A 70,789-nucleotide genomic window follows, 5' to 3' on the forward strand; every position below is an offset into this window, starting at 1 on the left:
CTGGAGCCTGCTTTGGATTCTGTGTCTCCCTCTCTTTCTTCCCCTCCCCCCTCACGCTCTGTCTCTCCTTCAAAAATAAATAAACATCAAAAAAAATCAACAGCTAAGATTTTGATAAGGATTGCAATCAATCTGTAGATCAATTGGGGGAGTAGTGACAATATTATATTTTCTAATATATGAACATAGGATGTCTTTCCATTTATTTCAATCTTTAATTTCTTTCAGTGATGTCTTTCATCTTCAGCATGCAAGTATTTCTTTTTTAAAAAAATTTTTTAACATTTACTTATTTTTTAGAGATAGAGCATGAGCAGGGGAGGGGCAAAGAGAGAGGGAGACACAGAATCCGAAGCAGGATCCAGGCTCCAAGGCATCAGCACAGAGCCTGATGCGGGGCTCAAACTCACGAACCACAAGAGCATGACCTGAGCTGAAGTCAGACACTTAACCGACTGAGCCACCCAGGTGCCCCTAAACGTGCAAGTATTTCTTAAAGCACAGTTTTGCTAGCAACAAAATACCTCGAGTTTTGTTTGTCTTCTCTTTCAATTTTTTTAAATGGATTTCTTTCTGAATAAGGATATATGATTTAAAAAAATGTTTTTAATGTTTATTTTTGAGAGAGAGAGAGCTCGTGCACTTGAGCACACATGCAGGGGAGGGGCAGAGAGAGAGGGAGACACAGAATCCAAAATGGCTCCAGGCTCTGAGCTGTCAGCACAGAGCCCGGTGGGGGGCGGGGGGGACTTGAACTCACTAGTTATGAGATCAAGATCTGAGCTGAAGCCATACGCTTAACGGACTGAGCCACCCAGGCGCCCCTCTTCTCTTTCAATTTTTAAGGATAGTTTTGCTGGATGTCGAATGCTTGATTGACACTCTTTTTCTTTTAGTGTTTTCAATATCTTGTCTTGAAAGGAACAGCTTTGAATCCAAGTGACAGCCCTGCCTTAGTTTAAAGCTAGGTTCTCTTTTCTGCTTATTATGGATCTTTGATAAAAAATACAATTGCTGAGAAGTTTGTTTTGCTTGCTGTTTGCTATGAGCATTGTGAGGCCTTTCCTGATTGTAACCCGCTGTGTAGTAGAATGGGCTGTAAAACTTCCTAAATGTAGTCTGATATGTAATGGAATAAGTAATTGTATACAAACTAACCGGCATTTCTCGCTTCTGTAAACCTGCTTGCTTAGCACATTCCTCACCTACCCCCTTTCCCCTTTCTTCCTCCCGCCAAAAGTAAAAACCTCCCCTGTGCTATTTGTCTCTGTCTATAAAAACGCTATACCAACCCTGATCGTGGCCTCTTGCGTCACCGGCGACGAGTGCGCAGAGAACCAGGTTCGAACCTGCAATAAACGACCCTTGCCGCTTGGCTTTGACTTACGACTCTGGTGGTCTTTTGTGGGAGGTTTTAGAACTTCAGGCATTACAGTCTCACTGCCTTCTGACTTCAGTGGTTCCTAAGGAGAAATCAGCTGTGAGCTTGTTGAGTATCCCTTGTACCTGAAGAGTACACTGAAGAGAATCACTTCTCTCTAGCTGTTTTCAAGATTCTTGCTTTGTCTTTGACATTCAGCAGTCTGATGATGATGTGTCTAGGTGTGGATCTCTGAGTTGATCCTACTCAGACAGTTCCCACTGATTGTTTTTCTCCTGTGTAGGGACCATGGTTCCTTATTTTGTTATGCCCAGAATTCGTGATCCCCAAAGACCACCAGGGAGCCGAGTCCGATGCAAAAGCAAAGAGCCTTTATTCGAGCTAGCTCGAGCTCAATCCCCTACCTGCACTGACGCAGCGGTGAGATACGGGAGAGAGAGAGCGGGGAGAGAGAGCGAGTTTCAAAAGCACAAAGGTTTTATAGGGGTCTAGGGGCAGTTGGTGAGGTAATGGCTGTGGCCTCAGCCAATTGGCTGGGGAAGGGTCGGAGTCCTGTTATGCAGGCAGGTCGCCGGGCGTGTTTTGATCGGGAAGTTTGAATGGGTGAGCGGGAGGTTACTCAAGGGGTGGAGGCGTGGTTTGAGGTTTCTGCGATTTTTCCGGAAAGGGGCATGTCGGGGACATAGTCACTCAAGGTGGAGGACACAGAACAAGATGGAGTCGGCTGGCGTAGGTCCGCCCTTTCAATTTCTTTTCACGTCTCATAATTTTTTGGTGAAAAATGGGACACTTTCCGTACTATCACGTGGTGACTCTGCAAGTCAGGTTCTCTCTATCCCCACAGTTTGTCGTTGTGACTATTTGTTGCTACTATTTGTTTTAGTGACTTTTCTGAATTAATTCTCTGAAGTCTGTATTCTTTTGCAGGCGGGACCGAAATAAATCTCTGTTCAGTTACCTTAGTGGTCATCAATGGTTAAGCAGAGATTTCCTTAAGTGCCTGGAATGGGTAAGTCTCCCAGTCTTTGTTAGGGGCAGTCTGTGCTTGTGGGGGCATGCTCCTAGCCCTCCGGCCAAGCCCTGAATAACTCTGCCTTGGCCTTCACTTCCTGCTTGTGCAGGGCCTGGAGGGTAGCCAGAGGTGAGAGTTTAGGACCTTCCCAGATATTGCCTATGCATCTGCACAGCCCTGGATGCACGCATCGTACACATACACACGGCCTTCCAGATTCCCAGGAATATGTCAGATTTTCACAGCCCTCTGTGGACAGTCCATTCTCCAGTTTGTCCTTTTGGTTAGCCCACTGAAGCCTATTGTTTTCTGCCAAATGTTATTTACCACCTCAGGCTGCCCCAAAGTTAAACAATTGCCTCTGAATGGTTTTGACAAATGGCCCCAGGGGAAAAACTTTTTGCACTGGGTGAGCTCCTGGTCAGGTCAAATAAAGATAGCCTTGCAAGTGAGGTATTCCAGGGAACCACCCGACAGGCCAAATAATGACAGTTCCCTGGGAATGAGGCTTTGAAGGAGCTACAACCCTATTTGTCGCCTCTGGTGGCAAATCCAGGCTGCTGGATTCTAAGTCTGCCATGGAGTTGGTGAGGGGCTGGGGGGTGGGAAGGGGATAACTCAAGTTAAAATGCCACAAAGGTCACTATTCTGAACAAGGTTAAGCCCTGTTCCTTAAATAAATGCTCCCTCGATTGATGCAAGCTTTTGATTAATTCCAAGAATTCTGAAAACATTGATTCTGACCATTTTTGCCCATTTTGTCATTGCTTTTATAGAAGAAAGAATTTTCCGGGGGCCTGAGTGGCTCAGTTGGTGAAGCATCCAACTTCAGCTCGGGTCATGACCTCACGGTTCATGGGTTCGAGCCCCACATTGGGCTTTCTGCTGACAGCTCAGAGCCTAGAAGCCGCTTCCGATTCTGGGTCTCCCTCTCTCTCTGCCCCTCCCCAGCTCACACTCTGTCTCTCTCCGTCCCTTAAAAATAAATAAGCATTAACAAAAAAAAAATTTTTTTTAATGAAAACATTTTTTTCAAAAGAAAAGAATTTTCAGAAGTCTGACACTACCATTTTTACTTTTCTAAACCTTTTGCAGATATCACCTAATATATTTTTGGCCACAACTACAAGGCAGGTGTTGTTACTATCATTACTATTATCTTACAGATGAGGAATCTGAGGCACAGAGGGGTGACGTGACTTGCTCAAGGTCACAGAGCCAAAAAACTGGAGAAGCCAGGATTCGTACGTAGAGATGAACTCCAGGGCTGGCATGCCCTCTAGGCTCTTTGGTCTCCCCAGGCTTGAAAAAGGAGCACTGGAATCAGAGAGTCTGAATCCAAGTCCCAGCTTTGCTGTTTATCCCATTGTGTGACCCTGGGTGCACCAGTGCCTTGCCCTCTGCCTCAGTTTCCCCATATATAAAATTAAGCAGTTGGCTGTTATCTCCTATTCCTGCTCAAGATTTTGAATTTGTTCAGAACCTGGAGTGCCCACCAGACACTCCCCCATGAAGTTGTGACCCTTGGATGGGGGCCAGGTCTGGGCACCGCCCCCCCTCCCGCTATAGAGACTGTTCCCTGCACCAGAGCTCATCCCTGGTGGGTCAGCTGTCACACACAGCTCTGGCCCAGCCCAGTTGCCCGGAGGCTTTAGGTGACTCCAGAGTAGGCTTTGTCTGCTGGGGCTGTCACTGATGATAGGACCCCTTATCAGCTGTATTGTGGAGCTAGGTCGCTAATTCTCCTTCTGGCTCCTAGGTTGAGCCTCCCAAGGCCAAGGAGGGCCAGGCTTGGAAGGGGTGGCCCTTGCCTCACCCCACTATTCCCCTTCTTCTCCTCCCACCTCAACCACCATCCCCACCAAAGCCTGCAGGAACCACACTCTGAGTTTCAGGCCACAGGATAAAGAGCTTTTTTTAAAAAGATTTTTTTTTTTTGTCCAAGTCTTTTCCTAATATTTGGTTTCAGGTGACCCTTCTGACCTCAACTCTCACTTCTCCCTTCCCTTCCAAAGCTCTGGACACACACATGGTAGGCACACCCCTACCTCAGGGCCTTTGCACCCGCTGTTGCACCTGTCTGGGACTTCCACCTGGCTCTCTTCCTCACCTCCTTCAGGTCTTGGCTCAAATGGCCTTTGTCAGTGAGATCTTCCATGTCCTCCCTAGGTAAAACATGCCTGCCTCACTCCTACCACCCCTTTCTCCTCCTCATTTCACTTGTTTCCTTAGGACAGACAATTTTGTTACATAAGCCAATAAATTGCTTTCTTTGCCCAAACCGGTTTGAGTTGGGTTTTCCTTCCTTTGCATACCAAGCATCCTAAGCATTGCATCCCCTAGGGAGACTTAACGGCAAAACCCTCTGAAGCCAGGGGCCCCTCCCTTAGCTCCCCCAAAGGACTTAACACAGAGCTGGGTGCGTGGGAGGCCCTGACCCAAAGAAGGACAACCTGCCTTGAACTGCAGTGCCACAGGGATTCTCCAAGATGACGGCTGTGTGCAGGACGACAGCTAGGCCGTGGGCAAAGGGAAAATATTGATTCAGATGAGCTGGCCTGGGCCTCATCCTTCCCATTCTCGCCAACCTGGGTTTGACCCAGCAATTGGGAAACATCTTTTTTCCTTTTCTTTTTTTTTTTCCCTTTGTTCAAGTCCGGCCAGGGCCGGCCCTTTCTACCAGGCTTGTGAGCAAGGTTGAAACTATGGTGGTTCTGGACAGGCTGAGGTTTGCGTGCTGGAGGCTGGCCTTCAGCCCTGCCGCGTCCCTGGCAGTCAGTCTCCCCGACTGCCATACCCGCGACACCTGCTCACCAGGCCACTGACCACAGTTGTTCTGGCCTGGCCGGCTGGGCAGCCACGGAGCGCCCCACAGAGCAGAGGGACCAGGAGACGGCATTCAGAAGTCGGCTGACCCAACCCACCTGGGGAGATGGGCTGATGAGGCCAGAGAGGGGAGGAGACCTGCCTAAGGTCACACAGGCATTCGACAGAATCACTGGGCTTGTGAGACCAGACCGACCTGGGTCTTAACCCAGTTTAGGCTCCCTGGGCAAGCGCCACCACCTTTGTGAGCCTTGGTCTCTCATCGGAGGTTATAACGGTCTCTCCCTCTCCTGTATCGAGTTGTGGGGCGGATGACAGGAAGAGACACACAACATGGGGCCTGGTCCACACCGGGTGGGGGGCCCTCATCTACACACTTGACTCCACCAGCTTGTGTCATCTTCGCAACAACCCTGGGAGGCCAGACAGTTAGTGACCCCATTTTGCAGATGAGGACACTGATCCCAGGAGAGCTGAGAAGCCCTGGACTTGCCAGGATGAGAATCTGGGCCTGGAATCTCTGGGCCAACATGGGCCGTAGAGAAAAGAACACCCTTCCGCTGTCTGATTCTGGCCCTGTTCATTGTCTTTGAGCTATTCTGTACCTCTTTGGTAAGTAACTGATAGGTATGCAAACTCCATCTTTTAGAATTCCCCCCCCCACCACCACCCTCGCTTTTGTGGAGAAACTAGCTTTGTCTCCGTTTTTTCCAGATGAATTTGTGCCTTTTTCTCTTTCTCTTCAAACCGGTCATAACATCTGTCAGATTCCCCCATTTAACAAGGCAAATAAAATCTTTAACACGTGTTTGCGTCTAGCTTTGTAAGAGAATCATGATTTTACCTTTTTGTATGAGATTCATGATTTTGCCTTGCTCTGAAAAATGACCCCTTAACAGGGTCGTAGAAATCGATGCCAGATCTTCTGGCAGCGGTCCTGTAACTCAGCCTCCCCATCGCCCCTTGCTTACCTCCAGTGCTCAGGACTCAGCAATTCTATGTGTATTTTCTAGATGATCTTCATACGGGATGCCACGTATCACCGTTCAGTTTACACACGAGGAAACGAGGGTTTAGAGGCCGAGCAACTTAGCCCAGGTGACACAGCTAAAGCCAGCACTCTCTTCCTCTGAAGCTGTGCGTGGATGTGTGTGTCCTGCCCCCTTGACTAGGTTGTGAATCCGGCTACAAGTGGAGTCCAAAGAATGCATTTGGAAATGGCCTAGTGGGGGAAGGGGGGTCCAGGTGGTGCTGTGGTTAAGAGCAGGTTCCAGAGGCCCCGGTAGGTTGCTCAACCTCAACGGAGTGAAGCTACATTGTTAACAGTTGGTGGTGTCTTTGACCCCTCCAAATCCTGAAGAATGATCCAGGCCTATGGTGTGGCCTGCCCATTTCCACCCCTTCTCATATCTCCCCGCCGAGAAACGTGCCCAAAGTCAAACCACTTGTAAGTGATAGAAAGGCCTTGAACTTCAGAAGGCTGACGTTGCAACGCTGCAGTCTTCAACACCTGGACATAAACCCAAGTTTGTGCTTCTCAGCCGTGTGACCCTGGGCCAGTTATTTAACCCCTGTGAGCTCCTCAACCTCTCACGGAGTCGTTCAGAAAATGGAACCCGGAGAACGTAAGCCCAGTGCCAGACACATGGTAAATCCTCCATAAATAGAAGCTGCTTTCCAAGGCCCCATTAGCTCGAATAAGGAGCCACTGCTTGGGAGCCCCTGCCATGTGCCAGGCGCTGTGGGAGGCACTTGAGCGACATCATCTCCAGGAATCTTCTTGACAACCCTGCCGGACACACCATTATAATCCTTATTTAACAATTTGATAAGTCACCTGCCCCAAGTTGCACAGAGACTAAGCGCTGGACGGAGACGTAAACCCAGGTTGCCTGCCTCCAAGCCCTAGACGCTTTTCCACTCTAGGCATGTGTTCATTTTTGAAATGTTTATTCGTTTTTGAGAGAGAGCGCGACGCGCGACTGAGTCCAAGCATGGGAGAGGCAGGAGAGAGAGAGGGAGACCCCGAATCCAAAGCAGGCTCCAGGCTATGAGCTGTCAGCATGGGGCCTGACGCGGGGCTCGAACTCATGGACCATGTGATCATGACCTGAGCTGAAGTCAGATGCTTAACTGACTGAGCCACCCAGGCGCCCCTTGTTCATTCATTCAATAATTCAACAAGTATTTATCGGGAACCTACAATATATACCAGGCACTGTTGTAGTAGCTAGAGGGGCAGCAATGAACCGAACAGACACAATCCCAGTGCTCAGGAAGCTGATGTCCTAGTTAGGGGAGCAACGGGCAAAACTTCTGGCTTTTCAAGGTGAGGCTGGTCACCCATGCCACCTGCCAGGCCAGGTGGGGCAAGTGTCTGATGCAATTTTGGGGCCAGGGCTAGACTTGGCTGAGGTGGGGGGCAGGGGAAAGGAACAGGACTAAGTCATTGAAAAGATGGGTATATGAAGATGTCTGCTGAGAGAAGCGGAGGATTCTGGAAGGAGAATGGTCTCAGAAGGGGCAGAGCAGACCCTCTGGGACCACTGGGACTGGAGTTTCCTGAGGACTGTCTCCCCTTGGGGTCAACAGCACACAGAGTTACAAGCAGGTATTTCCATGAGTGATGATTCTGACTGCACTGAGGACACAGCCTGCTGTGGGGTCCCCAGTCTAGGGCTCCCCTGAACCTTCCAGTACAGGACAAGGGAGATATGCACCTCACCCTGCACGGCTGCCCTGGGTGGGCACTTGGGTGGGCCCGGGCGCCCTCTTGTGGCATCTCTTGTCTCTGCAGGGACCCCTTGTGTCCCTGCGTTTGGAGGGGCTTCCCATGCTTAGACCATTTCTCTGTCCCCAGCCTATACCTTTTTCCCTATTCCCAGCCTTACCAGCCTCCAGACAAAGTCTGAAAAACTCAGTCATGGCTCTCTCACGTTTTCCTGCATAGATATCAGAACCCAGAGCTTGGGTGCCTGCAAGCCCCTTCGATCCTCTCCTGGGACACAGCCACGTGGTGATGTATAGACATACCATCTGGTTCAAATCCTGACTGCATCACTTGGAAGCAGTCGTACAACCAGTGTGTGCCATAGCTTTCTCACTTTAAAAATGAGATTAATGGGGCGCCTGGGTGGCTCAGTCAGTTGGGCGTCCAACTTTGGCTCAGGGCATGATCTCGCAGTTCGTGAGTTCGAGCCCCGCATCAAGTTCTGCGCTGACAGCTTGGAGCCTGGAGCCTGCTTCGGATTCTGTGTCTCCCTCTCCCTCTGCCCCTTCCCCGCTCATGCTCTGTCTCTCAAAAATGAATAAACGTTAAAAATTTTTTTAAAATGAGATTAAATAAGACAATACTGGACAATTTGTCTGTTAAAGCCTCACTCCTATCCCCATCCTGCCTGCCATTTTTCAGAATGACTTGCCAGCAGGATTCTGGGTTAGATTCAGCCAATGGGAGGCAGCAGAAGCACCTTATTGCTTCTCCAGTAGCAGCGGATTCAGTTTCAATTCAGTTTTGCAGCCACCTTTGCAGATTTTTCTCTGAATACTGCCTCAGGACAAGAGGCAGCGGTGCTCTCCTGCACTTCTGCAACTTCCAGACTCTCTGAAAGCTGGAGGCAACTTTCCCTAATCTTTACATTCCAACCCATCCAGCGGGTTCCAATACCGAATATTATTAATCTGGGAGGGCTTCTTGGAGGAGGTGAGGGTGTTGGAATGATGCTAGGCCACAAAAGCAGAAGGCTTCCAGTGTTGAATAATTCCACCTCAGTGCCCATTTGGGCCCTGCCCTTCAGCTCACCTCTTCACAGTTTCCAGGGAGACAGTTTCCAGGGAGCTTGGAATCCTCATATTGATGTCACTTGGTAACCAGGAGCTGGTGGCTGCAGCCATCTCTGAAGTTCTTTCCATCATCCTGGGCCCTCATCTCTGGCATGGGCTCTGCACGGCCCAGGTAGCGGCGGGGGCCCAGCTGGGGAAGCACCTTCTCCCTGCTTCCCTTCTCAGCCAATCACAGGCCTCACAGGGACCACTGAGACTCTTGTTGATGGCGGTAAGTCCACAGAAAGTGCCAGATGGACCAGGGGCGGGGCACCCTCAACCTCCAGACCCAGAGGATCCTCCCGTTTGTTCTCATCCACGGAGTACCCTGGGGTTCAGCGTGGATGGAACATAGTCCTGGCCCGAAGGGCTCCCAGCCTAGTGCAAGAGACAGAGCGTACCTCATTGTTGCAACACGCAGATGTTAGCATCTGTTACATGCTGCCGGCTGGGCCGCAGACTAGCAAAGTCATGGCTCATCCTTGCGTGGGGAGGATAGCAGATGCCGTGGTATCCAACTCACTCCTTAGCAGTCACCTCTAAGCACCAAAGGCTACTTCCTCTAAACTCTGCAGTTCTCTACCTGAAGGCTTTTCATGCCCCCAGAAGCAGCCCTCAACCGCAGGGAGTGAGTGAAAAAAAATCAACTTAATTCTCTCACCCTCCGTTGGGACAAGTCTAGGATGTGTGTCTCCCAGAGTGGCTGGACGGGACGGAGCTCAGGTGCCCAGAGGTAAAGGGCTCCAACACCTAACACCTCCTGGCCACTTCCCAGTCTCTTGTCCCCACCCTTTTGCTGCTATTTCCTGGAAGCAGCTCCCAAATAAGCCATTCAAATCCCTGTCTCAGGTTGGCTTCTGAGGGAACCCAGACTGGCACAGGGAGGATGATTTATTACAGGGAAACAAAGTTCTGCAAAACTCGCGTTATACCTAATTGTATGCAAAGCAGTGGCCGACCCAAGGGATGGGTAGGGGAGCTGTCTGCCCGGGTACAAGCAATGAGGGGGGCTGTTGTCTGTAAAAAAGTTAAAAGCAGTAATTTAGCTGACCAAAGGCCCGTCTGCTTTTTATTTTATTTTTTTTTTAATTTTTTTTTTTTTACGTTTTTTATTTATTTTTGAGACAGAGAGAGACAGAGCATGAATGGGGGAGGGGCAGAGAGAGAGGGAGACACAGAATCGGAAGCAGGCTCCAGGCTCTGAGCCATCAGCCCAGAACCCGATGCGGGGCTCGAACTCACGGACCGCGAGATCGTGACCTGAGCTGAAGTCAGCTGCTTAACCGACTGAGCCACCCAGGCGCCCCCCGTCTGCTTTTTATTATCACTATAAACCGGCCATTATAATAAGCTTCAATGATAAAATTCTCCTCCCCCGTGAGACTGATGGCTCTTGCTGTCCCATGTCCCCTCCTTGGCACCCCACTGATGCCAACTGCACTGAGGACAGAGAAATTGATTGTGGGCAGAGGAGATGGGGGAAGGCCTCATGCAGGAGGCAGCATCGATGCCCTAAACACACAGCACTACCTGCATTTCACACCTCCACGCTTTGCATATGCTATTCCCTTTTACTGGGACGCCTTTTGTGCCTCAGTTCTCTCCCAATCGTCCATTATGATGCAGTGCAGTTGGGTATCTCCTCCTCCAAGAAGCCCTCCCTGACCCCCAGCCTGAATTAGATTGCCTCCTCTGGGCTTGCACAGACCTCCAAGTGCCCCTATGTCATGGCAGTCTTCACACTGGGTTACCTTTGTGAGTTTCTTGTTTTTTTTTTTTTTTTAATCACCAGACCGTGGGCTCCAAAGTGTCAGGAACTACAGCCTGTTCATCTGGGGCCTGGCTCACAGTTGACACTTAGGAATGGGTCTGCCCCTGGGGCACCTCTGTGCAGCCCGCGGTCTGCACCCCCATCCATGGCAACACAGCCTATGGAGGTTTAGTGAACGAATGAATGGGTGCATGGGTGGAATTTTCAATAACCGGGGAAGACATTTTTTTTTATTTTTTTTTATTTAAAAAAAATTTTTTTAACGTTTATTTATTTTTGAGACAGAGAGAGACACAGCATGAACGGGGGAGGGGCAGAGAGAGAGGGAGACACAGAATCGGAAGCAGGCTCCAGGCTCTGAGCCATCAGCCCAGAGCCCGACGCGGGGCTCGAACTCGCGGACCGCGAGATCGTGACCTGAGCTGAAATCGGACGCTTAACCGACTGAGCCACCCAGGCGCCCCCCGGGGAAGACATTTAAAGCAGAAGAGACAGAGCAAGTAAAAGCAGGGAGGCTTGAAAAGTGCAGAGCTTCTCAGTGGAAGGGGTAAACGGTTTTAGGCCGCAGGCAGCATAGCTCAGGAGTCCATCAGCTTTAGCACCACCCACGGTGCGGTCAACATACCTGCAATCTACCTCAGACACTTAGCTGGAATCTCTGCCGATGGGGTTCGAGAATCTGGGTGTCCCTGAGAAATCCTGGGAACAAAAACATGTGGAGTGGCATGGGGCCAGCTAACAAAGTGAGGGGTGAACTGCAAAAAGGTGAGACCGGCCCGATTAAGTTGAGCCCACACCAGTAATTCATTCACGTAGCATTCATTCATGCATTCATTCATTCAATTCGTGTGTATTGAGCCAGGAAGGCACTCAGATATACCTGTGCACAAGACAGATATGATCTCTGCTCCCTTTTCACGGTCTAGTGGGAGCAGAGTCATGAAATTAACAAGCAAGCAAATAAATACCTGATATAAGGTCAGGTTATGATTAACGCTTTGCAGGAAAGAAAGCAGGGTAAGGAAGGGATTAAAGAACAGAAGACATGGGGTGCCTGGGTGGTTCAGTCTGTGAAGTGTCTGACTCTAGATTTTGGCTCAGGTCATGATCTCATGGTTCGTGGGATTGAGCCCTGCGTGGGGCCCAGCACGGACAATGCGCAGCCTGCTTGGGGTTCTCTGTCTCCCTCTCTCTCTGCCCCTCCCTCACTCGCACGCACACGTGCACCCTCCTGCTGTCTCTCTCAAAATAAATAAACAAACGTAAAAAAAAAAAATAGAAGAGGTTATCTTGGATGTAGCGTCAGGGAAGCCAGGGAAGTGAGAGAAAGAGTCACTTAAAATGAAGGAGCAAACCACGCAGATGTTTGAGGAAAGAACATTCCGGGCAGAGAGAGCAGCACATGCAAAGACCTGGAGAACAGAACGTGTGGGAGAGGAAACCTCGGTTAGGTAGCTACTGCAGTAGTCCAAGTATGGGATGCTAGACGATCAGATCGGGGTGGAGACCGTGGAGGCGGTAGGAAGTGGTCAGATTCAGAATACATTTTGAGGGTAAAGTTGACTAGCTTTGCTTTTGAATCAGATGTGGGTGTGAGAGGATGGAAGTCAACGTTATTGCAGCCAAGGGTGCAGGGGATGAGAAGAGGGTTGGAGGGGATGATGTCAGAGAGAGGTAAGGGGTGTGGGGGGCGGGGCGCAGACCATATGCAGGTTTCCAGAGACCATAAGGAGGACATGACTCTCCCTGAGTGTGTTAGGAGCCCTGGGAGAGTTTTAAGCAGAGGAGGAATGTGACTTGGCGTGTGTCCTAACAGAATCTCCAGCTGCAGAGTGTAGAACAGACTTTGGGAGACAAGAGATGAACTCGGGCAGTTCAGAGGTTGGTGCAGACATCCAAGTCAGAGGTGATGGTGGCTTGCTATAGGGTGCTGACTGGAATGGGAAAACTGAATTTACTCGAGCAAAAACAGTAAGCGGATTTCGAGAATCTTGTTGAAGAAATAGCAGGTGGCAAAAATCATAGAGGCGCAACTGCATCTTCTTGGAGGAAGCGGCTTCAATTCTCTGGGCTGGTTTTGTCATCTGCAAAACGGGGACGATAATGGAACACACCTCGCAGAGTTGTCGATAGAGTGATGTAGAGGTTTGGGCACAGGATCCAGCACACAATAAATATTTAATAAACTTTATCCTGGGAGCCAGACTGCTGGGTTCCGGTACCATCTCTGCCCCTCATTGTCTGGCTGAGTCATCTCGGGTCAAAATCACCCCTCTGTAAAACGGGGCTACCGTTAACGCTAACTGTATAGGGTTGGGTCGTGACGCTTAAATTAATGAATACACGTAAGGCATTTAGAATAATGGGGCACGGAGCAAGCATTGCATAAGTGCCAACCATTATTATTAATATATTTTAGTCATATTTCATAAACTCTTCCTCCACCAGCATATGCCCACCCTATTCTGAGGATGGGAAGTCTGTGGCTCAGAACAAGGTAGCCTCTCCTCGAGGACCTAACCTAGGATCCCGCGTGTGTGGCGATCTCTCCAACTCCCTGGAAAAAGGAGATTCCTGTTTTAAAGGACCCCGCCCCGCCCCGCCCCGCCCCGCCTGCGAGCTGCGTGGCGGAACGTTTAAGCGCTGCGCTCGGGTTTCCAGTCGGCGCGCTGGCGCAACGGGTCAGGCGCTTGGAGCTACTTCCGGTGGCCGTGTTCGGCCCTCGGGCGTCTCCATTTTGGCCGCAGGTGGGGCTAGGCCTGGGCGGGCGGAGCAGCGGAGCGGAGCCCTCCGCGCTCTCAGGGCCGAGTCGGCTCACGGCACTCCCTCCCTTCCTTCCTCCCTCCGCCTGCAGAAGCCGGGGGAGCGCATGGCGGGCTTGGAGGTACTGTTCGCGTCGGCGGCGCCGGCCATCACTTGCGCGCAGGACGCTCTCGTCTGTTTCCTGCACTGGGAGGTGGTGACGCACGGCTACTACGGCTTGGGAGTCGGCGACCAGGTACTCCAGAGAAGCAGCCCGGGGTCAGGGTGGTGGTGGTATGGTGGTGGATCCAAGGTCCGGAGTTCTGGTCCAGAGCGCCTGGCCCTCCCCCCGCCGGAGTCCGGGCCTTGGGGCTCCTGGAACCTTCGGTATAGACAGCGGGTCGAGGAGGTCCTCTGCTATCCCAGCCCAGCGTCCCTCAACACAGCTGGGACAACATGATTTTGGAACCCAAGGACCAGAAGCTCGCTTCAGCATAGCCTGGCAGTCTCCCAGGCCAGGATCGTGTGGACCTGACGCCGAGACAGGGGCGTAGCTCCCCTGAGCACTCCTCACCTGCCTGAACTCCGCCAAGCTCCTTCCCGCATAGCGGCGGGGGTGGGGGGGGGTGCTGTTCCCAATATTGCACTCGAACCTCCACCAGATATCTGAGTCAGAGCACGTTTATGGGGGCCCAGAGAACATACACACCCTTATCGTTTTACTGAAGGGTCCCGTGCAGTCTGCTCACCGCTGTCATCCCCAGCTCAGGTTCTGGGAAACAGCCCCCCCACACAAGTACACACCTGCACCCTGCATGTGAGGGCCAGGTAAGGTTACCTCCTCAACAGCTGCCCTACAGGGTCAGCCCCTCCTGCTCGCAGGTCCTCTGACTGCCTCTCCGAGCTGGGGGCCTTGCCCTCACACCCAAAGAGCCCCGGGATTGCTGGGCCCAAGCTCCTGCATAATTCTTTGCTGGAGCCTTTGTTCATCTTCTCTGCCCCTGCTTTGTGGCTTTCACCCTCCACATCAGCTTCCTGGTGAGAACTGGGCTTGGCCCCCTTCCTGCCCCTTCAGTTCTCTTCTACTTCGGCAGAGAAAATATCCTCCCAGCCTCACTCCCCACAAACACGTAGGATTCCAAGCCTGCCCCTTCCTGTCACCGTTCTTCTCACCCTCGGAACCTGCATCAGCTCTGGGGAGCGGGGCACCTCACCCTTTGCATCTCTTAGGGTGAGATTTTTAACCTTCTTCTCATTTTTCACTGCTTCAGTTCTCAAACTCCCTAATCCTGAGTGTCTCAGGTATACACTTAGTATCTCGGGTTTTCCTGTCCTGACACAGAGCTTCAGGGATCCCTCCTTAAATGCAGTTTGCACATCCTGAGCATCGAGAGGCAGGCACTCCCTTCCACTCCCTGCTGCCCCATTCCACCGTCCTGAGGAGTGAGCCAGACCGCTGCCCCATCTCACACTTCACGCCCACCACCGGGAGTCAGATTAGAAGTACGAGAACTGTCATGGATGTCTGGCTTTTCTTATCCTCCTAGACTTCAAGTATCCCACGGGGACCCCAGATACACACTTAGCAGCTCCATCCCTGCCCCCTTCCAGGCTCACACATACTTCGTCCCTCATGTGGCATCTAGGACTGGAGATACGGCCGGAAAAGAAGGGGCAGCCTCACACACACACACACACACACACACACACGGAAGCAGAAACCATGTTTTCCTCCCAGATAGCTCAGGTCTGGGCCTTTCGGTCCATCTTGCACTTCACTTCCCTTGCCTTTCAGCATTCAGGCCTTGGGACCGGGTAGAGATGGCGCCCCGAAGTGTCAGTCTCCCCCTTCTGGTGCATAGCGGCCCCAAGAGAAGCTGTTGCCTCACTTGCCTCACGTCACCTTTCTGATCTTGAATGGCTCTTCCACGTGCCCAGTCATGTCACCTCAGCGTGGCCTGGGAAGTCCAGGCAGCTGCTGTACAGGATGGTGCCGAATGCAGTGGGATTGGAGAGCAGAGGGGGAGGAACACTTATTTGGTCTGGTCCTGTCCTTGGGGCTCCTCTGTGGGCCTTCTGTTTCCCTGACCCCTTGCCCTGTCCTTCAGCTCTAACACTTCTGCCCTACTCTCTGCCCCTCCTCATGGACCTCACCTGGTTTACCTCCCAGCTAGCTATTTCTGGGCTGACAGTCAGAATCTGTCCCCCCAGAACAGGAACTTGTTACAGAGGGCCTGAAATGGCCCTTCTCCCCATTTCACAGCGACGTATCAACAGAGCAGATCTGCTCCCAGCATCGTCCCTTCACACACCCGTCCACAGCTCTGAGTTGCTTTGACAGCTTAGGGACACCAGTTCCTATAGGTCATTGCCTCCTTCAGCATCATCCCCTTGCCGAATTTTCAGGTGAACTGTGCAGAAAGAATGCGGTCTCATTCTAATACTGGTTTAAAGAACAGAAGAGGTCCTTCACTGATTCCTAAAGGTCCATCTAATTCCACTGTGTTCATGGTGCCACGTGTTGAGTTCATACAGGCCAGAAAAAGCTGCCAGCCCCAGATGTCTTACGGGAGGCCAGGGAGGGTGGGGATGAAGGTTGTGAGAGGCACTGCCCACAGTCCATGTGTCCCCCGCCCCAGTGCTAAGTCGTGCGTGCCCTCTGGGGATGGGTGTTTGTATTGCACACTGGTGTGTCTGCTTCTGTGCCCTTTCTCACAAGTAATGCTAAAGCTCACATTGCACTTCCCCTTCTCTAACCGCTGCTGAGTCAGCGTCCCCTGGAGCAGAAGGCCTGTAGGGAGGCATCTTTCCTATCAGTTTATTTAAAAGAGGGTTTAATTGTCAGCCTCGAAACCAGCAGACTCAGCTGAGACCAACAGTGTTTGCCATGCCTGGAGGATGTTCATGTTGCCTCTCCAGCCACCTCCTGCTCCCCACCCTTCTAAGGGTGATAAGAGAGAGGAAGGTCCCAAAAGTATGTGCCTGATCATATAGCATATTGACAGTTAAATACAAAGTTGTTGCTTTTCTCTTTGGTTTTATCTCCTCTTGTTCAGGGAAATTGCATATGTAAAACTTGGTTAGAGGAGCAGTGAGGCCATTGGCTTCAATAAAAATTGACTGTTTGAATTTGGAGCACTTCCTCGAAGTGAGTGCCGCTCCTCCTAAGAGCTTTACAGAGGTGTCAGGTGGGTCAGGTAGCAAGGGGTTAGAGATGTCCATAGGTAGAAGTCAGAGAATCTTGTTTCCTGTTGGAGGAATCTAAAGATTTTGACAAAAGAGAGAAAATGCCCAAGATGATGTTTGGGTTTCTTTGGGTGGATTTTAGCCCAGAGACCCTGGGATGAACTCATGGTCACTGAAGAATGCTTAGGATTTTGCCTAAGTGGACAACTATCTTTACTTTTTAGGGGCCAGTGTGGTGGACCTGGCTGGGAAAAATCTCCAGCCATAGACCAAGCAACCAGGAGCACTGAAGCCCAAACCCAGCTGTGCACCTGACTTACCGTGACCTTGGGCCCTTCCCAGCCCCTCTCAGCCCTTGAATTTTTCACCTGAGGGTGTTAAACTGTATAACCATATACTTTGGCTACTTTCCAGCTGCAGCTTTCTGGGGGGCCCGATACTGATGTCAGTGCCTAGAAGACAGTTGAATGCCGTGTTTGGCCTGATTATCACCAGGGCCAGTCCCTCTTGGTCCCACCTGTTTTTCCCATTATCAGGGCAGCCCTTGGGCTGGTACCATCAGTTACCCGGCAGTGAGAGACATAGGAGAGTGAGCCTCATGAATTATCTATACTCCGAGGAAGAATTCTGGTGTGTTAAACGCTGTATGTGGTGGATATAAACATAAATTCAGAGGCCTCTGACAGAACAAAAACGAGGCATGTTGTCAAATTCTTGGCTTCCAAAGTAAACCTTAAATCCACGGCACTAGACCTATTAACAGGAAATCTACCCGGTTGGATGTGGGGGATTGTTTCTCTTCATCACTTAGTGGACTGTTTTGATTGGTTTCACTTGCGGTTTTTGTCACTCTCGTTTCTTTGCTTCAGGCCTGTGAGTTTCCTTGTCATCCAGCCAGCTTTTAAACCATGCCAGTTGCAACATCTTAAATTGTATTGGGGACCACTTCCCCCTTTGGATTCCTGAGCACTAAGGGTGACCAAAGAGGAGAGGCCCACAATTCTCTGCCTTTGACCTCCCATCGTCCTTGGTGTGTGTAAGGGCTGCGGTGCCCATTTTTGTGTTTTGCTGTTGTTTTTCATCTTTGGTCCAGCTTCTCCCAACATACTCTCCTGAGTACAGAGCTTCCCAGTCAGTCCACTTGCTTGTGTTTAGCCACATAAGTAGGTATCCGTGAAAAAAGTATATAGAGTGTTTTTGTGTGTTTTAAAAATTTTTTACATGAGTGATACCTAGCTATAAATCACATTTTTTCTTAATTTTAAGAAAAGTTTAAGTTGTATTTTTGATCAATATCTGTATGATGCTACAATTTGATCTAGTCTGTTTCTTATAACTCCTATATAGTATTCCACTGTGAGCATATCTTTTCATTTCACCTCCACTTTGGTGCTCATGACAAGGTTGTGACGAAGATCCCTTGTCATGACCCCTGTGCTTTTGTGCACAGGGTTTCTTCCAGGAAGAGAGGTTTGGGGTCATAGGGTGTCAGCTTACCTAATCGCACCAAATACTGCCAGATTGCTTTCCAGAGGGGTTGTAGGAATGTAAAGGGCCACCAGTGGTGTCTGAAGGTTCACATTCTCCCCACACCCACATGAACACCTGGCAAAAAAAAAAAAAAAAGAAAAATGGATAATACCCGTCTGATGGTTGTAACCTGGAATCTCATTATTTCCACCTGTCCTTCTCTGGATGCTAGTCAAGTTTTTAACAGCCCTTTATGTACTGTTATCTGCCGTTATCTTTTGCTTGTTCATATCTTTTGTCAAGTTTTCAAGTGGGTTCCTAATTTTTATTGTTCATTTTCCAGGCATTCCCTTAACGTGCTAGTTACTAATCCTTTTTCATTTGTAGCCATGGCAGAGTGGCTGCCTGTTAGTGTTGCAGTGTCTGTTGTTGAGCAGAAGCTTTAAATTTGGAACAGTCTCAAAGACAGTACTTTTTCTCATTTATGGATCTCAAGAAATCTTTCCCCACCTGTAAATCACTCTATTACTGTAGAAATAGTTTAGGGGTGCCTGAGTGGCTCAGTTTGGTTAAGTGTCTGGCTTTTGATTTTGGCTCAGGTCCTGATTTCACAGTTTCTGAGATTGAGCCCCGGGTCAGGCTCTGCACTGACGGTATGGAGCCTGCTTGGGATTCTCTGTCTCTCAGCCCCTTCCCACTGCTCACCATGTGCATATGAGTGAGCACTCTCTTTCTCTCGAAATAAACTTAAGAAAAAAGAAAGCTTGGGGACACCTGGGTGGTTCAGTAGGTTAGGCATCCAACTCATGATTTCAGCTCAGGTCAAGATCTCACAACTCATAAGCTCGAGCCCCATGTTGGGCTCTGTGCTGACAGCGCAGGGCCTACTGGGGGTTCTCTGTCTCCCTCTCTCTGTCTGCCCCTCCCCTGCTTGTGCTGTCTTTGTCTCAAAAATAAATAAACTTGAAAAAAAAGAAAAACTTGATCTTTAAAAAAATAGTGTAGAAACTGCTTCTCAAACTTTAATGTGTAAAAGGAAAGTCCTAGAGTTATTTAAATAGAAAAAGAAGACATCATAACTCACAGTGATGCATTTTTACACACACCAGCTTGGCAAAAATTTTTAAATTGGACAGTGACGGGGTTGCTGACCATGTGGAATACAAGAACTCCTATGTTGTTGGTGGAAGTGTAAATCAGTACCTCTTTGGAAAACAGTTTGACTTTATGTCATGAATTAAAAGTTCTTTCCTCGTACGCACTCTATGGAAGTTCACTACGTGCGTGCCAGGACGTGTGTACACAGATGTTCATAGCAGCCTCATTTATAACAGCCAACCTGTACACAGTCCAAATATGCATCCCCACCGAATGCGTACCTTGCGGCATGTTCATGCAGCACCACACTGTATGTAGCTGTGAACTTCACGGCAGCGGGGTGCTGTATAATGGATCGTATGTGGTTAAACACTCTGACACAGATGAATCTCAACAGTATCAAACGACCACCACAGTAGCCTGGACGAGAGTGCACTAGAATCTTTATTTTTAGGTAACGTTTTGGTGCTCCTGTTACAGATGGTCCAGGTTCTGAGCTTTGAAAACTGCTGCCTTAGAATTTCGTAGTATCCCTTCAGGAGATTGGCCTGATTCTTGGGGAGGGAGGTGGAGAGGACATTATTAGTAAACCCGAGGCTACGGATTCTGGACAGGTTCCAGTACTGTGTCACAAAGGCAGGCAGCTACAAGGCAGAAAGCTCTAGAGCAGGAGTCCAGAGATAGATCCCAGACCTCTGACTTGGGCCTTTTGTTTCTGTTGACCTCCATGTCCTTAATCTGTGAAATGAGGGAGTGGGATTAGATTATCTGTGAAGTCCTTCCTTGCTCTGTGCTCTGAGGTCGTCATCTTCCTCCTCTCAACCCTGGTGTCTTCTCAGCCGGGTCCCAATGATAAGAAATCAGAACTGCTCCCAGCCGAATGGAACAGCAATAAAGACCTGTATGTCCTCCGGTATGAGTCTAAGGATGGGTCCAGAAAGCTTCTTGTGAAGGCTGTCACCGTGGAGAACAGCGTGATCATCAATGTGCTGGTGAGTCTCGGGGACATGTTGGTATCTGCTGGTGGGAGCACACGTTGTGATCACCTTTGTGTAGCTCATTTAGCAGTACAGATCAAAGGCCTTAAATGTTTGTGAGGCCTTTATCCAAGGGATCCTACTTTTGGAACTGAGGCGAGGCAAGAATCCTCAATATAAAAAAGCTTTCTGTTCAAAGATATTCACCTTCCGGTTTTATCAAGGGAGGGACTTTTCCATCACTGGGGAATGATTATGTAAATTAGGATAAATCCTTTCACTGACAACAGAGGAGGAAAAATGCTTATTGTAGGCCCAGAGGACTACTTTTCTTTGGATAAGCCTAGCTCTCTGCTATCCTGGAGCCCTTACGTTTCTTATTTCCAGGGATGGAAAAAACTTCCCCTCCACTGTGGGCCACCTCACCCGCACCCTCCTCTCTGCCTTTAGCCCCTGCTAACTCCCTCCCGTTTTTCACTTCCTCAAAAAGTGCAGTCCTGACTACCTACTCTCACCTGCCAGAAAAATCTAAATTATGCCTCTCTACTTCATCATTTTATTTCCTTGCCTGGTACCTACCACAGTTTGTAATTAGGTATTTAGTGTTTGAATTCTGCCACTGGACTGTGCACCACAGGGGCAGCGAACTCTTAAGTATGTCCTGGTTGTCTCTGCGTGCTCATAGAAAAGTACCATGCAGTCTACGTACGTTCCCATGTAAAGATATACTTTATTTGTTTTAACTACGAGGTAGTGTCTAATAACCATAACGTATTTATCCCTTTCTGTTTTGATGAACATTTAGATCTTGTATCAGACAGAGTTCTTAGTAAAAAATAACAAAATTGCCTTAGGTTAGTTTAAACAGATTGGGTTTATTACAAGAGGTGAAATAGCTCACTGAATTATTGGAAAGGCTAGAGAAACAGGTTCAAGGCTGGGCTTTCAAGACAGTCCCTCAAAACCAGGCCGTAGAAACCACTGCTGCTGCTGCCGCCCCAGGCATTAGGTGCCGGCTGATGCTACAGGCCCTCGGCACCTTCTCGTGAGCCACTGGTGTCTCTGTGCCTCCCCTCTTTAGCAAGATGTCTGCCCCTGGCTTTTCCACGTTGCTGCCTCCAAGTCAGAGACGTGCATCCATTTGGTACCTCAATTACATGCCTGTGCCCAAGCTACAAAAGAGCCTGGGAAGTAGGTTTATTGGGCTCTGCCTAGAAAGGCAATATTCCTAAATCAGAGAAGCCCCCTCTGCATTGGAGGTATTTCGCGTATTACAGACATTCCTGGTATGTTTCTTTGCTCATGTATATTTCCTTAAACTGAGTATTTAATTGTTGTTCTCCACCCACCCATTAGCCCAGAAATCTTCCCAATCTTTCGTTTTCTGTTTTCATTTTTCTAGGAATGTGGCTCACAGCAGGTATCAGATTTGACACTGAACTTGGATGATTATGTCGATTCAGAACACCTGGGTGACTTCCACAGGTACTTCTAAGTGATGGCTTTTCCCTGGGAAAAAGAGGAGAGAAACAATGGAATAGGGCAGAGAAGTCGAGAGAGTCAAGAAAGGTTAATAGAATGGTCTTTGTCTCCTGGGCACAGTCACTTCTCAGTTCTCTTTTCTGTTTTTAATTTATTTTAAGAGAAGATTCACATGGGAAGTGCCACGTGAAGTAAAGTGATGTAATCAAGCGTCCACAAGTGCTACAGTGGCCTCAGGGGAGTGGGTCAGTCAGAAGAGGCTCCTGGAGAAAAGGTGTACCTGATTGGATCTCCGCTTCCAACTTTGTTTTCTTTTGAATGGACTTTATTTTTTAGTGCAGTTTTAGGCTCACAGTGAACGAGCGCAAAGAGTTGCCATGAACACCTCCCCCTCCAACCACCCCCACACGGCCTCCTTCACCGTCAGCGTCCTGCACCAAAGTGCTCCATTTGTTATAGTGGAAGAACCTCCATCAATACACATCCTCACCCGGACTCCATAGTTGACCTGCAGGTTCACTACGGGGAATGTTGGAGTATGTTTGCTTCTCTAAGAAACTGCTGTGCTGTCTTCCATGGTGGCAGTACCATTTCGCATTCCCACCAGCAACGTATGAGAATCCCTGTTGCTCCACAGCCTTGTAAGCGTTTGGTGGTGTCGGTTTTGCAGATTTGGCCATTCTGATAAGTGTATGGTGGTACCTTGTTGTAATTTACAGTTCCCAAGTGACACATGATGCCGAGCATCTTTCCATATGCTTTCTTGCCATCTGCACATCTTCTTTGGTGAGGTGTTCATTTGGGTCTTTGGCCCATTTTTTCATTGGTCTGTTCTCTTACTGTTGAGTTGTAGGAGTGCTTTGTATATTTGGGGTACAGTCTTTTATCATATGTGAGTTTTGCAAATATCTTCTCCCGGTCTGGCTTATTTTCTCATTCTCCTAACGTTTTATTTTGAAATTTGCTACCCCACAGAAAGGATGGTTTGTAAAAATATTACAGTGAACGCTCGCGTACCTGTCATCTCTGTTGACCAGTTTTTAACGTGTTGCCACATTTGCTTAGTTTTGCTGTGTGCTGTTCTGTCCTTGAACCACCTGAGAATTATTTCCACGCTTTGTGAACCTTCACCCCTAAGCTCAAGCAGTATCTCCGTATTCATCAAGGGCACCTCCTATATAACCTTAACATAGTTATCACGCTCAGGAAATGAAACGTAGATAGTCCTTTAATACACAGTCTGTTGATATTTCTGCGGTCATCCTGGCGGTATCCTTTTTAACTAGTCTTTTGGCTCTTTGGGGTTTTTTCTTACCCAACCAAACATCACATATTGCATTTATTTTCCTGGCTCTTTAATTACTTTTAATCCAGAACAGTTTCCTAGATGTTTATTTTCCATGGTTTTGGTATTTTTGAAAAAGACTTGAGGTCAGTTGTTGTGTAGGAGGTTCAGATTGTTTCCTCGTGATCAGGTTTATTAGGTTATTTCCTCCTCATTTGATTCCGGTTGAACATTTTTGCCAAGAGCACCACATAGGTGAGGCTGTGCTCTCAGGGTGTTTGCATCAGGCATAGACATCTGTCTTGTTGACTTGGTTCATTTTGATGACTTGGTTAGGACAGTGTCTGCCAGCTCTTTCTATAGTGAAGGCATCTGTTTTCCTTTGTGTTTCATAAGCAATCTGCGGGATTATGCTAGCAGACCATACTGTTCTGCCTCCTAACGGTCTTTTACCCGGTAGTTTTGGCATCTGTGGATGATTCTCGCCTGAGTCAGTTACTACAGTGATGTTTGTAAGGCAGTAATTTTCTACTCTAATCATTCTAACTACATTTATCAGCATTTTTTATAAAAAAGAGTTTTCTATTCTCCCTGTCCCCTTTATTTTTATTTCTTTTAAATACCAGTGTAGACAATGGATTCTTTTTTATTCTAAGTTATGGTCCATTTCTATCATGCTTTGGATGCTTCAGTTGTTCCAGAGTTGGCCAGTGGGAACCCTTTCAAGCTGCCTCTTTGTCCTTTTGACATGTCCCCATCATTCTTAGAGCATTTCACACTTTCTGGCACAATAAAATATTCCCGCCTTCCCTTGTAATTTCCTTGCCCCTGCCTTGTAATCAGCCGGTTTTCTAGGGAGCCATGATGTCTGTTAGTGGGGAATCATATTTAACAACCAAAATCTGGGCCCTGAATGTGCTCATTAATACAAGGATACTATTGCTTCCATGCCCTGTAGATGAATAGAGCTTGAAAGCTTTTTCCTTAAAGTCTTTTCTTAAATTTTAAACTGATGCTTTCATTTTTAATCTAACACCAAGGGATTCTTAACTCTCTTATTCCGTATTTGTATCCTTCTGTGGCGTGGACCCTGATTTCCAACAGCATCAGCATATTTACTCATTTGTTTGATCCTGAAGTACACACAGTTTCTGAACTGCGACGTCAGTGCCAACGAAGAACAAATCAACCCAGTAAAGTTCCAAGTATAATTTCTTTCCAATTCTTTTGTCCTTCAACTGTGTCCCACTGAGGATGTTATAGTCAGAGTATTGTGTTCAAAATGTACTTAGATTAATGCTGCTTTCTCCATAGGTGTAATGACATTGTCTGTTACATAGTCAGGCCCAATTATTTCCACTTTATTCCATTTTAGGGACTTTGTTGCCATCCTCATCAGCCTCCTTGATTAGAGGAAGCCTGGCATCACCGTAAATTCAGTCACCAGAACTGCCTAGAAACCCTGTTGTGGGTTTTTTTTAGTGTTTGTTTATTTTTGAGACACACACACACACACACACACACACACACACACACACATTGACCGGGGGAGGGGCAGAGAGACAGAGGGAGACACAGAATCAGAAGCAGGGCTCCAGGCCCTGAGCTGTCAGCATAGAGCCCGACACGAGCTGTCACGAACTGTGAGGTCATGACCTGAGCCGAAGTCGGACGCTTAACCAAGCCACCCAGGCATTCCTGTGTTGTATTTTATTATATCTAACCCCCTCCACTCCTCTCAGACTTCCAAATCACCTGCCTCCATCATTGTCTCTGCCCCCTTCCATGTGGCCTTTACGTGAGGAGATGCCTACTTCTGTTCCTGCTTACCACCTTTCAGTCGATTTCCCACCCAGTAGTCGGACCAGCCTTTTAAAACAGATAATAAGATTGTGGCTAAAACGCTTGCTTGAAATCCTTCAGTGGTACCATTTCGCTCATGTTAGGATGGCTACTGTCAAAAAAAAAAAACAAAACACAAGTGTTGGCCAGGATGTGGAGCAGTTGGAATGCTTGTGCACCATTGGTGGAAACATAAAATGGTGCAGCCACTATGGAAAACAGTGTTGTGGTTCCTCACAAAATTAAGTTACCATGGGGTCCAGCAATTCAACTTCTGGGTATAACCAGTAACATTGAAAGCAGGGTCCAGAATAGATATTTGCACACACATGTTCATAGAAGCATTTATTGGAAGCCATGTAGGTATCCGTGAATACCTAGAACAGATGCGGGGGTAAACAAAATGTAGTGTATACATACAATGTGGTCGGTGACTACATTTGTTCAGCTTTAAGAAGGAAGGAGAAGCTGACACATGCTGCAACGTGGAATAACCTCGAGGGCCTTACGCGGAGCAAAATAAGCCACCCACAAGCAGACAGACACTTAGTATGATTCCGCTTAGATGAGGTGCCTATAGTAGTCAAATTCATAGAGACAGAAAATCAAATCGTGGCTGCCAGGGGCTAGGAACGTGGAGAATGGGGAGTTACTGTTTAATGGGGACAGAGTTTCAGTTTTGCAAGATTTCTGAAGACGGACAGTGGAGGCGATGGCACAGTAACGTGAATACATCACTGAACTGTATGCTTAAAGATGGTTACGAGGGTAAATTTTGTATGTATTTTCTCGCAGTTAAAAATTCTTGTTAATCTGAAAGATACCTGAAACCCTTCAGCGAATGTCAGTTGCTCTTAGAATAAAGAACAAACGCCTTGAGGAGGCCTAAAGCGTAACCCTGTCCTGGACCACTTCGCCCCTAGTTCCTGTGTCTCGGCCTCCGTGCCCTGCTTCCTCTCCCTTCTGCAGAGCTCTTCCCTGTGCCTAGAATACTCTCCCCAGCTCCCCATGCAGCCAACTCCTGTTCTCCCTTCAGTTCCCATTGAAGAGTTCTTCAGAGAAACCTCTCCTGCTCCCCACCATGTTTGAGCTTTCGAAACACCCTTTTCAGCATTTACTAAGTGGGTGTTCTATGATCAGGGTCGGTCGCTCTCCCCCACCGGCTGTGATCCCCTTGAGGGCAGGGCCCGGGTCTGTTTCACGTATAGTGGACTGTGGCATGGAAGAGAGAGGAGAGGCCAGCCCAGAGCTGCTGTTGTGGGCGCTGCCCGCTCCGTGACTCCCATGCTCCTAAAGTGGGTAAGGGAAGGACTGGGAGTCTTTCTCTTGATTCTTCGTTCTGGAATTCTATTGTGGGAGAAGGTGGAAGAACCCAGGTACCGTACGAGGCTGCTCATGCTCATTGCAGCTTTTAGCCCTGAGCGGTGCTGAGAGAAAAAGTGACCGTGTCTCCATTTCTTTTTTGTGAATACATTTTTGTTGTTGGGGCTTTGTGTTGGGGGAGTATTTTGGTTTTTGTTTACTGTGAAATGAGGGACCAACAGTACTACCTCGTGGCATTATGAGAACAAAACAAGATGTCGGCACAGAGTGTTCGGTGCTGGGTGCAGCAGCTCTTAGACATGCAAAGGGGAAAAATCTGATCACCGGGAATCATCTCCATGGAAACTGAGGCTCTGTGAGCTGGCGTGTGGATCTGCCTCTTAATCATAAGGCTCTCTCCCTCTCTGCTCTGTCTTATTGCCGGCGACACTGAAGTGCCTGCTTCTAGCCACCTTCCCCCACCGGGCCCTCCTCTTTCGGTCTTCATGGCATGTCTTGTCCACTCTGGGTGGGGACTTGTGCCCCTTGGTGAGCAATCTCGGATTTGCTAAGGGGTCCGAACCTGTTCCTTACTGCCAAGCCTCTTCTCTTTCCAGTCCTTCAGGATGACAGGCCACAGGCTGTCTTTTGCTTCTACCAAAATGGCAGTGCTACTGAGGCTTAGAAATTGTGCAGAACTTCTTCAGTACTTGGCAGTTTTTAAATCAGACCTGAGCTCTACAGGTAAACACACACCCTCCAGAGGGAGATCGTAGGCCTTCCAGCCGGCCGTATCACACACAACCTCATCTGATTGAAAGGAAAGGGGACTTAGATTTATCCCTCCCACCCAGCTTGCTCAGGGAAGCAGCAAGGTCCCCATAATTCTAGGTTCTGAGCAAAACCCTGATCTTTATAGGGATGTAGAGACCACAGGCCCATAGATCTCCCAAGGCCTTGTAGGTGTTAGACTTTTGAACCACGGAACTCTTTTTCAAGCACAGTGTTCTTTAGGATTGACATATTAAACTAGTTAAAGTAAAATTGCTCCGATGGAAAGGGTAGGGGCAGGAAATGAAGATCCCTGGGTCCCATCCACTTGGCTTTCTCTCTTGTTCTCCTTGGGCCCCCTTCTGTGCAAGAGAAAACTCGAAATTGCTGGTCTAGTTTAATATTCTCTGTTCTTCTTATGGTTATAAATATTAAACCTTTTATTTTGAGATAATTATAGTCTTCTTGTAAGAAATAATACAGACATTTTTTCGTATCCTTTATACGTTTTACCTCAGTGATAACATTGTACAAAACCTTACTGGATACTACAGCCAGGATGTTGACATTGATATAATGATACAAAGCCTTTCTATCACCGTAATGATCCCTTTTGATGCCCTTATGTGGCCACCCCACTCCCTCCCCATCCCTAACTCCCTGGCAACCGCCATTTATTCTCCGTTTCTAAAATTTTCTCATTTTCAAAAATGTCCTATACATGGAATCATACAGTATGCAAGCTTATGGGATTGGCTGTTCTCAGCGTAGTGCTCTTGTCATCCCTCTGAGTTGTTGCATGCATTGATAGTGTGTTCCTGTGTAAAGCTGAGTGGCACTTCGCCGCATGGGCGTGCAACAGTTTGTGTAACTATTCACTCCTTGAAGGATATCTCATTGTTTCCATTGTTGCACCGTTACAAATGAAGGTACTCAGGATGTTCCCGTGCAGGCTTCTGTGTGGATGTGATTCTCCCTTCTCTGTGATAAATGCTCAAGAGCACGATAGTAGTTGCTTGTTTAGTTTTTTTTAAATTTTTTTTTTTTTTTTACGTTTATTTATTTTTGAGACAGAGAGAGACAGAGCATGAACGGGGGAGGGGCAGAGAGAGAGGGAGACACAGAATCGGAAGCAGGATCCAGGCTCCGAGCCGTCAGCCCAGAGCCCAACGCGGGGCTCGAACTCACGGACCGCGAGATCGTGACCTGAGCCAAAGTCAGACGCTCAACCGACTGAGCCACCCAGGCGCCCCGCATGTTTAGTTTTTTAAGAAACTGCCAAATGATTTTCTACGGTGTCTGTACCATTTTATGTGTCCACTGCCGGTGTGTGAGTAACATGGTTTCCCCGCACCTTCACCAGCGTCTGGTGTGGTCACGCTTTCATTTTAGTTATTCTGACACGTAGTGATATCTCATCATGGTTTTACTTTATATTAACCTAATGGTTAACAATGAGCGTCTTTCCGTGTGTATCTGCCGTCCGTGTGTTCTTTGGCAAAATGTCTGTTCGTGTCTTTTGCCCATTTTGTTTGGATTGGTTGGGTGGGTTTTTTTGTTTTGATTTTTTTTTAACTGTTGCTCATTTGAGAGTTTTTATATTTTTTAGATGCAAGTCCTTTCTGAGATGGTAGCTTATAAATGTTTTCTACCAGCCTGTAGTTTGTTTCTTCATTCTCTTAATAGGGCCTTTCACAAAGCGGACCTTTTTAATTTTGCTAATATTTGTTTTATCAATTTTATGGGTTATGCTTTTGGTGTCAAGAACACTTTGCAAACTACCTCTAGCTCCCCAAGATTTTCTATGGTTTTTTTTTTTTAATGATTTTATAACTAGCAACATCTTTTATTTGTTTTTTAATTTTTTTTTCATGTTTTATTTATTTATTTATTTTTTGAGAGACAGAGGGAGGCAGATCGTGAGTCAGGGAGAAGCAGAGAGAGAGAGGGAGACACAGAATCCGAAGCAGGCTCCAGGCTCTGAGCTGTCAGCACAGAGCCCGACGCGGGCCTTGAACTCCCGAACCATGAGATCATGACCTGAGCCGAAGTCGGACGCTCAACCGACTGAGCCACCCAGGCATCCCTCCTATGTTTTTTTCTAAACATTTTATAGTTTCATGTTTTAGAATTAAGTCTGCGGTCGGTTTTAAGTTAATTTCTGTATCAGGTATGAAGTTCAGACAGGGGCTCATTGTCTTGCCTGTGGGTGTCCAGTTACTCCAGCACCATTTGTTCTTCCTTCACTGGATTTGCTTTTACAGCTTTTTCGAGAAGCGATCGTCTCTGTTTATGTGGGTCTATTTGGGGGTTTTCTATTTTTTCCCATTGATCTTTGTGTGTGTCCCTCTGCCAGTATCAAACAGTTTGGATTAATGTAGCTACATAGTAGACCTTAACATTGAGTAGAAATGATTTCTGTCACCGACTTTTTCTTGTCAAGATAGTCTTAGCTATTCTGGGGTCTGTGCCTTTCTGTACAGACTTTAGAATAAGCTTGTTTATGTCTATAGAAACCTTGCTGGGATTTTGATAGGGGTGGCATTAAACCTATAATGAGGAAAATCGACATTTTTACCATGAACATGGTGTATCTCCATTTATTAGGTCCTACTTGATTTCTTTCATCATCATTTTGTAATTTTCAGCAAATCTTATTAAACATGCTTTTGCTATTTCTTCTCTGCAGGAGAGGAGTGATTGTAAATGGCGTTCTGCTCTTAGTTTGATTTTCAAATATTTATTATTGGTGTATAGAAATGCAGTTTATTTTTGTAGATCATTTATATGCAGTCACCTTGGTGAACTCAGTGTTCTTGGAGTTTTTTTGAGGATTTCTTGGTAACGTCAAGATAGACTATCATGTCATGTGCAAATAGGGGCAGTTTTATTCTTTGCTTTATTCTGTGCTTTTTCTTTCCTTTTTCTTATTTATTTATTGCCTTATTGCAATATGTTATTTAAGAGTGGTGAGGGAGAACATCCTTGCCATATTCCCAGTCTCGGAGGCAAAGTGTTCAGTCTTTATTATTATTATTATTATTATTATTATTATTTTTAATTCTACCTTTATTTACTAGATCTGTAATAAATACTTCTGAAAACTCATGTAGTTAATGTATATAAAGGACTTAGAACAGTACCTGCCACATAGTAAATGATCGGTAAATATTAGTTGTTACGTCATTATTACTCCACTCATATGACCAGCCTTCTTCCAAAACTCAGTATTTAAGGTCCAGAGAACATACTGCCTAGGGATATATACCTATAGGTGTATATCCATATAGGAATTGAATCCATATCTGCCTATTCAGTGGCTTCCCAGTAAAAGAGAAACTTAATTTGTAAGACTTTTTTTTTTTTTTTTACCTCTATTCCCATTCCAGTAAGCCAAAAGGGGATAGAAAGCCATAGTGTAGCTTTTCTTCCCTCCTTCCCTAAGTCTCTCCCTCCCACTTAGCTTCAGAAATACCCTCCAATCAACTCAAGTCTAGTATGTTGTTAACTGTAGGTTTTCGTAGGTATTTAAAAAAATTTTTTTTAATGTTTATTTATTTTTGAGAGAGAGAGCGTGAGCAGGGAAGATGCAGAGAGAGAGACAAAATGTGAGGGTGGGGGGGCAGAGAGAGAGAGGGAGACACAGAAACCAATGCAGGCTCCCGGCTCGGAGCTGTCAGCACAGTGCCCAGCGTGGGGCTTAAACTCACGAACCATGACATGAAGACCTGAGCCAAAGTCGGATGTTTAACCGACTGAGCCACCCAGGCGCCCCGTAGGTATTTTTTATGAAGCTCAAGAAGTTCCTCTCTTTTCCTAGTTTGTTGAAAGTTTTTATCATGAGTGGATTTACATGTTGGATTTTGTCCGATGCATTTTCTGCTTCAATTGATAGGATCGTGCGATTTGTCTTAGCTTACTGATATGGTAGGGATTCGTGAATACTGAACCATCCTTGCATACCAACAGTAAATCCTTGGCATATGATTCTTTTTATATATTTGTAATTCAACTTGTTAGTGTTTTCTTGAGCATTTGTGCATCCCAGTTCATGGGAAACACAGGTCTGTAGTTTTTGTTTTTTGTACTGTCTTTGGTTTTGACATGAGGCAACACTGGCCTCATAAAATGAGTTGGGAAATATTTCTTCATCTTATGTTTTCTGGAAATAACTGTAAATTGGTGTTAATTCTTCTTTAAACGTTTGGTGGCGTTCTCTACTGAAATCATCTGGGTCTGGAGATTTGTTTTGGGTGCTTAAGTATGAATTTTGTTACTAGAATAGAACTATTTAGATTATTTTATTTTGGTGGAGTGGTTGGATTGTGGTTTTTGAAGACTTGGTCTGCTCTGAGTTGTCGAAGTAAGTTGTTTTTAGTTCTCTTATGACCCTTTCAGTGGCAACAGATGTGTTTTAATAGCCCATGTCGCTCTCGATATTGGTGATTTGTGTCTTCTTTCTTTTTGTGTTTGCCAATTTTGCTAGAAGTTTGTCAATTTTATTCATTCTTTGGATGAACTAGTTTTTTTATTGATTTTTCTCTATCATTTTCCTGTTTTCTCTTTCATTGATTTTTATTCTTTATTACTTCCTTACTTTGGCTTGCTTCAGGCTTAATTTGCCCTTTTTCTGTGTTCTTGAGGTCAGAATTCTGATTATCGATTTCTTTCCTCTTTTCCAGTGTTAAGTTTTTAGTGCTAAGAAGTTTTTTTTTTTAATTTTTTGTTAATGTTTATTTACTTTTTGAGAGAGAGAGAGAGAGAGACACACACACACACACACACACACACACATACATACAGATCGTGAGCAGGGGAGGGGCAGAGAGAGAGGGAGACACAGAATCTGAAGCAGGCTCCAGGCTCCAAGCTGGGGCTCAAATTCACAAACCGCGAGCTCGTGACCTGAGCCGAAGTTGGATGCTTAACCGACTGAGCCACCCAGGCGCCCCCTTTTTTTTTTTTTTAAGTTTATTTTTTTATTTTGAGAGAGAGCAAGAACACACGTGAGCAGAAGAGGGTCAGAGAGAGAGGGGAAGAGAGAAAATCCCTAGCAGCCTCTATGCTGTCAGTGTGGAGCCCAACATGAGGGGCTCGATCTCACGAACCCTGAGTTCATGACCAGAGCAAAATCAAGAGTAGGACACTTAACCAATTGAGCCACCCAACTGCCCCTAATAGGTTGTATTTTTATTTTTATTAAGTGCTTTATAGTTTTTTTTTCATGTCTTCCTCTTTGATCTGTGGATTATCTAGAATCATATTGCTTAATTTCCATGTATTACAGGTTTCTTTGCGTTTTGATGTTTAGTGTGAATCTGTATGGTCAAAGAACATACTCTTTATGACTTTAGTTTTTTAAAGTTTGTAAGATTTGTTTTTTGATCCAGGATATGGCTCATTTTAAAACATCGAATTTTTAGAAACTCTGGAGCACTGCCCACTTGTCACTACCTCTGTCTGCCTCAGCACCTCAGCTACAACTTACAATTCTTGTCTATCACAGGCAGAGAAAAGAGACCCAGAGCAGTCTTCCAAGAACCCCTGAGTTAATGACAGGACTGGACCTTGAGCCCTCAGAGCCCTCCCTACCTGGACCAGGAGCCTGGTTCATACTCCCCGAGGAGGCTTGGTCGTCCGTGACCCTTCCCATGACACATGATGAACACACAATGAGGCTGAGGGTGGGGTTGGGCAGGTAAAGAGGAGTAGCCAGTCCAGGCCCTGCGCCCTTACACCCTCACCTTTCTAATGGGGTGGTAAACGAGGAGGGGCAACTCAGATGCCTGAGAAGCTTAGGCCCAAACCTCGGAAACAACACCGGGCTGTTGCCCCCCTCACACAGGTCTGCCGGGCGGCCCATTCCCCCCCTTATAAACAGTCCAAGTGCAAAGCTAAGAGCCGTCGGGGCCGCCATTGCCGCCGACGTCGCCGCTGCCAGAATAGTGTGTGTGGGGTTGCCGGCCAGGTGCAAGCAGCTGATAGCTCGTCTCCTTCCTGCAGGACCTACAAGAACAGCGAGGAACTTCGGTCTCGCATTGTGTCTGGGATCATCACACCTATCCATGAGCACTGGGACAAGGCTAGTGTGAGCAGTCCCCACCGGGAGTTTCCCCCTGCCACTGCCAGAGAGGTGGACCCCCTTCGGATTCAGCCACAGCACCCACACACGAGCCGGCAGCCTCCCTGGTAAGTACAGAGCCCCCATCGGGCAGCGCGTGCTTCTGCAGGGCTCTGGCCATTAACCCTCCTGCCACCTGACTCCCTCTCTGCCCTCCATGCATCTTCAACAAATTGTCAGAGTCTTGGTGGATGGAGAAAGAAAGTGGAGACGTCAATGGAGCGGTGACTTCTTGTACTGCTCCTAGTCACCCTAACTCCTCAGGTTCTCCAGGCTGCAGTGACCTGGGCCAGGCGTTTCAGGGAATGTAGGGATGCAGAAGTACTTGCCCAGAGGGGATGTAAGCCCAGTGTCTTGCTTGTTTCATTTCATCCATTGTAGTTGCCTAAACCTCTTTGACAACTTCAGAAGTTTTCCAAAATGGCATGGGGTATGAGCATGTCACATCCAAGATCTCAGCAGGTTAGGGTGGCAGCATTTAGGACAGACTTGTTGGGCACCTGGGTGACTCGGTTAAGTGTCCAACTTCAGCTCAGGTCATGATCTCACGGTTCATGGGTTTGGGCCCCTTGTCAGACTCTGTGCTGACAGCTCGAAGCCTGGAGCCTGCTTTGGATTCTGTGTCTCCCTCTCTCTCTGCCCCTCCCCTGCTCACAGTCTGCCTCAAGATACCTCTCTCTCTCTCTCTCTCTCTCAAAAATAAATAAACTTAAAAAAAAAAAAAAAAAAGGAGACTTGTGCTCTGAGGAAGGAGACAGGAACCAGGGGAGACCTTAGTCTCTTGGCTGAGACAGCACTTGCCAATTTAGAGTCCACAGTGTAGTAGTAATGGGGGGTTGGGGAGTTCACTGTGGAGCCCATAGTAAGCACTCAGTAAGTGTTAACTGCCATTGATATTTTATCCTATTTTGCAGTTCTATGTCTTTCATTAATTAAAAACTGGGAAAGTGAATCGTTAGGGTAAGTAACAATTGGCACATCCCTTAGGCACTCTTCGGAAATCCTGGGGAAGGGTGAATAATAAAAAGTAGTTGAAGGGTTTGGCAGCTTGTCTGATCTAACCTCCTTATTTTATAGATAGGAACAGAGATAAGATGGCCTGCCTAAGGTCACCAGCCACTAATAAAGAGGCAGGGCCAGGGCTATGGCTCAGATATCATCCCAGTGCAGTGCTCTGTCTGTGATGCTCCCAGAAAACAGTGACAAGATTTCAGAACAAGCCCTGGACAACAATCAAGGGCAGAGAGAGCAGGAATTTTTACAACTTAAGTAGGTAGTAATTCTCAGCTCTCTCAGACTCACTGCCCATTTCAAACAAATATTCTGTGAAATCTCCTATACTTCTCTTGAACTGAAATTCATAGGTAAAAATGGCACCTGGGCAGCTCAGTTGGTTAAGCATCTGACTCTTACTCTTGGCTCAGGTCATGATCTCACGGTTTGTGGGTTTGAGCTCCATGTTGAGCTCTGCTCTGACATCGTGGAGCCTGCTTGGGATTCTGTTTCTCCTCTCTGCCACTCCCCTGCTCGTTCTCTCTCTCTCTCTCTCTCTCTCTCTCTCTCTCTCTTTCCCTCTCTCTCCAAATAAATTAAAAAAAAAAAAAAAGAGATTCTCGGGGCATGTGGTTAAGCATCCGACTCTTGCTTTCAGTTCAGGTCATGATCTCTTAGTTCGTGAGTTCAAGCCCTGCATCGGGCTCTGTGCTGACAGTGCAGAGCCTACTTGGGGTTCTCTCTCCCTCTCTCTCTGCCCCTTCCCTGCTCATGAGTGCTCGCTCTCTCTCTCTCTCTCTTTCAAAAATAAATAAACTTAAAAAAAAGATTCTAAAATAGAAAAATTCATAGCTAATCTAACTGAATGCATACTTCAAAAGGAATCAGTATAAAGTTCTAACTGTAATATAAATGAGAAGCAAAAAGAAAGTAATTAATAATAAGGTAATGTATATTTGATCATGTAGATGCCTGAACACCATTACAGTGGAAAATGTCGTCAGACATTTGCACTTGTGTGTAGAGTTATCTTGAATTTGACAGTAACAGAAGCTGACATATACAGATGCGTTGTAGCAAAACTCAGACTGTATTGCTGTATTGCTATTACAAACTATTGCTGCTACATGATTTTTCTGAAATGCTGCACAGCTCTTAGGAGAATGGCAAACAGAATAGTAGATGGACAGTGTCTCCTATATAAAATGGTCTCAGACTCCGGTGATTTGTAACAAGACTTTCAAAAGTTGTGTGGGATGCAGGTGATTCTTACAATGTAGAATTCGTTATGTAGAATGCGCAGTCTGCCTTAAGTACCATAAGGCCCCTCCAACCACTACGGCAAACAGAAATTCTCCCAAGGCTTCCGCAACAGCACCTGGAGGCTCCCCCATTCTAACTGGGAGTCAGACCTCGAATTTACAATTGTGAAGATAAAATTTCCTAGCCTTGGAAGAACTGAAGGAATCCAAAATCACCATGTTGCAACTTCTCCTGAAATAATGTACGTAGGCACAAATGGTCAGTGTTTGCTAAAACCCTCAGTAAAAGGTTGATGGGGAACTTTACAATGAATAGATCAGGCTGGGGGCACCTGAGCCCGTAGATGAGTCTTAACACTAAAAGTGGGATAGCCAGACATGAAGTGTCTTCTAATGGGATGCGGTAGTAAGTGCATCGCAGCCTGTACCCGGATCCAACTCCCAGTTTAATTGAAGCATGATGGATAGAAGAACAAGTTAAACAGGCCAGACACATGAGGATACGTGTGTTGCAGCCCAAACTGGAACATGAAAATTTTTTACAAGATAAAAAATTGTCAAATAAATGAATAGCATGGAAAAGGGAGAGTGAGGCTGTTACTAAAAGAGTTATATTAACTAAATACAGTGTTGGACCTTGTTTGGATCTTGATTCAGACAAACTAATTCTGTGAGGCCCTGATACCAAAACCAAAGACCACAAGAAAACTACAAACCAGTATCCCTTTTGAATATAGATTTTAAAATCCACCACAAAATACTAGCAAAACAAATCTAGCAACATAAAAGGAGGATTATATACCGTGACCAAATGAAATTTATCCCAGAAATGGTTGGTTTAACATATGAAAATAAGTTCGTGTAATATACCATATTAATAGAACAAAGGCTAAAAACCACATGTTCATCTCAATAGACAGAAAAAAGCATTTGACAAAATCCAACAGCCTTTCATGATAAAAGCATTGAGCAATTGAAGGAGTTTCTTAACTCAATAAATGGCATCTGCAAAAAGCCCACGGCTAACATATTACTTAATGGAGAAAGATTGCATGCTTTTCCCCTAAGATTAGGAACAAGACAAGAATGTCTACTCTTGTTACTTTTATACCCTTGTTACTTTTATATAACATCATATTTGAGATTCTAGCCAGGACAGTCACTCGATAAAAAGAAAAAGTATCTAGATTAAAAAGGAAGAGGTGAAGCAAACTTTGTTTGCCAATGACATGAGATCTCATATATAGAAAATTCTAAGGAATTGTCTAAAAAACTTTTTTTTGAGAGAAAGTGTACAAGCGAGTGGGGGAGGGGCAGAGGGAGAGAGAGAATCCTAAGCAGTTTCCATGCCTAGCACAGAGCTTGCTCTCAGGACTGTGAGATCGTGACCTGAGCTGAAGTCAAGAGTTGGATGCTTAACCGTCTGAGCCACCCAGGCACCCCTAAAAACACTTTTAAAATAAGCAAGTTCAGCAGTGTGACAGGATACACAGTCAAAAAACAAAATCAGTTGTATTTCTGTATATTAGCAATGAAAAATCTGAAAATTAAGGAAACCCATTTATAATAGCCCCCCAAAGAAAAAATACTTAATAAATTTAACGGGGGTGCTTGGGTGGCTCCGTCATTTAAGCGTCCAACTTTGGCTCAGGTCATGATCTCATGGTCTGTGGGTTGGAGCCCCGCGTTGGGCTCTGTGCTGACAGCTCAGAACCTGGAGCCTGCTTTGGATTCTGTGTCTCCCTCTCTCTCTGCTCCTCCCCTGCTTGTGCTCTCTCTCTGTCTCAAAAATGAATGAATGAATGAATGAATGAATAAATAAATAAATAAAATAAGATAAAATATAAAATAAAAAATAAAATTAGCTGCCAAGTGCTTTTCCCCTTAGAAACAAGGCAAAGAGACCCTGTCTCACCACTCTTACTCAGCATAGTACTGAAAGTTTTGCCACCACATTAAGAATTAAAAGGGATGCAGATAAGACAGGAAGAAATAAAACAGTTTATATTTGCAGATGACATAATAGTCTACATGGAAAAATCCTACAGAATCTACCTAATCATAATCATAATAATAGTGTTCAGCAACGATACCAGCTCAGGGCTCAGAATGAATGTGAGCTGGTAATTCCAATTGGATCACAGATTTAAATGTGAAGCTTAATACTACAACACTTTTAGAAGAACGCACAGGAGAAAATCTTTAGGATCTGGGGCTTGTTGAAGAGTTCTTAGGGCACTAAAAGCATAGCCTGTAACAGAAAGAAATCGACAAATTGGACTTCATCAACATTAAAAACTTTTGCTCTGGGAAAGACCCTGTTAAGAGAATGAGAACGTAAACTACAGGCTGGGGGAAAATGTTTGCAAACCACACATGTGACAGAGCAGTCCTATCTCTAAGGATCCAGAACACTCAAGACTCGACAGGTTAAAAAACCGTCCAATTAGAAAATGGGACGAGGATATGAAAACATACCACACTGAGAAGGATAAACAGATAGATGGCAGCACATGAAAAGGTGTTCGCCATCATTAGCCACTAGGGAAATGCAAATTAAACAACATGATCCTTCACACCTAGAATAGCTAAAATTAGAAATAGCAGTGATACCAAATGCTGGAGAGGGTGCAGAGAAACTGAATCTCTTCTGCATTGCTGGTGGGAATGTAAAATGGTACGGCCACTCGAGAACATTGTTTGGCAGTTTCTTTAAGAACTAAACAAACACTAGTAAGATCTAGGAATCGCATTCCTGGGTGTTTATCTTAGAGGACCGAAAATTATGCCCACACAAAAGCCTGTACGCAGATGTTCATAGCAGCTTTGTTTGTAATAGCCAAAAACAGAAACAGCCCAAATGTCCCTCCGTTGGTGAGTGGTTAAGCACCCTGTGGCACTGCTCGTGGAATACTATCTGCAATATAAAGGAGTGGACTGTTGATGCACAAAATATTTAGGATGGAGCTCAGGGTCATTGTGCTGGGTGAAAAAAAAAATTCCAAAAGGTCACACACTGTATGATTCCATTTATAGAACATTTTCGAAATGATAGTATTCTAGACATTCTAAACAGATTAGTGGTTGCCAGAGATTAGGAATGGGGGCTGAGGCAGACTGTTGGGTATGATTAGAAAGGCAGGGGAGGTAGCATGAGGGAGCTTTGTGGTGGTATAACTTGGAGAAAACCGGGTGAAGGTACCCAGGATTCCTCCGCACTATTTTTCCAACTTCCTGTGACTCTTTAATTATTTAAAGATAAAAGGTATTTAAAAATTTACAGCGTGCCTAGGTGGCTCCGTCAGTTAAGCATCTGACTTTGGCTCAGGTCATGATCTTGCAGCTCGCGTGTTCGAGCCCTGCGTTGGGCTCTGTGCTGACAGCTCAGAGCCTGGAGCTGGCTTCGGATTCTCCATCTCTCTGCCCCTCCCCTGCTTACGTTCTGTCTGTCTTTCTGTCTCTTTCAAAAACTAAACATTTAAAAGAAATTTGTAAAATTTTTACCTTTAGGGGTGCCTGGGTGGCTCAGTCAGTTAAGCATCTGATTTTGGCTCGGGTCATGATTTCATGGTTCGTGGGTTCGAGCCCTGCGTCGGACTCTGTGCTGACAGCTCAGAGCCTAGAGCTTGCTCCCGATTCTGTGTCTCCCTCTCTCTGCCCCTCCCCTGCTCATGCTCTGTCTCAAATAAGTAAATGTTTTAAAAAATGTTTTTAATTAAGAAGTATTTAAAACTTTAGATGCTGAGGGGCCACTTAGGTTCTTCAATTCCGGTATTTCTTGAGCTCGCTAGGTGGGAAGCTCTAGATCTAGCCCCAGGTGCTTCACGAAGACCAGTGATGCCATCTGCGCCTGCTGTCATCACAGGGAGGGACAGGGTGCTAGGGAGCACATAGGTAGAGGAGCCGGAACCACTCTTGGTGTTCAGGGAAGGCTTCCCCTAAGGCAGGTTCCTAAAGAATGAGGAGGGTAGGAAGGTGTTCCAGCATGAAGGCTTGTCCTGTGCAGAGCCCTGGAAGGTTCGGAAGTGATTAGAGTCAGGTGCGATGGGGGTGGAGGTGACAGGGCAGAAGGCTGACCCTCATTGTTCCTGCATACCACTCTTAGCGCCTGCCACTTTTTCCACCGCCCCACCCACCCCCCATGTCAAGGAGAGAGTATTAAATGGCAGGCAGGAGCAGAGGCCTTGGAGGTGGGTCTAACTCTGCTTCTGCTTTCCCCACTACACCCTTCGGTTTCAGTGCACATAATCAGTTTGTACAAATTCAGTGTAGTCAGCACACACTGAGTATGGAGGAAAACCCATCGCCTTGCCCTCCCTCCATTAGGTCTTTCTCAAGCAAACCTGTCTCCCAGGACTAGCACACTGAACTGGGTGAGATGGTTGGAGAGGAGGTGGAGTGTTTAGGGAGGCTTTTTGCCGGCCACGCACCCCCCTCTGCCTCCGCTCCTCACCAGCCCCCTTCCTCTATCAGCACAGATGTCTGTAATGACACCGATTCCTTCGTTGAGCCCCCATCGACTCCAGGTTGCCGGGCAACCAGCACTCACACTTTCACCTTTTTGTTTTTCCCTCAGATGCTGGATTTGGGGGTGGGGCCTTAGGGCAGGAAGGCCCGAAAGAGCCCCGGAGCCTCCCATCTGGCTGCTGCGGGGTGTTAATTAGCCCATCAGTGAACAGCGCAGCTCCTGCTCTGAGCAGGAAATGGCAGCCTCTGCCCCCTTCCCACAGGACACAGTCCTGTGTCTCACTGCTTGCCTTCCACACCCCCATCTAAGTCTGTCCCATCCCTGGAAACTTCTAAACCAAACCAAAATAGGGTGTCTGTCCTAGCGTGGAAGGAGATTTGAGTGTGTGGGGACGTGTAGCTAGCGCTTGTCAAAGGATGCTGAGTCTGCCAGTTTGGTGCTGGCTGCTTCTAGGCCAGGGATGTACGTGGCGAGGACATTCCCTTGTGATGGAGACTCAATAGCAGAAAGTAGGTCTGTCCTACTCCTGACATCTCTAGGGAAGAGTTACTGAAAACAGCCCATCTGTAGGGGAAGGGTTGTGTGTGTGTGTGTGTGTGCGTGTGTGTGTGTATCTAAGCCTAACTTTTGTTGTTGTTGTCTTACAATTCTAACCCATTTCCCTTTGCCCCATCTGTCCTCAGTCAGACCGTATGCCCCAGATCCTACTCGCTGTTTTGAAAAACCAGTTTTTCCTATGCTTATCTGGCTTCACTAAAAATAAATCCTCAGATCTAAAGCTCTTGTCTTTCAAAATTCATTTTCAGTCCCAGTCTGTGTCTTTGCATATTTTTAATGTTTCTGATATTTTGTGTCGTGCATTTCCTTTTTAAAGTTTCATAATCTGTTTACTAAAGTGCCAAACATCTCTTTTTTAGTATCTGATATTTTATTTTGCTGATATGCTGTAGTCTTGCCTAACCTCCATGGAGTATTTTAAGCATGTTCAGTTTTTCATCTTAAATAGTAAAGTTCTGTGCATCTGCATAGAGTTTTTTCCTTTTACTTCATTGAGTTATATTTTCAATGCTGGCAGAGCTCAACATTTTTTAGTCTCAGAAACCCTCTTGAACTCTGAATTATTGAGAAAGAATTATTAAATTCTGAATTATTAAAGAGTTCTTATTTATCAATCAATATTTACCATATTAGAAATTACAACTGAAATTTTACAAATACATATTTATTCATTCACTTAAAAAATAACAATGGACGCCTAGGTGGCTCAGTCAGTTGAGCATCCAACTTCGGCTTGGGTCATGATCTCATGGGTTCGAGCCCCACGTCGGGCTCTGTGCTGACTGACATCTCAGAGCCTGGAGCCTGCTTTGGATTCTGTGTCACTATCTCTCTCTTTCTCTTAAATATAAAAAATTAAAAAGTTTTTAAAAAACAATAATAAACCCATTGTATATTAACACAAATAACACATTTTTACAAAAATACTATTTTCCCCCAAATTGCACGAGAAGAATGATTTGTTTCACTTTGCTGCAGACCTGTTTATCATTAGGTATGGAAGATAACTAGGTTCTCACTTCTGCTTCTGCATTTAGTCTGCAGGCGGTAATGTTTTTGTTGAGCCTTACCCTAATAGTTATAAGAAAAGAGAAGACTGGCTTAATAATGTTTTCAAATAATTGTGGATATTCTTATTTGCATTACACCAAAACTGGACAAGTGATAGTTTCTTGAAGGGTTAATTGTAGTGTAGAATCTGAATACCTAACAGCGAAGGTACATTCTTGTACATTATTACGTAAAAATCCACTGGTCTGTCATGTCCTTTGGGTGGATCTTTTACCCATGTATGATATTGGAAGATCATGTATCGATCATTTGGAAAATATTGGTTCACTGAGTTAATGCAGATCCGCTAAATGCTGACTCATTATCCAGTAGCAAAAAAGTCCCATTCATCAATATTACTATTCTCATCACCATCAGGACTGGGAAGCCGTCAAGCTACTGATGAATACAAATTTTCAAATCGTTAATTTTCACCCAAAAGCTTCAGTTTTATCATTGGCAACAGTGTCAGTTGTTTGTCTTGTAGTAACAGGCCCGCATTGTTTTGAGAAAATGTCTACTATGTAGCCCAAGTCTGAATAATCATGGTTTGTCTGTCAGTCATTCTTTCAAGTTAAAATGGTTTTCCATGAAAAAATGGCTAGTTGAGCTAGCAACTTAACTGTGAAAGTATTGGTAAGTGCCATTGTACTTCTTTATGCAGAAGTGCTCTATGCCTGTTTCCCATTTCGTCACAAAGAATACCAAGAAGAGGTGTATTCAAAGATGGGAATTTTAGAACACTGGGTAATTTTTTACTGCTTCATCAAGGACATTCTAAAGTGACACGAGAGTTATGCAGCAAGTGACTGGTGAGGGAGGGTACACCCGACTGCTAGTTTAGTGTCCCTGCTTTGATTCATGCTAAGGAATCAGTGATTTCTCTCACCGCTGCTTTTGTACCATCAGTGCAAATGTCAACACGGTGAAGAAAGCAAATAGCTTCTAAGATGAAATAGCTTTGATCTCATGGACCCCCTGAAATGAAAGAGTTTCAGGGACCCCTAGAGTTCTGTGGAGAACATTTTGAATCCTTTCTTTTTCTTTTTTTAAAATGTTTACAAGCCCTTTTAGATATTCCCTTTTGTTGAAGAGTCTTTCAGATCTCTTACCCATTTTTATATTCGGTTGTCTTATCTTTTTATGATTTGTAGGCATTGTTTGTATATTCTGGATTTAAGTCCTTGGTCAGATACATGTATTGCAAATATTTTCCCTCTGTGGTTTGCCTTTGCACTCTATCAGCGGTGTTTTTTAAATTAAAATATTCTTAATTTTTATGTAATCTAGCTTATCAGTGCTTTCCCTTTATGTTTGGTGTTCTTTTTGACGTTTGAGAAATCTTTGCCCTACCCCACAGTCATGGAAGATTTCTCAGATATTTTTTCTAGGAGCTCTGTTTTACCTTTTATATTTAGATCTATAACCCATTTGAAATTAATTTTATGTGTGGTACAAGATAGATTGATGTCTTACTATATTGAATCCAGTTGGTACAGCACCATATTCCAAAACGATTTATCCTCTACCTATGTCACAGTAATAATTAAATTTTCAATTTCTACTCGTCATGAAACTATTTCCTTTTTTTTTTTTTTTTTTTTTTTTTAGTGTACATATTTAGTTTGAGAGAGAGAGAGCACAAGCAGGAGAGGGGCAGAGAAAGAGGGAGAGAGAATCCCAATGCAGGGCTCAAACTCACCCACTATGAGATGATGACCTGAGCTGAAATCAAGAGTCAGGTGCTTAATCGACTGAGCCACCCAGGCGGCGCCCCTGTTATTCCGTATTCTTAAAATTTGCCCTCATTGTCTTTCCTCTTAGAGGCAAATAATCTTGATCTCTTTGGTCTTTCTCATGTATGGCAAAGCTAGTTCAATAATAATTATTCAGTCACTGCTTGTTGAGTGCCAATTATCGTAAGCCACAAGCTAGGCGTTTCATCCATATGCGCGTATTTTATTCTCTCAACCCCATGAGATGGGCAAGGGCTCTCCTCATTTTACAAGTAAGGAAACTGAGGTTCGTGTATAAGTAATTTGATCACAACCAGTAAAAAGCAGTTGTGATACAATAATAGAATATTGGATACCACCTCTTGAACTTTTTATTATGTACCAGGTGTTACACTCTTGTAAACATCCTCGTGTGATACCTACAACAACCTCGAGAAATACTGTTGTCGTACTTTACAGGAGAGAAAGCTAAGGTGTGGGGATTTCACGACCTACCCCAAGTCACACGGCCATTAGATGGTGAAGCCAGAATTTGAACGTAGGTCTAACTCTAAAGCCTTTGCTTTTGCCTTCTTACGATTTCTCGTTCCCAAGTAAGTCGTTTAAGTGTTGCTTATGTGTCAGGCACTGTACTGGACACTGGGAATACATGATGAGGTGTGGACCCAGCCTTGAAGGAGTTCACAGTTGATCCCCCACTGATTGCCCTGTTCATTCCAGATCATAAGTCCTTTAAAAACAATGACAAGTATTTTCTGAGGTCTGCTAAAGCACAGAGAAGGGTGATTATTCTGAATAATATTCTGAAGGATTGAGTGGTACAAGATAGAAGGAAAGGCTTCACAGAGATAATGCCTGATGAGCTAAATTCTATAGGACTAATAAAAATTCTGTGATATTGAAAGTAATTGGCATGTATGGCTGAGGGGACAGTGGGTTTAAATGAGGCTCTGAAATCATCTCATGCGTGTGTATGTTGGGGCAAGGGAGGGAGTGAGGGCATTATATTTGTACTGGCATGTGAAAGGAGAGTAGGTGAATGTGAGGACCACATCACAAGGGGCCCCATGTGCTAAGGAGCTAGATTTGATCCTGGGTAATGGGAACCATCAAAACATTTGGGACAGAAAGCAGTCTGGTTGGGACCCCATGAACCACTGACTTTTTTCTGTGGAGGAATCCCGGTTAGGTTCTGACAACTAACGTGGTTAATATTTAGCAAGTCTTTACTGTGTGCCAAGCAGTTGCATTAAGTGTAAAATATAATCTCTTAATCCTCCTAATGAGAATGAGATAGATGCTTCTATTCCCATTTTATAGAAAAGAAAACTGAGGCACAGAGAGGTTAATTAACTTAGCCAAACCAACATAGCTCATAAACATTGGAGCAAGATTCAGCCTTTAGTATTTCCTCCTTTTTTTTTTTTTTTAATTTTTTTTAATGTTTATTCATTATTGAGAGAGAGAGACTGAGCATGAGCAGGGGAGCGGCAGAGAGAGGGGGAAACACAGAATCCGAAGCAGGCCGAGCCGTCAGCACAGAGCCCGACGCAGGGCTCGAACTCACAGACCATGAGATCATGACCCGAGCCGAAGTTGGATGCCCGACTGACTGAGCCACCCAGGCGCCCCTAGTATTTCCTCCTTGTAACACATGTATCAGCAATCGTTTCAAAAGAAATGATCGTTTTGGATTGTTCCGAGAATAAAGAGAAAGTGGTGTGGTTGGAACTCAGTAAACTTGGGGGTGGAGAATAGAGAGATCGGTGATGACACTGTGGGGGTGAGCAAAGGCCAGGGCATGCGGAGTCTTGGGGGCAAGATCAAAAGCAGTAGGGATCCCTGGGAGGGACTTCATACTGTTTATGTTTTATTTTTGAATCACTCTGGCTCCTTTGTGGAGAATGGAGTATGAAGGTCCAAGAGCAGAAACAGGAAGATGGCGCCAGGAGCTGACATGGGCACCCAGGGAACAAACAACGGCGGTGGGGGGGTGAATGGTGGCAGAGACGAGGCAGATGATCTGGGGTATGTTTGGAAGTATACCTGATAGGACTTGCTGATGGGTTGGTTTAATGAAGGAGAGACAGATCCAGGATGATGCAAGGCTTTTGTGTTTCTTAGCCTAAGTCATCCCTAACTTGGGGCTACCATAGCTAACACCTCAGTGAACATACTTTGAAACTTGGAGCACATCTCTGAATGTTTCCTTAGCATCTGTCGCTGGAAGTAGAACCAAACAATTGTATTCGTTGGCATTCCCACGGTATTTTGATGCCGTGTCCCTGTCCTTGCCATGTTGCTGGAGTTGGTCTCCTTTTTCTTTTAAATTGTTTAGAAAAGCATCACCCCCGTAACATTTGTGAGCTAACTGAACCCAAATTTAGTTCCTTGTTTTTGTAGGACTTGAGCTCCCCATTCCTCATTGGCTGTGGGCTGAGGGCCTCTCAGCCCCTTAAGATTCCCTACGTCTCTTCTCACACGGCCCCCTCCGTCTTCAAAGCCAGCGAGCGATAGTATGTCAAGTCCTTCTCATGTTTTGACTCTCCCCTTCCACCTTCTCTTCTGCTGCCAGCTAGAGAAAGTTTTCTGCTTTTTAGGGCCCATGTAAGTAGATTAGCCCATTCATATAATCTCCCCTTTTTGAAGTCAACTGTGCAGTATTACCTAAAACAATCGCAGGAGTGATTTGTCATCATATCACAGGTTCTGGGGATTAGACAGTGTGGAATATTGAGAGGGGGCCATTTCTAGAAATGTTACCTACCATAGCCTACCGTCTGGCTTCCCAAATGCAAAATACATTTCCCCTCCCCTCCCCATCACCTTCGGGGTAATGTGTACCCATGACTACATCAGCTGAGTGTAAAATCTTACCTGAATTTCATCAGCTTGCAGAACTCCAATCTCACCTTCTGAATCCTCCAAGTCAGGTGCAGTTGAGGCTTCTGAGCACAACTCCTGTCTGTTGATCAGAGAAGCAGGTTGTCCCCATCATACAGTGGTAGGACAGGCAGAGTGTAACATTTACCGATTTCTTTCTTTTTTTTTAAGTTTATTATTTTTTGAGAGCGCGCATGCAGGAGTGGGGGAGGGGCAGAGAGAGAGGGAAAGAGAGAATCCCAAGCAGGCTCCGCGCTGTTAGTGAACCGTGAGCTCACGACCTGAACGGAAATCAAGAGTAGAATGCTTAACCAAGTGAGCCCCCGGGCGCCCCCCCAGTTAACTGATTTCTGACAGAAAAAAAACATGTGCACAAAAGTCACCAATTACATCATCATTTATAGTTACACCTACCAGAAGCAATACCAATACATACAGTAGAAGGTCAAGTAAATGTTAAAAATTTGCTTCACTTGAGTGATTATTACTTGGTCATTAAAAATGTCAATAGCAAAGACAGACAACTTGGGAAATACAGGACATAAGTGGAGGAAAACAGTGGGATCTAAAATGATAGCATTATAATTTTATAAAAGCATGCTTATGAAAATAGACTAGAAAAGACTAGCAAAAAGAATCATGTTAGATTATGGTGACATCTTTCTTACAATTTTTAAATTTATGCATATCTGTTTCTTTTTTTCTTCTAAAAATATTTGTCTTCCTAGCCCAAATGCGATACTTCCCACCCATCCTCCATTCCCAGTTCACCTTTGAACTCACAGGATATCCTCAGCAGGGGGAAAAGAGAAGGTTTAGTGCTCTGCTTGCTCAGAGCACTGTAACTGCTGCCATACGTGTATATGCACGCACACTCTTGTCTACTGTCCTCAGCATCTCCATGTCCCCAGTCCTAAATTTCTACGCTTAGCAGAACAGAGTAAATAATCCTAGGCTACCAGAATTTTCCAGCTGAACTTGTACCCTGGCAGTCTTAGTCATTGGTGTTCCCCAGACTAGCAAAGTCCAGTCACGTTTCACTCAGCTTGTGAAACATACAGAATCTCAAGTCCCACTCGTGATCTTCTGGATTAAAACCTGCCCTTTTCTTGCACTGCTGGTGGGAATGCAAGCTGGTGCAGCCACTCCAGAAAACAACGTGGAGGTTCCTCAAAAAATTAAAAATAGAACTGCTCTACGACCCAGTAATAGCACTACTAGGAATTCATCCAAAAGGTACAGGAGTGCTGATTCATAGGGGCACATGTACCCCAGTGTTTATAGCAGCACTTTCAACAATAGCCAAATTATGGAAAGAGCCTAAATGCCCACCCACTGATGAATGATAAAGATGTGTTTATATATACAATGGAATACTACTTGACAATGAGAAAGAATGAAATCTTGCCATTTGCAACAACGTGGATGGAACTGGAGAGTATTATGCTGAGTGAAAGAAGTCAGTCAGAGAAAGACAGATATCATATGTTTTCACTCATGTGGAATTTGAGAAACTTAACAGAAGACCATGGGGGAAGGGAAGGGAAAAGAATAGTTTCAAACAGAGAGGGAGGCAAACCATAAGACGCTCTTAAATACAGAGAACAAACTGAGGGTTGATGGGGGAGCACGAGAGAGGGGAAAATGGGTGATGGGCATTGAGGAGGGCACTTGCTGGGATGAACATTGGGTGTTGTATGTCAGTGATGAATCACAGGAATCTACTCCCGAAACCAAGAGTACACTGTATATGCTGTATGTTAGCTAACTTGACAATAAAGTATATTAAAAAAAAAAAAAAAAAGAAAAGAAAAGAAAACTGCCCTTAGCCAGATCCCCCACTGATGCATCTGCACATTACAGTTTGAGTAGAACTGGGTGGTCCAAACAATGCTTGGCAGCACATACGTGGTACAGCACTGGACAGCACTGCAAAGGCTTTGAAAACAACTGACATTGAAACCAGAACTTGGATCCTGAAGCCAGCTATGTTGATTGCCTGCTAAAACAGAAATATCAGGATTCTTCAGAGCCTCCAGGATACAATTCTAAATTACTGGGCATACAAAGAACCAAGAAAACTTCCAACTCACACAACTCACAAAAAGGTAACAGGTGCCAGCACCGAGGTGACACAGATGTTGGGATTATCTGACAAAGACAGAAAGCAGCTATTATAAAAATACTGCAAGAAGTGAGGGCAGACTGTCCTGAACTGAATAGAGCAGCAGGTCTCAGCAAAGAAATAGCAGGTATGAAGAAGAACCAAATGGAAATTTTAGAATTGAAAAGTAAAATAATCAAAATAAGCTCACTGGATGAAGGCATATCAGAATGGAAATAACAGAAGAAAGAATAAACTTGAAGACCGAGCAGTAGAAATTATCTTGTCTGAACACAGATTGAAAAATAAAGCTTCAGGGATTTGTGGGACAGTTATAAAAGGTCTAACATAGGGACAATCAGAGTCTTAAAAGAGGAGAAAGAGGACAGTACAGAAAAATTATCCGAAGAAAATAAGGGCTGAAAACTCCCCAGATTTGGCAAAAGACATTTTGGGCAAAAAACCCACAAATTGAAAAAGCTCAGCAAACCCTAAATGGATAAACCCAAGAAAGTCCATGTGCAGACATATAATCAAGCTGCCAAGAACTAAAAATGAAGGAAAAAAAAATCATGAAAGCAGCTAGGGAAAAACAGTGACTGGCCTATAGAAGAATAAGAACGTGAACAATTGTGGATTTCTCATTAGAAATCATGGAGACCAGGAAGAGGTAGACAGATGTTCTCAAAAGTATGGAGAAAAAAGAATTGTCAACCCAGAATTCTGTATCCAGCAAATATTTCACTTTATTTCTGAAGGATATTAAGAGTTCTTAGTGAAAGGAAACTAAGAATTCATAGTCAACAGCTCTTCTCAAAAGGAATTGCTAAAGGAAGTTCTTCAGACAGAAGGGAAATGAGACCAGATGGAAACTTGGAACGTCAGGAATGCAGGAAGAGCAATAGAAATGGTAAATGTCTAGGTAAATAGAACTGTTCTCTTGAATTCTCTAAAATGTGTTTTACAGTTGAAAGCAAAAATTACACATTTCACTTTATGTCAGTATAATAGGGAGCAACTGTAACATAGAGGAGAATGAATGGACCTGTATATGCCTTCTACGGTCTCTGCCTCCTACTTGAAATGGTAAAATACTGTTTCAAAGTAGACTGAAGAGGTTCAGTCTGTATATTTGATCCCTCAAGCAACCACTTGGAAAAAACTCTGAGATCGAGTAAAAAACACTAAAATTGAATAAAAAGAAAGAGGAAACAGAGGAATGAAAAACAGAGGGAACATTTGGAAAACGAATAATAAATGGTAGTAGCTATAAATCTAAACCTATCACATAAAATCACACTAAATGTAAATGGTCTCAACACATCAGTTTGAGCATGGATGGGTTTTGATGTTGAGCAGACCCAGGATGAATACTGTATTGGCCACTTACTACCTATGTGGCTTTGTTTAAGAAACCTTGCTTCTGAGCCTGTTTCCTCATCTGTAAAATAAGAATAAAAATCATACGTACTCAGAGGGCTGCTGCAAAGGTGAAATATGATAATGTATATAAGGCGCTCAGTGCATCCAGCTGTTAAAAAAGGAGAGATACATATTTGCTCTCTATGCATAGTATTTTTGGAAGGACATACAAGAAGCTGGTATCTTAGTTGTCTGTAGGAAGACCTGGTAGGCTGGGGAACAAGGGTGAAAGGGAGAATTTTTGCTTTTGTGGGCCCACAATCTTTTATGTACAATTCTGATATCAAAGGAGCTCTGAGGGGCACCTGGGTGGCTCAGTCCGTTGAGCGTCCAGCTCTTGATTTCGGCTCAGATCATGATCCCAGGGATCGAGTGGGATTGAGTCCCATGTTGGACTCTGCGCTGAGCATGGACCTTGAGATATATTCTCTCTCCCTCTCCCTCTCCCTCTCCCTCCCCCCCTCCCCCTTCCTCTCCCATAAGATTGGTGCCAACCCCTGTCCTCTCCCTCTCCCCTCTCTCTCCCTCTCTCTCCCTCTCTCTCCGTCCTTCCCTCCCTCCCTTCCCCTCCCTCCCTCCCCCTCCCTCCCTCTCCCTTCCTCTCCCCCTTTCTCTCCCCCTTCCTCTCCCTTCCTCTCCCCCCCTCCCCCTTCCTCTCCCATAAGATTGGTGCCAAACCCTGTCCTGAAGTGGCATGAAGCTCCTCATACATTCATTTATCCCACTTACATATGAATAGGCATTCGTTTTGCAGAAACATTAGGGTATTTGTTACAGCCCGGGTGCTGCTTGGGAGTGTTACACAATGTAAGTTAGGTACACCCATCTGACCTTTCTAAACTTGAAGAATTCTGAATTCCAGAACACATCTAGCCTAAGATTATGGACCTGTGGGTCTTTTATCAGTCTTGAATTTTGAAACGGGTAGATGCATTACCTGTTGAGAAGATTACATTTTCAAAATTAGTTTTTTTAAAACTAAATTAGTACAGGGCAGGCTCTTGGTAAATAGCAGCGGTGGCTGTTACCCACTTCTTCCAGGCCTTGCCCGGCAGCATGTCTGTCTGAGCCTGCTGCGGCTGTGTCATTGTCAACAGCAGGCCCTGTGAGTGTTACTTCTTAGACTTCAGTCTTCTAAATTTCTTTTTTTTTTTTTAATTTTTTTTTTTTTTACGTTTATTTATTTTTGAGACAGAGAGAGACAGAGCATGAACGGGGGAGGGGCAAAGAGAGAGGGAGACACAGAATCGGAAGCAGGCTCCAGAGCCCGACGCAGGGCTCGAACTCACGGACCGCGAGATCGTGACCTGAGCCGAAGTCGGACGCTTAACCGACTGAGCCACCCAGGCGCCCCTAGACTTCAGTCTTCTTAAAAGACTCAGGTGCAGAGGTTTGTGACAGACCCCTGCCAACCACCTAGATCATCCTCCACCCAGAGCACAGGGCCCGTCTTCTGACCTCCAGTCCCAAGGCCTTTCCACATCACCAGACCGTGTAGCTGTTAGAGTGGTGTCAGCGGGATTTGTGTGCCCAAGAGAGGAGTGGGTGTCGTTTTTATCTAAGAGGAGAGGGGAGCACAGAAGGAGGAAATCGTGTGTGTTTGGGATCACCTTCAAATCCCTTAGGGGGGCCCCCGTTGGAGCCAGGATCATATGGTCATGTGGAGCTGATTACCAGTTGAAGGAGGGGCTTGATTTCAGAGACCTTATACAAAAGTCAGCTTTATTTTAATCCCTGTAGCCTCATTCAACATATTGTGGACTGAGACTAATTTTTTTTTTTTTTTTTTTTTTTAATGTTTAAGAGAGAGAAAGAGTGCAAGCAGAGGAGGGGCAGAGAGAGGGGGAGAGAACATCTTAAGCAGGCTCCACGCCTAGCATGGAGCCCAACATACGGCTCAATCCCACAACCCTGGGATCATGACCTCAGCTGAAATCAAGAGTCAGTCACTTAACCAACTGAGCCACCCAGGGGACCCAGGACTGAGACTATTTTAAAATGGGTTCTGAGCATGTGCATAATAAATTCACAGAAGTGTGCGTGCATGTGTTGCGGCGAGATTGTGGTAAGTGTTGAGTCAAGAGATAGGCTGTGACAATTTCAAGTACACAAATGGTTGCCACGGGCCTGGCAGCTGCCTTTTCCAGTTTCTCTTCTCTGTTCCTTCTCCCTGCCCCGTCCCGTGCTCTGTGGCCCAGGAGAGAAAAGGAGAAAAGGCTATGTGTTTCAGGAGCTATAAGGTGCTGTTCTCCTAGGCATTTTTATGGCCATTAGAAGCCCCTTCTGTTTGCTGACCTGTAGTGGACCATTTCATGGAGATACACTCGGTGCTCTCCAGCACTCCTGTCCATCCACAGTGTGGCATGATGTTAACAGAAGCCACCAGCAAATTTGAACTAGGACTTGGGAACAGTCATCTACATCAGGAAAAATTCCTTCCCTTGGAAACCTAGCCACATCCACCTAAATCACAGTATCCTTTCCAGCATAATAGGTAGAACTGACTGAAGAAGCATCTCCTTTTGGATTTTTTCCCAGTTCTTTAATTAATGGCTTCTTACCTGTAAGTATATATTAGCTGCTATTTACAAGGCTCTCCTGAGGTCTGGCAGGAACCCCCACCCCCTCCAGAACTGCAAGGTTTGTATTGCTTGCTAGGTCTCCAAGCAGGTTCCAAAGCACACTTTTGCAAATTTTAAGTATTTTTGTTTTATAGGAAGAAACCAGAAAAGCATAAAGAAAATCATCCCAGGAGTAACTGTCACTCTGTGCTCCTTTCAATTTTTATTTAGACATACACGCCCCCGCACACATTTTTCACAGTTGATTCCCTGGGCTATTCCTAGGCTATCTCTTTTTCCCCCCCACAGTTAGCACTAGAGCATAAGCATTTTTTCACATCATTTTATTTTATTTTATTTTATTTTATTTTATTTTATTTTATTTTATTTTATTTATTTTATTGTAAACGTTTTATTTTAAACGTTTGTTTATTTTTGAGGGAGAGAGAGCAGAGAGAGAGGGGGACAGAGGATCCAAAGCGGGCTCTGCGCTGACAGCTGCAAGCCTGATGAGGGGCTCAAACCCATAAACCGTGAGATATGACCTGAGCTGAAGTCAGACACTTAACCGACTGAGCCACCCAAGGCTCCCCTTTTCATATCATTTTGAAACCTCTGAGAACATTGTCTCCACAACTGCATTTAGGGATCCACCATAAAGTGCCTAACTGGTCCCTACTTAAGCCAATTCCAATTCCCTTGATTAAAGTCTTTATGGTGATATTTTAATTTGAATTATGTATTGTTTAAGATAAATGCCTAGATAAAGAACTATTGGATCAAAGAGTATAAAGATACGTTAAGACTTGTGAAAGACACAGGTGTTTTGTATATATTAGACAGTACAGAATTGCTTTCCAGAAAGGATGCTCTCATTTATGCTCCTAGGTCATGCATTCCCAGTGAGAACAAAAGTGGGTTCTTGGTGTAGAGGTGAAAAAAATCTTAGAGGTTACAGTGGTTTGTGGCCCTCCAGTGGGCAGCGCATGAACAGATACACGGTGTCTGTGGGATCGAAATGTCGTGGAGAGGCCATACTGTTCTGGCTGAGTGTGGACACCCATCTTATTTCATCCCTGGAAGCTTTTAAGTCTTAGTCTTGGAGTTTGGGTTTTGTTTTTACGATATTTTCTAATCTGAAAGTTCTTGGTTCGTGATACAAAGTTTAGAAACTTGAGAAAAGTGTAAATAAAATAAAATTTATCTTGAGGTTACTAACCACTGTCAGTACGTCTATTTTCTACAGTATCGAGGTCTCCTTGTTTTTAGCTTTGTGTTCAACTCTTTTCAATATTGCCCTTGTAATATATTAGTCTGTGCCAAAGACCACTTTGAAATATCCCTCGTGTTATGGTCTCGTGCGGGGATTTCCCCTGTCCTCCATACCTGGGAGTGCATTTGTGCCCCCACGGGCATTGGGTTCAAGCCCCCGGGAGCCCAGGCGCCCGGCTGCTATGGGACTTGTGGTAATTGTCCCTTGTTTGTTTCAGGTGTGATCCCCTGGGCCCGTTTGCTGTCGGGGGAGAGGATCTGGACCCCTTTGGGTGAGTCCTGCCAGGGAGGGGGCAGCAACACAACTTACTCTTGTGACTTTTCAGGCTCAGCTCACCTTCTAATCTTAGAGCTTTTCGTCAGCCTTGCTTTGGGGTGAAGGAGGCTGCTGGGGCTGAGCGGCTGAGAAGTCACCGCCGCTGTTCCGCTCTGCCCTGCCTGCAGCAGTGAGGGAGAGCTCTGCTGGCGGGGTAAGGGAGGCGCCGAGCAAGCCAGCAGACAACTCCCCTGTCATTAGCTGACCCCGCTGGCCCTGGCGGAGGACAGCAGCCTCCCTTGGATGGAAGGGTTTCTCAGGTGCAGGCTGAAGAGCACATGGTGGGCGACAGACTGAAGGGCAGTTCAGGGCTCCTCAGCAGTCACCTCACTTGCTCAGGGGAGTCTCTGATCCCCAGTAGACTGTGTGTGTGGTTTCTGTCGTGCACCCAACAAAGTCACTACAGCCTAGCCAGGCCCTGTCTTCTCTGAATGCTTCCGGGTAGATTTCAACCTGTGCTGCAAAGCGACCCCAACTTGAGCACCTCATTTTTAGACAGTGGGAAATCGCATGAGCCTGAAGTTAAGCTTGAACAGTGGCCGCAAAGTTTGGGGAACATCAGCTCACACATCCTGCTTTGAGCACAGGAGGTCAGGTGCGTGGAACTCCTTGAGGGACAGATGCTATCAGGAGCCAGATTTGGGCAGTCCACGTGCAGTCCTAGATCACCCTGAGGCGCTCTCAGGAAACTGCAAGAAAGCCATCATCCGGAATTGTCCCAATGCCATTACTAGTCCTTAGACCTAAAATAGTGCCCTACAGAACCTTATGATGGTTCTCCGTTGACCTTGGCAAGTTCTGGCACCTGTTCTTGATCAAGTTGTCCCCCTTGGATGTAGAACATGGCAGGGATCTCAGTTTTGTGGGTTTGGGCAGCCTGGAAAGCTGAAAGGGCAGGCCGTACATGCCGGGAAAGGTGTGCTCTTGGTGTTCCTATTCTTGCCCACTTCCTGCTGACTCCCGGGCAACCGTCCATCAGTGTCTGCTTGAGCTCTCCAGAGTACGTATCCCAGGCATTTTTAGTCCACTCACCTCCTTCGCCTCTTCTCCAGCAACTCCTCGCCCCACCTGCTTACCCACCTTTTCTTCTTGCCTCAGGTGTCGGAGAGGTGGCATGATCGTGGATCCCCTGAGATCTGGCTTCCCGAGAGCACTCATTGACCCATCCTCGGGCCTCCCAAACCGTCTTCCTCCAGGCGCTGTGCCCCCAGGAGCACGCTTTGACCCCTTTGGACCCATTGGGACCAACCCGTCTGGGTAGGTACTCACTCAGGCCCGCTGAGAAATAGGGCCTGATGGCAGCTCAGCTCAGCTCAGCGTTGCGGGAGCAAGCAGTCTGACTCTAGGTGCGGAGTCACCACTGGCTCCGTCATCCCCCACTGCCGAGGGAGTGGAGCCTCCTCCGGGCCCCATGCTTGAGGCCTCCCCAGAGCTCCCCAGCCCTCGGTGCTTCCCTTCCTCCAGCCCCCTCAGGGAGCACTCAGAGGAGGAGCTGCTCATACTCACTGAAGTTTAAGTCCGTGTCAGGACGCTGGATTCTAATAGCAACACTTAGGGGTACATATTACTGTGCATATTGCATAGATGCAGAAGTCAAGACCCTGGAAGATGAATTAACTTACCCAGGGTGGGAGAGTCAGGATCATGGCTGTAGAGCATGTGCATTTCAACCCCACAGAGCACCACGTTGTTCTGGAGGGCAGGCTCCCTCTGCTCAGGCCCTGTCTGCCTGTGCGCCCCTGACCCCGCCATCACTCCCAACTCACCAGCCCCTCTTTCCATTCCAGACCTAACCCAGACCATCTCCCCCCACCGGGCTACGATGATATGTACCTGTGAAGGCCTCAAGAATGTAACATCCCAGCCTTCCCTCCACTCTCCTGGAGCTGCCGCCGCTGGCCCCGTCAGCAGCCGTGTTCTTGCGGTCTGGGGGCAAGGGACTCTGCCCATGTGTTTGCAGGCTGGCTGGGATTGCCTCCCCACCCCCTGTCAGAGCCAAGACACCTGCTGCAGCTCTCCACCCGGCTGCATATAGGTCCCAAAGAGCAGTCTGTGTGTCTCTCTCACCACCAGCTCCCGCACACTTCTCAAGGGACACTTCGGCAACATATACCCTCGGCCCGATGCAGTCGCAGCTGCAGCACTATAAGAACAGAACGCATTTTGGATGTTATTATAAGAACCAAATGTCAATACAAAAATCATGTTGCCAGGCTCCCACTCTTCTTTTCTGCGCAGCTCCTTCCATTTCTGAGACTTTAGAGTTGAAATCTTTCTGGGGCCAAATGACTCTTTTCCTACCCAGGGCCTGTTCTTGCTTCTCAGGCACCTTCCCTTCATAAATTGCTTTTGCAGTGTGGCTACACAGACGAAAATGAGAGACTAGAAAGCCCCATAGGCCGCATAGGCCACAAGGAAGACTTTCACAGGGGCAGGCACATTGCAGAGAGACTGCGTCATGCGGAGAAGGGCAGAATCCTCCAGTTCTGCTTGCCCGCACAGACCTGAAGTCTGATCTCATTTTTGCCACTAACTTACCGAGTTGACCCTAAGCAGGGCTCTCCCTTCCCAGGGCTTTCCTGCTGCCCTGGGAGGTGCCCTTCCTACTCTACAACATTCTGATGCCTGCCTCTGTGTGTGGCCACCTCTCGGAACTTGGCAAAGGAAAAGAATGAATTTTTGACGCTTTGTGTGGTGCTTACCTACAGGGTAACTCCGTGCCCCTTGGGGCCCACGCAAGAAAAGCACAGGAGCACGGGCTCCATCTGAGTGTGGTATTGAACCCCCGTAGGAGCAGGGAGCCCAGCCTCTGGAAGCCAGTGGCTGGGGTGGATGGAGGAGCCAGTGAAGCAGGAAACAACCCAGGAGGGCCTTTCACCCCCAGGGAGCCCCAGCCTCCAGAAGCCTGTGTCCTCTGTCCAGGCCCACCTGACCTCTGGTGTTCTCCGGATTCTTTTCAGCCCGAGGCCTGACAGACACGGTCAGTGATGAGCCCCCCTGTGCTGGAGTGGAGAGAGCACCATAGAGCACCAGGCCCAGAGGCAAGAGATCAAGGCACTAGGCACTTTCCCTCCACAGCTAGCATTGCATCCATGGATGGGCCTTTCTGCTTCTCAGATCCTTGGGTTCTTTCTCCTAAATGAGGACACGTTATTTATCTGTGGGCACAGGGTAGGCTACCAGAGCCTTCCTGAGGTGTCTGCTAATATGCTGTAGCCTGGAACTGCCTGAGAGGGGATTAAGGGTACCCTCAACTGGGGCTTGGGTGGGGAGGCCAGCATGAGCAGGTGCCCTGGCCATATCTGGGAGACCCCATCTCAAGCATTGATTTAGTGAAGACCACCTTGAAGCCTTTAGCCTTCTTCCTTAAGGGCCTACAAATGGGTGGAGTGTTTTTGTTTTCGAATTGGGTCATGCTGGCTACGGGAAGGACTTGGGGCAGTTTGGTCACATAAGCATCCTTCATTGTAAAAGGAAGCATTAAAGGAACATCACACTAGAAACCATCAGACGAGCAGGGAAGCAGATCACTTTTAGATCTGTGATTTAAGGAAAAGAGGATTCAGACAATAAATTTGGCACTTGGTTTTTCTAGTAGCACAGGTTGAAAGGATAGTCCTATACATAATTGTTTTCTGAAAACAGAAACTTCAGTGATTCTCATCTGCAGAATCAGCCATTTTTTGCGTGGGTCTCCTTGTATCAAGGACACTGAGGAACATCGTGTCTTAGTTCTGTGGGGGGAAGTGAATGGGGCCTTCAGGAACTTCCACGTCATGCTGTCAGTGTTTGTTGTAGTCTAGGCCACTTCCTCCTTCCAGCCAGGAGTAATCACCAGGCCGAGCGGGAACAGTTCCAGGGTATGCCTTGTGGAAAGGTGGGATCCTTAACAATAAATATCAGCACTTAATAACCTGTTCCTTTTTTTTAAATTAAAAAAAAAAAAAAAAACAGCTTTATTGAGATATACCCACATGTACCCATGAGGTTTACCTTTTTCTTTTTTTTAATCTTTATTTTTGAGAGAGAGAGAGACAGAGCATGAGCAGGGGAGGGGCAGGGAGTGAGGGAGACACAGAATCCGAAGCAGGCTCCAGGCTCTGAGCTGTCAGCACAGAAACGTGGGGCTCGAACCCGCGAACCGTGAGATCGTGACCTGAGCCGAAGTCGGCTGCTTGACCGACGGAGCCACCCGGGCGCCCCACAGTTTACCTTTTAAAAGTGTGCAATTCAGCGGTTTTTACTATATTCACAGTGTTGTGCATCCATCACCACATCTAACTCCTGAACATTTTCACCACCTCAAAAAAAAAAAAAAAAAAGGAACCCTGTACCTATTAACAGTCCCTCCCATTGCCCCGCTCCTGACCTCAGGCAACCACTAGTCTGTTTTCTCTCTAAAGATTTGCCTGTTCTGGACACTTCTCACAGGGACAGTCACACGGCACGTGGCCTTTTGTGTCTGCCTTCTTTTCACTGACATCTTCAAGGTTCCTCCATGTTGTAGCGTGTGTCACTGCTGCATTCCTTTTTCTGGCTGAAGAATGCCGCTGTGTGGACAGAAACCCCCATTCTCTTTTTTTCTTTTTTTTTTTTTAAGTATAGTTTATTGTCAAGTTCACACACATACAGTGCGTGAAGTGTGCTCTGGTTTGGGGGGTAGATTCCCGTGGTTCATCGCTCCCATACAACACCCAGTGCGTATCCCAACAAGTGCCCTCCTCACTGCCCATCACCCGTTTTCCCCCCTCCCCCCATCAACCCTCGGTTTGTGCTCTATCGAAGAGTCTCTTATGTATATCCCTCTTTCCGTATCCACTTCTCAGTTACCGGACAGGTGTTGGGTTGTTGCCACTTTTTGTGCTGCCGTGGACGTTTGTGTACAGGTCTTTGCGTAGACCTAGGGTTTCATTCCTCCTGGGTATATGCTGAATCGCATCATAATCGTGTAACTTTTTGAAGGACTGCTAGACTTTTCCAAACTGGCCACACCACTTTACGTTCCCACCAGCAGGGTGCGAAGCTTCTCGTTTTTCCACATCCTCGCCAGTGCCTGTCAGCCTTCCTGCATGTGGCCATCCTAGTAGGTGTGAGGTGTTTTTGGCTTATCTTTAAGAAAAAGAACTTGACCTGGGCTGAGCGAGAGAGACCAGAACCAGTCACCTCAGGGGAGCAGACGACGGCTTTGGTCATCGCCACCTTGGGGTGACCATGGCTGGTGAGCCACAAAGGGATTGGGTTTGAGTTGGGAAGCTCTGGTCAGGATGCGGTACAGGATGGGTCCGGCCTATAGGGGAGTTTCCAAGTCTGGTGCAGTTCATGGCACCACTCTTGCTTGGTTTGAAATTTCTGTGTTTGCCCGATGGCTTACAAGGAGAATAAAAGCTGGATTCCAAATCCTCATCTTCTGGTGGCAGGCCATAGACCACTTGTACTGTCTTTCGCAACCCCCACAGCCCCATCTTCTCTCCCTTGCCTTGTTTCCTTCCCAGTTCCTGGAGCTGGCTGTGATTCCCTTTGCTTCTGTCTACTCCGTGTCCTGTGTCTGCGTTGTTGGCCAGGGTACAGAGGAGTACCACAGCCACCCTTCCCCAGCTTGCTCGAGCCTCACGGTCTCCTGAGGCTCAAAGTACCTCCTTGCTCAAAGTACACAGTATGTCCTGGCCCCAACCCACACCTTTATCCAGATCTCCAGGGTCGGGCTTTTAAATCTGTTGGTCATGGGTTCCTCAGATTCATATGATCACGTAAGTTTGAGAACTCTCCAGGAGGGAAGACTAGATCCTTGCTACTCAAACCAGCTGCACCAGCAGCATCACGTGGGAACTTGCGAGAAATGCAGAGTCCCGGGCCCTACCCCAGACTTGGTAAATGAGGATCTGCATTTTAGCAAATTCACCGGGTGATTCACGTGCACATTAAACGTTTGAGATGCTCTTTGTACGCTCTTTGTGTCTTTTCCTTTTACCTGGCCGTCAGGTGCAAAGAATTCAGCCAGTCTTCTTTTTTTTTTTTTTTTTTTTCAACGTTTTTTTTTTATTTTGGGGACAGAGAGAGACAGAGCATGAACGGGGGAGGGGCAGAGAGAGAGGGAGACACAGAATCGGAAACAGGCTCCAGGCTCCGAGCCATCAGCCCAGAGCCTGACGCGGGGCTCGAACTCACAGACCGCGAGATCGTGACCTGGCTGAAGTCGGACGCTTAACCGACTGCGCCACCCAGGCGCCCCTCAGCCAGTCTTCTTGGTTCGTGACACACTATGACTAAGGCACGCAAGAATTCCCTCGTTTTGTTTGTCAGGTTTTACCCCCGATACCCACTCCGTTCCCTTGCTCCCATGGGTCACTCACATGTGTTTCACGTATGTTTCTAAAACTGCATGTACCCTTGTAAAATGGCATATATCTTCAAGTCATAATAACCACAATAAGGTAGTATCCTCATTCTCTAGGCCAGAAAAAGAGGGTTTGGAAAGGTCCAGTAAGCTTGGCTTCCTCAAAGCCAAGCAGGAGTCTAAGAATCAGGCTGGCATGGATGTGAGTCACAGACTTCCCTCTGCTGCTGCGTGGCTTTATCTGCAAAATGCACATTACCTGCACCTCCAGGACTGTTACAAGGTCCGACCAAATAGTGTGTCTTAACACACAGTTGGAGCTCAGGAGGCCATATGGATAGATAAGGCCTCATGAGGGCTCAAGGATGAGGCTGTCCTCCAGTGCACACAACAAGCACTTATCTGGTGCCCATGGCGTGCTTGGCTTTTCCTAGCCACCACTCTAGCCACCCCCAAGGTAAACACTGTTAGCACTGGTTGAGGTGCTAGGCTTGCCCCTCTAGGGATGGCAGAACCATGATGGGAACCTGGGTCGGCCTGGTTCTAAAGCCAGTGCTCTTCTCGTAGAACTGCCTTCCCCAGATCCCCATGCCCTCTCCAGGGAAAGAGCATGGGTCTCTGTGCAAAACCCATTCCTGAAGCTGGAAAATCAAGTCAGGACTTGTATGAGAAAGGAACAATGCAGCACAATCCCGGGGATGTTCTAAGACTCCCAAGTCTGCAATGTGTATCTCGTGTTCCTGAGCACGTCCACCTACAGGCCACAGGGCCCAGAGCGCCCAGGTTAAGAGCGTCAGAAGTTACCCAACCCGACCCCCATTTCAGAGGAAGAAACAAGCCTGTGAAGCCCCTCTGTGAGCATGAGCTCCTAAGAGGCCTCACCAGGCCCCAGAGATGGGCTTGGAGTCTACACAGGGCTGTCACCTGGCCCCAAGTGATGCTCACCTCTACCTTCCAAGTTGAGTAGGATAGAAGCTACTCTCCTCATTAAGCAGCTGAAAAAGCAGGTCTGGAGCAGTTGAGTGACTTTCCCAAGGCCTCACAGACCACAGAAATCGTAGCGCCACTGAAAACTGCTCCAAACAGTCATGTTGGTCCCCGAGACAAAAGATGAATCTCCTTCCCTTTCACCCTCTCCCCTCAGCTGGTCTGAGCGATGGAGGGAGGTACGGTCCAGGTTCAGCACCCTGGTCAGCACCAACCTTCTCTGCCGCTGCCTTTGGGCCAGGGTAGCCCGCATCGTGTCTGCCACTCTCCAATCCAGGATGGCCCACTCTTGGGGCAGGCAGGCAGGCATCCCTAAGAGAAAAGGACCTGGACTTGGGTGTCCTGCCTCCAAGACACAGCCCCGCCCTGCCCCTCTTCTTCAGTTAGAATCACAGGACCGCAGTTTCATCCTGTAGGCTGCTTGGTTCCCAGGACATAAATTCAAGTGAGAAGCCTATGCCTATGAAGAAGAGAAAGACAAGCAGGGGCCCTGAGCCATGATGATCCTGGGCAAGTCCTACCCCCCTATGGCTTTCCCCACCTGTAATATGGGGCTGAAGGTGGAGCTGTCTCCAAGATCTTGTCCAGCTGTGAGATTCCATGATTCTAAGTGGGCCATGGGCCTGGCCGAGTTCAGTACTCCCCCACCTGCCCTCTGCCTCCTCCCCACAGAGCTCCCCAACACATTTAAACCACAGGCCTCAAAGTGGCAGCCCATGGCCCAGATCTGCCCCCACACAAGCTCTGGCCTGCATGTTATTAAACTTAATACAAGGCATGATGGCATATGACCAAATCTGTGTCTTGACTCTGCTGTGTACCAGCCTGTGTGACAGCGGACAAGTCACTTAACCTCAGCTTCCCCACCTGTAAAACGGAAGTAATGATAGCACCTACTCCGCAAGGTGTCGTGAGGTTTAAATGAGCTACTAGTTGTAAATGCTTAGAAGAGCACCTGGCAGAGAGACCATCATGAGATGTCACTTACAAACGGAATGACCCGTGTGTGTAACGTGTAACTGGCTCATTGACATGTACAGACACAAAGAGTTTTCTCTCATTCAGCGGACCTCTGTCAGTGCCCCCTTTCTCATCTGTGCGTCATGGCCCAAGCAAGAACTCATCCCTTTGATTCTCCAGCTTGGTCCACTCCCAGCTAGAACTTTCCAACTCACATCCAGTTCCAGGAGGTCTCTGCTGACCTCTTTTGGACCTTTTCCTGCTCCTCTGTGGCAGGGCAAAGGAGAAGGAAAACAGCAAAGTATCTCTTCGCTGGCAGTGATGGGGATGGGGATGGGGTGGGGGGAGGTACTCTTGCTCTGATCCACACTGGCTGGCTTGGGCGGGCTTTTTGATGCCGGGGTCCCCAGTAGACAGCAGGTGTAATTTTGTGGGGTGCCAGGAGCTTTGTCCTGGACCCTCAGAGAGAGTGGGGGCTTATCTAGTCCACCAGAGGCTCACAGCCCAGTTGCTTCTTGAGTTACCGTTCGGGCCGCACAGCCACCTGTGCCCCAGCAGCTCCAGCCTCCTCTCACTTCCGTGCACCAACACTTGGGGCCCCTCGAGCCACGGGGTCCTCCATGTGCCTAGAGTTTCAGGGCCTCAGAACACCAGGAGGGAAGGCAGCACTGCCCTTCATCCTCCCTGATCCCCAGCACCACTGTCCCTTCAAGCCAGCACAGGCCACGTCTGTGGCCTCCCACATCAGAAATTCTCCAGTCAGAAACAGACCTCATCCCCTTGTTCACAAATAGCCCAGAGTTCCAGGGGACGCATTTCGAGCCCTCTGAAGAGTACTCTCCTTAGGTTTTTCATCTATTCGGTGCAGTATCTCCAAACCCTAGCAGAGAATTGGGGCGCAAATCTGTTGAAAGACTGAACGAAGGATCCTCGGATGGCCAGCACTCAGGTGGTCTGCAGGCCTTGCCCTTCAAACCTCCAGCCAAGAGGCAGAGGTCTGTCCACTTTTGGAGGACGCAGCCATCTGAGTGACTGGGCAGGGGCAAGGGGCGGATATCTGGGCCCCGCAGTCGGCATCTTACCAGACACTTTCGTGGCCTCAGTTTTGGCCTGTGACAGAAATGTGACATTTCCCAGGCCGTGGGATAATCCCCATCGGCATCCTTTTACCCACAATGTCCAGATGTCCAGCTGCTCGTGGAAAATCAGAAGCTCTGGCGAGCGTGAGCCCCTCCACCACAGGGCACTGGGCAGCCAGAGCTGAAGCAAGAACCCCTTTAATCCTGCCCTGGCTGTCCACAGCCACCTGCTTCCCTCGTGAACGTGACCTGCTGAACTCTGCAGGCATGTGCACCGGGCCCTGCGTTCATGTTTGATGGGAGAGGGTGGGGACTCTCAGGAGGAAGATCAGATGGCTAACAGGTGAGTTTGGAATTGTGATAACTCGCCTGTGGGCCCCTAACCCCCAGGAGTGGCTTCACTGAAAGGAGGTGTGGACACAGAGAAAGGAGTCAAAGAGGAGAACAGGGAGGTTGGAGGAAGAGAAGAGCTGGGAGTGGGAAGGACATGGCCCTTTCTGAATGCCCTTGACACTGAGTCAGTATTGGCCTCCAGGGAAGAGGTTGGCATGGCAGCCCCTCCTTCCCCTACCCTCCCTGCTCCCCCCGGGGCCGGCTTTCCTGCCAGAAGATCCTTCTACTCCTGAACCTCCCCTTAGGCCCAGGAGAGCAGCAGCCTCCACCTCGAGGTCATGTCCTCTGGCCACAGCCGGAGACCACAGTCCCACGGACTGGCCTCCCCAGTGCCAGTGTCGTCCCTATAATACATCTGCCATCAGAAGAGTCTTCCTGCCACACACATCTGACGGTTGGCAGTGAGCTCTCACCATGTCCCGGACCCCGTGCTATGCCCTATACCAGTGTGAACCCAGAGTCCTCTTAACGACCTTGTGAGTGGACTGCGGTCATCCCCACGAAGACACACATGCCTGCCAGCGTGCCTCGTCTCAACACCCCAGCGTAGACCCTACAGACCCTCCCCCCACACCCCCCTCCCCGCTAAACCCTGGGCTTTCTATGCCACTGAGCCTCTGATCATGCTGTTCCCCTGCCCAGTATACCTTTCCTGCTCCCCGCATCAGATAGCTGTCCCCATGTCAGACGCTGCCTCACTGTTTACAATTCCTACTAGTCATCCTCAAAAGGCTTCCAGGAAGGCCTTTCCTGACCCCCAACTCAGTCAGATACTTTCTCTGCACACTCACACGCATAGCCTGATGGGCACTGTCCTGTTGCCCCAGGCATTCTGTGACTAACTTAGGGGCAGGGGCTGTGTGTTCCTGCAGTGCCTTGCCCAGGGAAGAGTGCTGATTAGATGTGAGTGAATGAATGAATGAATGAATGGGTATAGCTAATAGTATTGAGTAATTATGGAGTGCCAGGCACCAGGCTAAGTGCTTTACAGGTATCTCATTCACTGCTGACCATGCCTTCCCGGGGAAGGTGCTGTTATTAGCATCCCTGGTCTACAGAGGAAGAAACAGAGTCTCAGGGACATTAGGCATCTACCAGGCATCCAGGCAGTCAGACTCCAAAGCCAGTTCCCATTTGCTCTTACCTGATGGACCATCCTCAGTCTGCCCCCTCCAAGAGGGGCCCCCCTCTCAGACCTCTGAAATTTGAGTAGGGACAAAGCTCAGAAGTGCTTGGCCTCCTGGGAGAAGGAGGGCAGTAATCCTGCCACCTGGGGCACCATTCAGATATCCTGGGGTTTTCTCATTTGCTCGTGGATGACCTGACCCAGGAAGAGGAATGACCTGGGGAAGAGGATATTTGGGCCAAAGACCAGAAGATACAGAGGGCCAGGCTCTGGGGATTGGGACATTGGCTCTCCTTAAAGAATGGGGGTTGGAAGCTGGGGGAGTCTCTTGATTCAATCTTACCCAACTCTACTATGCTCCATCCCTAACGATACCCAACAACCTGACCAGTAACCTAACATACCTCCCCTAACAAGGAGCTCCCTACCACTCCAACTGGGACAAGGTCTCAGCAAGCGTCTCCTTCCCTCAGGTGAAACTTAACCTCCTTGGGGACATCAAGGGGAGTCTACTCTCTCCCAGAGAAACCAACAGGTCCCGATGGAAGGCATCTCGGCTTTACCAGTGCCGCCAACACCCTACTTTTCTCCCAGACAGAACGCCAGCTCCTGGGGCTTCTTCATAATGCCTCCCTTCTTCCTCCCTCCTCCTGCCCCTCCAAAGCTCTCCGGACATAGGGTGACATGCTCTTAACTTTAGAATGCCCTCCGCTCGTGTTTCCTGATCTCCCGAGTCACCAGACAAGGCAGAGTGGAAAGGTTTCCAGTTTCATTCTGGAGGACCAGAGGGGTGGAGCGATTTGCCCATGGCCCATAGGGAAGGGGTGACTTCAGGACCTTGGCTCACCTGGTTCCCAGCCAGGACCACACAGTCCCCTCCCAAAATGCCAGGTGGAAACACCGTGTGGACATCTCTCCTCCTCCACCCAAGCAGGAGAGGGAGCAGGAAGGGTAGAGATACCAGCATAACCTGGAGCGGGGGAACCTGACTGTGGCTATGAGGTTAGCTTCCTGGGAACGGCAAGGCCTGTGTGGCTTCTGGAGAAAGAGAAAACATTATCAATAATCCAGTGGTTGCTTTGGCTTGGAGCTGCTTCAAAAGAGTAGGTGTCCTTGGCTTCTGAGCGAGGTCAGACAAGAGAAAGGGGTGTGTGTGTGTGTGTGTGTGTGTGAGATGTCCCTGCCTAGGTATGTGCCCCTGTACGTGTGCATGTGTATGTGTGGGTGTGTACATGTAACGAGGAGGGCATTTTTAAACAGAATCCCAGAGAAGGTGATGCTTATTCTCAAGGAAGAGAGGTGGATAATGGTGGAACCTCCCAGCAGCAAGCACTTTCAGCCTGGGGTATCCCAGGGGTCAGTGAACAGTTGTGATGATAGACACGGGGGCTTCAGAGGTCCAGGCCCGGCCACTCAAGGTTCTTGAGTAAGAGAGAATCAGGCTGGTGTATCACAGGCTCCTAAATACCCAGCAAATGCCCCCCCCCCAAGACTAGCTGGAACCTGTCTCCAACAAGGCTGGGGGGAAGAAGGGTCTTCGAAGCTCCATCAGAGAATCCCTCCCCCTCCCCCACATAAAGCAGTAAGTACCAAGGCCCTGAGAGCAGAAGGCAAACGGATTCCCAAGCTCCAACGTCAGGTCCCAGAGACAAAACACACTCCATACTTCCAGCCCTGGGATCTTCTGCATGACTGTCGCGCACCCCTAGAGGGGGCTCCGGGAGGTGAGGCAGGGGCTAGGGGTCTCCAGGACCCTGCACTGTTCCTCCAACAGTGAACACCTACTTTGTGTCACGCACAGTTCTAGCCCAGGGCCTACAAAATGCCAGCCCTCGTGTTGCTTGCAAGGGGGGAAGAGAGATGGTAAGTAAGTGTAAAACATGGCCTGCTGAGTGGTGATTAGCTCTGGAGAAAAAACAGGAAAGGAAGAAAGAGAATGAGGTTGAGGTGGGGGAAGGGTGCAATTAAAAAATTTTTTTAATGTTTTTATTTATTTTTGAGACAGAGAGAGACAGAGCATGAGCAGGGGAGGGGCAGAGAGAGAGGGAGACACAGAATCCAAAGCAGGCTCCAGGCTCTGAGCTGTCAGCACAGAGCCTGGCGCGGGGCTCGAACTCAGACTGTGAGATCATGACCTGAGCTGAAGTCGGACACTTAACCGACTGAGCCACCCAGGCGTCCCTGAAAGGGTGCAATTTTAAATCAGCATCAGCAAAGGACTCACTGACAAGGGGGTATTTGAATAAAGCCCCTAAGGAGGCGAGCAAGTGGGCCTTGCATGTATTAAGGTGAAATGCCTTCCTGGTAGAAGGAGCAGCAAGTGCAAAGGCCCTGAGGTGGGAGTGTGCCTTTCAGGCTTGAGGAACAGCACAAGGAGGCGAGTGTGGCTGGAGTGAGCAAAGAGGCAAGGTGTGAGAAATAAGGCCAGAGAGGCACAGGGGCCAGACTGCGATAGGATTTCATGGGCCACTGTGGGGAAGGGACACACATCTGGGGAGACCTGAATCTATGCAATTTCAGGGGCCATCCTTTAAAAAAAAAATTACATATAAAACGTTGACTCTGGGCCTCGGAAGGTGCCTGGGGCAAGTGAGGGGCCTGGACAGTACACCTGGCCAGAGGGAGACTTTTGGCTTTTGCCCAGAATGAGAGGGAAGCATAGGAGAGTTCTGAGCCGACGAATGACCTGACCCAATTAAATCTGTCTGGCCGCAGTGTGGAAGATGAACTGGGGGCAGAGGGCAGACAGGAGAGAAATCGGAATACCGATGAGCAATGTGGACCAGGTAATTGCGGCCAAGGGGCGGGCACGGGCAGATTCCAAACATAGAACCAACCAGATGTGCTCTTGGGTAGGATGAGAGGTGTGAGAGGCGGTGGGCAGAAGGGCAGCCCCAAGGTCTTAGGCCTAATCTACTTACCCCCAACTGAGGTGGGGAAGGAGTGATCTTAGTGACTGGACCTTCCACCTCTCCCACTTCACAGATAACACAATACTCAGAGACGTGGAGTGGCTGGCCCAAGGTCACACAGCCAGTGAATGGCAGAGCCTGGATTCAGACCCAGGTCTTCCCAACTCCAAAGCGGATAACCAACACACTAGGGAAGCAAGGTTTGGGGACCCTGGTAGCATGTCAGGTGGGAAAGGCAGTTCCTAGAAGTGAGGCACATCCCAGGGACCACGGGGTTCCCTGGGACCGCTTCACAGCTACCCCCCAACAAAGCCTGCAGAGAAGGTTCTCGGCACCCTGTGCCACGTGTCTCCCCGATTCCTTCCTAAACCTGTTTCTGACCCACCGGCTGGCAGATCTGAGCCTCACTCTTGGGGAAATGTTTTTGGCTCTCCGGTTTTCTTAATTCACTGACAAGGTAATGACGGCCTCGATCCATTTATACACATTTTCTAAAGGAGTTTCTGCATTAGGATGCAAAGCAGGCTTCTCTGGCTTGGAGAAAACCTGAGATTCCCAGGATATGATCTTCCAACAGATTTAGCCCCTAAATCAATTCACTGCATTTACACTGATAGGAACTGAGGGTCCCAGATGCATCCACTCAACAGGTGAGACTCAAATGAGCCCCCCACTGTCCCAGTAATCTATACGGCTTGGACCAGTATTTTTATTATTCTCACTATGGATTTGAAAGGCCTTAACCCATCCTTTGGGATGTCCAACTTGACTGTAGTTTACATAGAGCATTCACTTCTTCCTTGGAAGGAGGCAGGGCGGCAGGGGGGGTTTGGGGGGGGGGGGGAGGGGAAATTGACACATCAGGGAAGCCCTGACTTGTGAATCTTTCACCAGCTAGAGGCTTTGTTCTTTTCAAACCACACCCCTTTGACACCAGGAACAGAGCCCAGCGGGCCAAGCTGAACAGCCCTTGTCCCCTCCAGTCCTCCCCCAGCCCTCTGCTCCTGGCAAAACCTGCCAGCAGGAGCAGATATTTGATCTGTCGTAGAAGCTGTGCTGTTACATTTCCCAGATGTTTGGCTCCCAGGACTGAAGGCTCAGATTACGGCTAATCAGGGCTGCTCTAGCCTACAGACCCCATTCCCACCACACCCTCCCACCCCCAAGAGACAGTTGGGATCCAGGGCCCACGTGGCCAACTGAGATGGAGTGGGTAGGACCTGCCTGGGGTCAGGGGGCTCATGGAAATGACCCCTTTAGAGTCTTCACGTCAATGACCTAGAAGGCGTGTCCTCTCAAAGCCCTCTAGGACCGGTGACACTGGGTGATGCCTCCCCCACCCCTGGGCCTCAAGCACCTGTATCTCCCCACCCCCTAGAGCTCACTTCCTTTCCTCGTCAGTAGTTTAGAGTCTGGAGGGACTCTGCAAACACCCCACGAGAAAAACGGAACAAACAGTGGTCACTGCAGCTAGAGCGAGGCCACCAGAACATGCCTGATTTCTCCCCCAATACATTGGGGCTCACTTTACCACTAAGGGGAAGAAGGGAGGTTACAAATTCAGCACTAAAAAAAATTTTTTTTCTGCTCCCAGGATAAGGTCCAGGACCAGAGACGTAACATTGAGAAGTGGGAGGTGACAGAAGCCCACATCCTGTCCACGGAAATACAACAAAGGCCTCTCACCCTTTTTTGTATGAAAGACCGCTCTTGTCCAGGGGTGCACTGGACTTTGTAAAATGTGTGCGACGATCTGGTCGCTGCAGGTAATTCGATCCCAAGACCAAAATCGGGCTGTAGCAAACTTTGGACTTCAACCCAGCCTAACCAGGGGATTCGGGACCACGCGAGGGGCTAGATGTCGGACAGCGGCAGCCACCCAAGCCGGGCCAGAAAATGGCGGAGATTGGCGAGCAGCAGCCCCACACCCTCCTTTCCTGTATCTACTGGGCTCCCATTCCGAGGGCAGAACTGGAGGGGCCCCAGGGATCATGCAGCCCGACCCTCTCAATTCACAGTCAGGGGGACTGAGGCCTGGAGAGGGGATGGTCGCCTCGGTGTTGATTTCTCCTTTCCTCGGGAAGCCAGCTCCCAACAGATGGTCAGGGCTGAAAGGGGGGGGGGGGGTCTCTCCAAGGTCGCCCAGCACCTGCACTTGGCTGATGAGGACAGCAGAGCTCCAGGAATTCCCCAAGGCATGAGAAACAGTATGGACAGCCTTTCAAAGGGCTCTCGATCCTTGGAAATGCCAAGAAACCTCATCCTCCCAGGGCAGCGGTTTCCAAACTTTTGTATTTTTAGCAGCAGAAGCCATCCTCCAAACAAACCTTATGCAAAACCTCAAGCTGCAAACACATCGGGGCGGGGGGAGGGGGGGGCTGCTCTCACATGTGCAGCCTGGGCCCGGCCCCGGACTCTCCCCACAGCACCCAAGACTGCTTCCGCAGGACCCTCCGTGGAGCTCAGTCTGCAACCCCAGGCTCTCGGGGGCCTTGTAGCCCTGAAGCTGAAGCAGCCAGACAGGGTGAGCTCTTACTTAAGACCCCTGGAGGGTGTGGCTGGTCTCTGAGACCTGGACGACTTCGTTCTCCACCAGAGCCTGGCCCCCGTCCCCATTGAGCTGTCTCATGCGCAGGTTAATGGAGCCATAGGTCTTCCTGGAGCCCCTGCCAGGGACGAAGGTGGGCCGGCGGTACAGCTCGCCCTTGCACAGGGAGACCATCAGCAGCACTGACAAGAGGATGCCACCCACTGTGAGCAGCCCCAGGCCCGCGATGATGCACTTGTCCAGGTGGGAGCCCAGGCGGGCATAGTACATCTCGAGTCGTTCCATCTCCCGCGCTGTCACCGTGTCAGGGTTGACGCGGGCCTCACGGGGGATGGCGTATGCAGTCACCACCAGGAGGATCCCACTCACCAGAAAAACCAGAGCAGAAACAAAGCCATAATCCACCGGGCGGCTCACGGGCTCCAGGCCTGGCCCCTCTTCTGAATGCAGGGATAGATCGTCCCGCTGGGACCGGGGTCGTGAGGGGACGCCCCCAGGGGGGCTGGGGGAGCTGCCCAGTCTGGTGTCCCCAGGGTTCTGGAAATGGGTCTCACGCTCCTCTGAGGAAAAGCAGGCATTCTCCACACCCTCCCTGGGTGGGCCCACCGGGCCCAGAGGGGCTGGTCTCCTTGGGATCTGGGGGCCATTGTGCAGTGTCTTCAGTTCCAGGCTGGGGGGAGATGCCATTGGGAAGGAGGGCCCCCGCTCATCCCTTGGCCCCTTGGCAGCTGGAAGAG

The 70,789-nt window shown here is 47.5% G+C and overlaps 2 protein-coding genes across 7 annotated transcripts in view; one reads left to right on the forward strand and one right to left on the reverse strand.

Moving 5' to 3' along the window:
• Nucleotides 1-9,100: 9,100 nt before the first annotated feature.
• Nucleotides 9,101-58,335, forward strand: PSMF1 (proteasome inhibitor subunit 1). 5 transcript variants are annotated; one of them, XM_049651018.1, is made up of 9 exons: nucleotides 9,102-9,273; nucleotides 13,261-13,309; nucleotides 13,667-13,810; nucleotides 20,148-20,300; nucleotides 21,688-21,770; nucleotides 32,971-33,156; nucleotides 53,616-53,669; nucleotides 54,812-54,970; nucleotides 55,501-55,928. In XM_049651018.1, the coding sequence occupies exons 3-9, from the start codon at nucleotides 13,682-13,684 to the stop codon at nucleotides 55,550-55,552; spliced, it is 816 nt and encodes a 271-aa protein (XP_049506975.1). In that variant the 5' UTR covers nucleotides 9,102-9,273; nucleotides 13,261-13,309; nucleotides 13,667-13,681; the 3' UTR covers nucleotides 55,553-55,928. The 5 variants fall into 5 exon arrangements, with proteins under 5 accessions (XP_049506976.1, XP_049506977.1, XP_049506975.1 ...); XM_049651019.1 differs by lacking the exons at nucleotides 13,261-13,309; nucleotides 55,501-55,928 and adding an exon at nucleotides 56,674-58,335 and having other exon boundaries at nucleotides 9,101-9,273; XM_049651017.1 differs by lacking the exon at nucleotides 13,261-13,309 and having other exon boundaries at nucleotides 9,103-9,273.
• A 9,981-nt stretch (nucleotides 58,336-68,316) lies between these two features.
• Nucleotides 68,317-70,789, reverse strand: part of TMEM74B (transmembrane protein 74B) — a 6,588-nt gene continuing 4,115 nt past the window's right edge. Inside the window, exon 2 of one of the 2 annotated variants that reach the window (XM_049651024.1) lies at nucleotides 68,317-70,780. In XM_049651024.1, coding sequence (XP_049506981.1) covers nucleotides 70,041-70,739 — 699 coding nt within the window. In that variant the 5' untranslated portion in view covers nucleotides 70,740-70,780 and the 3' untranslated portion in view covers nucleotides 68,317-70,040. The remainder of the gene's footprint in view (nucleotides 70,781-70,789) is intronic. The other variant, XM_049651023.1, reaches the window with a different exon arrangement.

This window comes from Panthera uncia, assembly GCF_023721935.1.
Source record: "Panthera uncia isolate 11264 chromosome A3 unlocalized genomic scaffold, Puncia_PCG_1.0 HiC_scaffold_11, whole genome shotgun sequence".
Lineage (NCBI taxonomy): Eukaryota > Metazoa > Chordata > Mammalia > Carnivora > Felidae > Panthera > Panthera uncia.

What these genes read in the sequence shown, in the direction of transcription:
- PSMF1 (XM_049651017.1), top strand. An exon ending in CACCTGGGTGACTTCCACAG is followed by an intron (nt 21,771 to 32,970) that starts GTACTTCTAAGT and finishes TCCTTCCTGCAG; the next exon opens with GACCTACAAGAACAGCGAGG. An exon ending in ATTGGGACCAACCCGTCTGG is followed by an intron (nt 54,971 to 55,500) that starts GTAGGTACTCAC and finishes TTTCCATTCCAG; the next exon opens with ACCTAACCCAGACCATCTCC.